This window comes from Musa acuminata, chromosome BXJ1-4, assembly GCF_036884655.1.
Source record: "Musa acuminata AAA Group cultivar baxijiao chromosome BXJ1-4, Cavendish_Baxijiao_AAA, whole genome shotgun sequence".
Classification (NCBI taxonomy): Eukaryota; Viridiplantae; Streptophyta; class Magnoliopsida; order Zingiberales; family Musaceae; genus Musa; species Musa acuminata.
In genome coordinates this window covers 26,768,016-26,828,081 of record NC_088330.1, presented here as the reverse complement: position 1 = coordinate 26,828,081, position 60,066 = coordinate 26,768,016, and the positions used below count along the sequence as shown (strand labels likewise).

The 60,066-nt window shown below is 35.8% G+C and overlaps 4 protein-coding genes across 6 annotated transcripts in view; 2 read left to right on the top strand and 2 right to left on the bottom strand.

The window, feature by feature from the left end:
• Positions 1-9,375: 9,375 nt before the first annotated feature.
• On the bottom strand, positions 9,376-10,230 carry LOC135672483 (germin-like protein 3-8). Its single transcript, XM_065180960.1, has one exon. It carries the CDS (start codon positions 10,180-10,182, stop codon positions 9,523-9,525), a length of 660 nt encoding a protein of 219 aa, XP_065037032.1. The 5' UTR covers positions 10,183-10,230; the 3' UTR covers positions 9,376-9,522.
• Positions 10,231-29,310: 19,080 nt separating this feature from the next.
• LOC103981885 (uncharacterized) lies at positions 29,311-31,337 on the top strand. Of its 2 annotated transcripts, XR_671445.3 has the most exons (3): positions 29,311-29,872; positions 30,932-31,011; positions 31,105-31,337. XR_671445.3 is itself a non-coding variant. In XM_009398639.3 (2 exons), exons 1-2 carry the CDS (start codon positions 29,318-29,320, stop codon positions 30,953-30,955), a joined length of 579 nt encoding a protein of 192 aa, XP_009396914.2. In that variant the 5' UTR covers positions 29,311-29,317; the 3' UTR covers positions 30,956-31,337. The 2 variants fall into 2 exon arrangements, 1 of the variants encoding a protein (XP_009396914.2); XM_009398639.3 differs by having other exon boundaries at positions 30,932-31,337.
• A 6,669-nt stretch (positions 31,338-38,006) lies between these two features.
• On the bottom strand, positions 38,007-39,508 carry LOC135651309 (ubiquitin-related modifier 1 homolog). Its single transcript, XM_065171313.1, has 5 exons — positions 39,363-39,508; positions 38,712-38,860; positions 38,551-38,626; positions 38,392-38,474; positions 38,007-38,273 (listed from the first exon to the last, which is right to left on the bottom strand). The coding sequence occupies exons 2-5, from the start codon at positions 38,732-38,734 to the stop codon at positions 38,156-38,158; spliced, it is 300 nt and encodes a 99-aa protein (XP_065027385.1). The 5' UTR covers positions 38,735-38,860; positions 39,363-39,508; the 3' UTR covers positions 38,007-38,155.
• A 9,659-nt stretch (positions 39,509-49,167) lies between these two features.
• LOC135651301 (squalene synthase 1-like) overlaps positions 49,168-60,066 on the top strand; it is a 24,852-nt gene continuing 13,953 nt past the window's right edge. For both annotated transcript variants that reach the window (XM_065171305.1, XM_065171299.1), the window contains exons 1-3: positions 49,168-49,441; positions 53,331-53,373; positions 55,535-55,624. In XM_065171305.1, coding sequence (XP_065027377.1) covers positions 49,247-49,441; positions 53,331-53,373; positions 55,535-55,624 — 328 coding nt within the window. In that variant the 5' untranslated portion in view covers positions 49,168-49,246. The remainder of the gene's footprint in view (positions 49,442-53,330; positions 53,374-55,534; positions 55,625-60,066) is intronic.

The following is a 60,066-nucleotide window of genomic DNA, read 5'->3' as shown; positions in this document are numbered from 1 at the left end:
AAACTAGGCTTGATGAGTAGACAATATATCAAAAGAGTAGATAATGTGCCAAAAGCTTCAAAAATATGCTAGATGAGTGGTTGATAAGTCAAAATCTTGATTGAGGGCATTTTGGATCGATATTTAGCTAAAATAAAATCTAGAAAAGTCATTATGCTTGAAGTATGACTAAATTGGGCCTATTAGAAAGCTAACGCAATGACCTAAACTAGGCTTGAACATGGTACCACCTAAGTTAGCTAACAAGCACAAACAGTGCTTTGTCAACCTTTTCAATTGTAGTATTGCCTAAGGTGATGGTAGTACCATTTAAAATATAAATTTTATAGTAGTAAGATCGTTAAAGTCTAGATTTATGGCTTGTCAAAAATTATAATAGGAGTACCACCTAGTGTTAGCGATAGCACCACCCATACCCTAAAATTTTAAGGATTTAATTTTTTAACTTTAATTTTAAAGACTTTTTAGGGCTTATAAATATCCCTCTTGGGCTTAATTGAAGAAGCATCCATTCTTCAGTTTGTAAAATGTTGTAGCTCTCTCTTTAAATATTATTTGAGTTTCTTCCTCCTAAAATTTAATTATGATACTAAATAGTAGAAGGTGAAAGGTCTCTTGTAAAAGAGTGAGTATGAAGATTCTTTCATAAGCCCAGAAAAAGAAAGGTTATAAGGGATTGTTGATCTTCACTCATTGGAAGTAAAATCGATAGTGAAAGTCGACGGTCTTAAGGGAAAAGGAATCAGGAGTCGACGTATTGTCATGGCCTTAACTGGAATTGCCTAAGGCGTGAGGCACTCTTGCGGCCAAAGACGCAAACTTAGCTTGCGTTGCCTAAGTCGCGAGTCACCATTGCGGCAAAGACGCGAACTTAACTTGTGTTGCCTAAGTCGTGCTTCGCCCTTGCGATAATGCTCCGCAAGGATCAGCCCACTTATAACCTCTCGCAGGTCCCGAAGGACCTGTAAAAAGAGAAAGTTGATTAGTTCGAAAGAACGAGCGACGGACAAGTCCCGACGTCTCACGAAAAGGGGAAGCTTTACAAGCAATTCAGCGAGCACCTTGCGTGCACAAGAGAAAAGAGGGAGAGGGGGAAAACAAGGGCTTTAGAAGGTTGAAAAAATAGCTGCAAGCCCACAAATAGCTTCTCACCTAGTCTCGGGCGCGACAACAAGTTCCCGTCAAGGCAACGTGCGAACTTACGAAAGAGTGTTCAACGCCCGGTATATATCCGAAGTCCCATCCAGCCCTGTGCCACCCGGGGGGTTCAAAGGGGCTAAGATGGCTGACGTTTTGGTGAGCGGAGGCAGATTCCAGAAATCAGCCCGTGGCACGCGAAAACGGAGCTATTTTGAGCTGTTTTGGGGCTATTTTGCTTGGTTCAGTGAGCGGTCGCTTTGTAACGCTGCAGCTTGTATGAACTTATATTTTTACAAGCAAAATGACCCAAAACCAAGAGAAAACATGCTGTCAAGCAACTGTACATATAGGTGTGAGCGACGAACGGTTCGTTGAGCGCAGTTGTTGCGGGTGCGCGACGACCATTCGTGATATTCTCCCCCACTTAAACTGTCGACGCCCTCGTCGACGCTTGTTGGTAGTTGTTGATGATTTCTTCTTCATGTCACAGGGCGTCTTCAGGCTCCCAATTGGCTTCAGTTCGGGAAAGCTTTCGCCACTTCACCAAGTACTTTGTCTGCTCAGCTCCGTTGGGTAGCTTTATCTTGCGGTCCGCCAGAATGGTTTCAACTTGCTTCTCGTAGGAGGCTATGATGGAAGGTAGCCGAGTTGGAACACTTCGGGAAGCATCTTGCGGATCCGAGTGGTAGGCTTTTAGGTTGCTGGCGTGAAGAACGTTGTGAATTTTGAACCACGCCGGCAGCTGCAACTTGTAAGAGACGTTGCCTACCCTGCTGATAATTGGGAAGGGCCCTTCATACTTGTGCACCAATCCTTTGTTGACTTTGTTCTTAAAGAATTGGAGTGATGCCGGTTGGAGCTTTACCAACACCAAATCACCAACTTTGAACTCTTGCGATCGCCTTCCCAAGTCTTCCCACTTCTTCATCCTTTTTGCTGCCTTCTCCAAGTAAGCCCGTGCAATATCTGCATTTCGATGCCACTCCTTTGCGAAATGATAGGCTGATGGACTACTCCCAGTATACCCAATTGCCATGGTGTGCGGAGTCGATGGTTGTTGTCCTGTGATGATCTCGAATGGGCTCTTGTTGGATGCAGAGCTCCGCTGCAAGTTGTAGGAGAATTGGGCAATGTCCAACAGCTTCACCCAATCTCGTTGGTTGGCACTCACGTAGTGCCGGAGATATTGCTCCAGGAGCGAGTTTATCCTTTCAGTTTGGCCATCCATCTGGGGGTGGAGGCTTGTAGAGAAATCATGATTTAGAAATTGACATAAAGGGTCTTCCCTTCTTTTTGACAATGACAAAGGAGGAGATAGCTAGCTTGCATAATTCAAGAAAAAAGCAAAAATTACATGTCACAAAAGAGAAGAAATTGCTATCTTGAATATCACCAAGAATTGCTAGCTTGAAATCTCAAGAAAATGCAAAAATGTGCTATCTTGCCTATCTCAAGATGCAAAACATGCTAACTTGTACTTTGCAACGGAAGCAAAATTGCTAGCTCAAACTTTGCAAAGGAAGCAAGAAATTGTTCATCTCAAAAGAGAAGCAAAGATTGCTAACTTCATATTTCTAGAAGCAAAAGTGCTATCTTACCTATCGCAAAGAAAAGCAAATATGCCAACTTGCATATCTTTGAATTTGCTATCTTGTATGTTGTACAACTTGCATATCTAAACTTGATAGCTTGAATGTTCATGATGTAATACTTGCTAAATTTTCTAGCTTCAAAACTACATGATGATAAAACTTGATATTATGTTTTTTTCATGTAATGAGTTGAACTTATATTACAAACACAAAGAATAGTTGTACTTCTCCTTTTTGTTGATGACAAAGGGGAAGAAGTATGTTGATAACATGACATGTTAATGCATAAGTTTATGATGACGTGTTGCAAGTATTCATGATGAATATTGCAATGACTTGAATTCAGTTTGAATTTAAGGTTCTATCAATATGGCATATTGATAGGGGGAGTTTGTTTAAACTCCGGGAGTTAAGTTTAACTCCGTCATCAATTGGTTGTCATCATCAAAAAGGGGGAGATTGTTGAATCTCGTATTTTGATGATGAAACCAATTGATAATTGTGTTTATAATTTAATATGTGTTTTGAGTGACGTAGGATGCTTCGATCAGGATAAGACAATTAAAGCAAGAAAAATCATGTTGTACCGGAGGAACATGTCAGAAGATTGGACGTCGGGCCGGTGGATCGGTCGACGTATCGATAGAAGGCTTCGGGTCATGGACTCGGGCATCGGGCCAAGAAAAGCGGATATTGCGCCAAGGATATCGGAGTTGTAGAGTCAACTGGCCGATTGGGCAATAGGCCGCAAGAGAGGATGATGCGCCGAAGAATCGGACGAAGCGTCGAGGGACCAATGACATGCCAAACAACTTGGTTAATTGCTTAGGAATAATTGTCTCGATTGAAGTTTTGTTTTACATGTGCAGGATTAACTACGATGAAAGTAAGACATGCAGTAGGAGTTGCGCCGGAGTCAAGACTATGATCACGTTGGGAGTTCGAGAGTTCGATAGAAGTCCGGACGGTCGTCGGAGGTTCTACGGGAACAAATCCGAGAAGTCCAGGAGCTTGCCAAAGAAGCTCATCAAAACTCGCCAAGTGGATCATCGCAAGTCCAAGAGTTTGCCGGAAGTCCGCCGGAGCATCGCCGAAGGTTCATCGGATGTTCGCCGGAAGTTCGCCAGAAGCTCGTCGGAAGAAGCGATTGACGCACCGAAGCAAGTTGCAGTAAATGTCTTAAGAAATTCATAGTTAGCACGATGATTAAGTTAGAAGCGAGGTGATCCCATTAACTTAATCTTGGGACAATTGGGCCCTTGACAGACCCAAATTGGGTCGAATGGATTAGCCCATTCGGACCTAGATTACTTGGCCAGAGGTGGCACCGCCCAGGGCTAAGTCTCCGAGCTCTGGCTGGGTGGTGCAACCGCCTCTGACAAAGGTACAACTGCCTAAGCTCGGTCTCCGAGCTCTGGTTGGGCGGTGCAACCGCCCCAGTCAAGCGGTGGCACCGCCTGAGCTTAGTCTCCAAGCTCTGGCAGGAGGTGCAACCGCCCCTGACAGGAGGTGGCACCGCCTAGAGGCTCAGTCTTCGAGCTCTGCCAGGCGGTGCAACCGTCCCAGTCAGGCGGTACAATTTCCAGACCTCGGAAATTCGAGAGATGACAGCTTTGAGCTCGAAATTCAAATTAGGTTGGGGCCTATAAATACCCCACCCTTTCAGCAATGAAAGGGTAACCTAAAGGCACCGAAAGCTTGATCTTTCTCTGTGATTTTAGAGCACAAAAGTGTTGTAAAGTCTAGAAGTTCTTCTCCCTCTTTTCTTCCAAGTTCTGATCTTTCAAGAGAGGAGAGAAAATTCTGTAAGGGTTGTCTCCTAAGCCCGTCAAAAGGAGTGAAACTGTAAAAGGGTGGTTGGCCTTCGCCTATTGAAGGAAGGCCTCTAGTGGACGTCGGTGACCTCGTCGGAGGAGGAAGCCAGAAGTGGATGTAGGTCAAGATTGACCGAACCACTCTAAAATTACGGTGCTCTCTGGTTTGCATTTACTTTGAGCATATTATCCTTACTGCAAACCTCCTCAATAGCTTACTGCCTTCTGCGCTTTTACAATCATGTTTCAAAGTTCAGTATTTTCCGAATCGGTGTTTAGACGTAAATCAGTTTTACCGTACGAACATCATATTTCAGTTTGCGCTTACATTCTGATTTCCATCATAACTGCAAACTGCCTTTATAGATTCGCTTTAACTGCATCTTGCTTCATCACAAGTTAAAGTGATTTACGAATCGGGTTTTCTACCAAAATCGCTCTTATCGAACGAACGTAATTTTAATCGTTGAAAGTTTTCCGCTGCACTAATTCACCACCCCCACCCCCACCCCCCCTCTTAGTGCTCTTGATCCTAACAATTCATTGGGCCCAACATAATCCTTAAATGGGCCCAACTGGCCCCTAATTAGGTTGGCCCAAATCCAATCTCAATTACGTGCTAACTATGAATTCTAAGACATTTCTAAGCTAAACAAGTCCGTAAGTCTAGTTTCTTCCGACGAGCTTCTGACGATCTTCCGGCAAACTTCCGATGATCTCTCGGCAATATTCCAATGGACTCCTAGCAAGCTCTTGGACTTCATACGATCTTCTTAGTGAGTTCCAACGAGCTTCTCTAGCAAGCTCCTAGACTTCTCGACTGGTTCCTGCAAAACTTCCGACGAATGTCCGGACTTCTGACGAACTCTCGAACTCCCAATGAAATCGTGTTCTTGACTTCGGGACTTTATTTTGCTTTATGCCTTACTATCATAGTTAATCCTGCACATGTGAAAACACACTTCAATCTAGACAATTATTACTAAGCTTGAATCATATTGTCCAGCATGTCATTGGTCCATCGACGCTTTGTCCGATTCTTCGACGCATCGTTCTCTCTTATGACCTATTGCATAATCGGTTAGTTGACTCCACAACTCTGATATTCTTGGTGCAATATCTGCTCTTCTTGGCCCGATGCCCGAATCCATGGCCCGAAGCATTCTGTCGATACGTCATATGATCCTCCGACTAGACGTCCAATCTTCTAACATATTCCACCAGCCCAACATGATTCTTCCTGCTTTAATTGTCTCATCCTGATTGAAGCATCCTGTGTCACTCAAAACGTAGATCAAATCATAAATACTATCAATTGGTTTCATCATCAAAATACGAGATTCAACGCTAGACAATTATTATAAAGCATTAACCACATATTGTCCGGCATGTCATTGGTTCATCTGCACTTAGTCTAATCCTTCAGCGTATCGTCCTCTTTTTATGGTTATTTGCCCAATCGACATGTTGACCTCTGTAACTCTGATCTTCTTGGCACAATGTCTACTCTTCTAAGCCCAATGCTTGAACTCATAGCACGAAGCCTTATGCCAACATGTCGACTGATCCTTCGACTCGACATCCAATCTTCTAACATATTCCACTCCAGCCCAATATTGATTCTTCCTGCTTTAATTGTCTCTTCATGATTGAGGTCAATCTTGTGTCACTTAAATGCACATTAGATCATTAACTTTATCAATTGATTTCATCGTATATAGATGAGGGAAGTCTTATTAAGACCCATCATAATACCATAATATTATAGTTGCAATCCTTTATGTTATCATTATTCTTGTTAAGTTATGTTTTTTTAATCATTTCTTCAACTTGATGCATTTTGATATTCATGATGTAATATAATATATATGACATATAAATAAAGGGAGTCTTGTTAAGATCTTGTCATCAATTGATTATCATTATAAAAAAAATATTATTAAATCTTAAATTTTGATTATGAAATCAATAGATAAATTTGATAAAATAATATACTTTTGAGATAAATGATACGTGAAATACTTCGATTATAGAATCGGACCATCGAATGGCCAAATGCCAAGCTATAGAGTTTGATATTATGTTAGAAGATTGTCATGTCAATATTGGATACTAAGCCAATGGATTGATTGACATGTCATAGATCGAACTTTGTACTATAAGTTCAAGCATCATATTGAAAGAATCAAATATTATGTCAAAAAATTAGATATCATGAGAAAGTCGATATGTTAGTGGAATATGTAATATTCCGAAAGATAAGGCGATGTATTGAAGGTTTAGACAAAGTGTCAAATGATCGCATAACATGTCCAAAGAGTGGACAATGTGCCAAAAGTTTTAAAGATATGCTAGATAAGTGGTTGATGAGTCAATTTGGATCGGTCTTAGATTGAAATATAACTCACTTATCATAAAAACTATTAAGCTTAAAATCGAATTGAATTGGGCCAGTTAGAAAGTCAAACCAATGGTCTAAATTAGGTTTGAGTGGTGGTACCATCAAGCGCAAGTAATGTTATTGCCTAAGTCAATTGACAAACGCAAATAGTGTTTTATCAACCTTTCCAATGATAGTACTCGCCTATGATGATGGTTGTACCAACTAGGGCAATGGTAGTACCATCCAAAATTCAAAATTTATGGTGGTAGGACCACTGAAGCCTAGATTTGTGCCTCATCAAAAGTTATGATGGTAGTACCACCTAGTATTAGCAATAGTGTCGTTCGAATCCTAAATTTTAAAGATTTAAATTTTTGACTCTATTTTTTATATCTTTTGGGGCTTATAAATACTCTACTTAGGCTTGGTTGATATAGCATCAATTCTTGAGTTTGTAAAGTATTGTGGTTCTTTATTTGAGCATTGTTTGAGTATCCTCCTTCTCTTAGAGTTTAGTTACGATACTAGTGATAGAAGTTGAGAAGTCTCTTGTAAAAAAGTAAATGTGAAGATTCTCTCTTAAACATAGAAAAGGAAAAATGTCTTCACTCATTAGAAATAAGATCGATAGTGAAAATTAATTATCTCGAGAGAAGAAGAATCAAAAGTAAACATATATAAGAAAGATCGAACCATTATATAAATCACTTTATATTTGTTCTCTTGCTTGTGATTTTTTATGTTGCTTACTTATTTTTTTTCACCTTAATTCAAACTATAACTCACATTTAAATAATCATATTTTCAAAACATGTTATTTATTATTAAATTTTTTAATTAATTAAAATTATTATAGTATTAATTCATTCCCTCTCTTTTTTTTCTCTTAGTGCCATAAAGATAATAACAATAAAAAATTAAGCTCATTAGTTGAGGCAACATCACTACCCTAAGTCTAAGTCTAGAGGAAGATTGAGAATTAGAGATTTAGACACAATCAAGAACATTAATGAGGCTAGAAAAATCCTTCTTTCCTCGATAAGGAAGACAAGCTTTGGGTTTGTATTTTATTAACAAATAGGCTACCCCCACTCTTGGAATCTTCCTACAAATCGGGTTATAGAACTTGGAAAAGACTTTGTCAAATGATCTATAATTCAAAAACTGAATTTAGGAAAATTTTGAATTCTAGCACTAGCATTAAAATATGGGAGGATGTTTGGATTGATAACATACCACTAAGCAAATGACCTTTTTTTTTTAATATCAACGAGGCTCTTAACTATAAGACTCTCAGACCTTATCATGGTTAACTAGTGGGATTCTCATAAACTTAATAGGTTATTTCACCCATATCTTATTGAAAGAATTACTAGCATACATATTCACATTAGACCCATGAAGGATGTTTGAATTTGGACTAGAGACCCTGAAGGTGAGGCCAGCTCCAAAAGCTTTACCAATCACCACGGGATGGGCACTCTGACCAAGATGAAGTTTGGAGGGGTTGGAAGACTTTGTGAACTCTTAAGGTAAGATCTAGTGTTAAACATTTTCTTTGGAAACTATTGTCGCAAAGGCTTCCAACTACTAAGTGGTTATCTAAAATTATGCATTGTTATCCTAGTGCTTGTCCAGTTTTTCAGGTTGGAAAGGATGATTATGAGCATGTTTTCTTTGAGTATCGATTTTCCTTGGAACTTTAGTCTATCATCCAAGAAAAACTTAATGTACAGTTTGAGTTTTCCAAGGATTGGGCCATAGGTTCTGGTTTGATGAGGGTGAGAACCTTAGAAACTAATTCTAAACGGTGTTTAAGATCCTTAATTGCTAATGCTTTATGAAATAAAATCATGCATAACAACCACCATGCAACACCTAACATTATTAAAGCTAAGGCTCTCTCTTGTGAGCAAGAGTGTGGAACCACCAACAACCCTAAGGGGCATGAGGAGATGAAATTAGAGGGAGTTGAAAAAATTCGACCTGTAATAATTATCATCATTAATTGTGATATCTCTTTTTCATTTAATTTTTTTTTTTTTACTGGTGTAGGTTATTGCATTTGAAATGGACATGGCAGCTTGATTACTACTGGTGTTAATACACACAAAGTCAATGGTCCGGAACAAATAGAAGTATGGGTTAAGGGAAGAGTTTGTGAGGGCCAAAATAGGACTTTAAAATATTTGGTTATATGTTCAGATGTAAAAAATATAATTAACAAGAGAGATCTCCTTGACAATTACGTAATTTGTATGGTGATATTTTCGTTTTAGGTTCAGAGGCTTGGGTTTTGAAATGGTCTCACATACCTTAAGAGCAAGTTGTAGTGGGCTTTCTTACTCGTGGGATGGTTCCACCAAATTGTACTGTGAACCTTAATGTCTGATGATTGGTTTCTTCCCAATAGAACAACCTATGGAAAATGGATTATTGTATAGTCTAAAAGCGGAATTATATCAATTCCTCGTTATTCTCCATAATAAACAAACCATACAGTAGTATATTCTTGCATGGAAGGAATTATAGGAACCACACGTTTGAGTCATTTCAATCACCACAGTTTAATCCATTAAAACCACCGGTGCCTTTATCTCTCAAACTTGGACTTGATGAGAGCGACGACCTTCGCGTCCACCTGAAAAGCTTTGGCCAGCACATCGTCGGGAATCGCCGGATTCGATGCGAACAGGGTGGTGGAGGCGATCACTACTCCGGGGAGCTGGCTGTCGAAGGTGGTGATGGCGAGCGCCTTCTCCTTGCCGACGTTGTACTGGAAGTGGATGAGCCCCTTGGGCACCACGAACATCTCGCCGGGGTTCAGGACCTTGGAGAAGAACTGGTTACTGGTGCTGATGAACCCCACCAGCAGCCGGCCCTTGAGGAGGATGATGAGCTCGGTGGCCCTCGGGTGGCTGTGGGGCGGGTTGGTGCCGCCGGGGGCGACGTCGACGCGGTTCATGGAGACGCCGAGGGTGTTGAGCCCCGGGAAGCTGAGCACGTTGGCGTTGGTCACGTTGGACCCGAAGATATTGCTGGTGTTGCCCTCCCTGGACAGTCCGGCGAAGAAGAAGTCGTCGGACGTGACTCCGGACGCGGGCTTGCACGGGAACCCATTGACGACCACAGTAGCTCCGAGGTCGGCGACGCAGAAGTCCTGGAGAGGATCAGGGTCAGCGCGGATCAACACGAGGAGGACGGTGAAGGAGAGGAAGAGGAGGAATGGTCTCTTCGTGTAGTGCGACTCCATGGCTGCTTGTGATATCAATGGTGGTGTGAGAGAGGGTGAAGTCTGTATCGTTTATATATTTCTTCGTGTTCTGAATCATTCAACACCTTCTCCCTTTGACGCAAGCAATAGCGAGAATATGTTGGATATAGGAATTGATCTTCGAAGAAAGCATTGAATTGTTGAATAGAATATATATATATATATATATATATATATATATTGCCGCAAGCAAAGCACGAAAAGTATTGTGTGTCGCTCTCTTCATATTGGAGACCAAATAAATCACTGGGAACGCAGGAAAAGTATGCTGTGTCTATTTCCTGGTAACTCGAAGGTTTACTAATATTTATACAAGTCAAGCTAGCAGACTCGGGCAACCCTCTTGGCTTCCACCAAGAGTGTGGGGACTTATTCCAGGTCGACCCATTCATTTACTCCATCCTAACTTTGCAATTAAGTAATATAATTAAATGTTAATTATTTTGATTAGGTAGGCCCATGATATCTTGATAGGAAAGGTATGAATTATCCACCTGACTTGGTCAGATCCATTTTATATGCATATGTTTTTATTCAGTCAAAAATGCTTTGTAACTTTTACTATATTAATATTGCATTAATTATTTGAGTCACGTTCTTATATATGTAGTACAAATAAGTTGGATGTAACTTTCGTACAACAGACTTTTGATTAAGTAAGAACAAGTCAAAAGGTCAAACGATCAACATGCAAATAAATGCAGTGTTTTGTGGGCAACACAAGTCAAACAAGAGCTACGATCAACGTGGCAATAAGACTAGCATCCACCGCGACATTCGATCATCGAGCACGTTACCAAACTCCTAATAACTTGAGTTCCCGATTATCCAAAATGGATTCAATTCATGTATTGCTTTTCGGACGGTATGGGGTTAGGGTTCCCTCCATAGTACTTCTTCAAATGCATACTCTATTTTCTGATTTTGGATAGTCGACCTATTTAGAATCTTGTCCAAATCATTCTCGAATAAAACAAGTTAAGAACCAGTCTTACGACAGAAACATAAAACAGGTAACCATATTTGACATTATATGTCGCATCCTGAATTTATAAAACAGATAATAAATTAATATTTTATTATTCATAATTTATATAATAAACTTTCTCCTTTTCTTTGAATTCAAATCTTTATCTTTATAAATATTCTATTAACCAGAAAAAAAAAGACAATATCTTTTTTATAGGGTCACAAGTCTCTTCCACCCAAGCTTCAAATCTATTACACAGTAATAAATTACTTTAAAAATAAATATAAAATAAAAATATATCAGCGACCACACATGCGGGTAGGAACCTCAGAAAAATCATAAAGTTAATTTTTAATATTCATGAAATATAAATAAGTATCAATAATTCAATAAGAAAATATATCTATTCATCATAAAACTTATGCATAAGAAAAATGATGATAATTTTTTACATAATAAATAAAATCATGTATCAGCCACATGCAACACATACATAATAACAAAGGTGTACATCACCTGATGGTGCACTCTCCCAACAACGGATGGAGAGCCCTATTTCATGGGATGGATTCCTCCCAACAACGGATGAAGATAATCCATATCGCACTCTCAACAGCGGATAGAGTGGTATCCCTCACCCACCCAAGTGGAGACACGTTCCTCCCAACAACAGATGGAGGAATCGTCTAACCATCATGTCTAACGGCCCGCTAATCCCCGAAGGGAATCGCCATGCCTACCCTCGGCAAGGATACATAAACATCCATAATCATTCATTTACACTCATCCAATCACTCATGCATACATCAAAAAATCAATATGATTAAATATTATGAGAGACCATACTTGATGTAAATCTGCTAGACTATGTTCATTAGTGGCTCCGTACTGTGATGGGCCCGTAGCTCCTTTCACATATTGCACTACCAATGTGAACTACTAGTCTAGTCATATCTACTACATGATACTCATCATATTAATATCATAAATATAAGAAAATAGAAAATCAATAATTATTTTCAAATGGCATCTTTAGATAAAACCTTTAAATTCATCAAATCATCAAAGCATGAAATATCAATATCTCAATAGTCCTCAATCAACCAAAACTTTAATTAAAATAGCTCAATTGACTTAAACCAAACTCAATTCAATTATGATCTAACAAAACCAGTATCAAATCCTTATAGAACCAGTCTAGAATCACCCTAGACTATTCTAATTTAGATTTGATTGATCTCGATTAGGTCAAATAGGTTTGAACTAGTCAAGTTAATGTGGAATCACCCTAAACCAACTTTAACTGATCAAACCTGTTTGATTTAGTCAATTAACGAGCTCAAACTAATAGAGAGGGAGGAAATTGGACTATGTCATATAGTGCTAACCCAAACCGAACCAACCCACCTGAGTCTTGGACAGGTCACATACACTGCATATACATATTCTACATACACTACATATACATGTTCCAAGTACTAAGTTGAGTTGAAGTACGACAGATTGTATAAAAGGAGCGACTATATATCTAATGCCAATCGTGTAGCTGGGCAGGGTTAACTTCATGAACTAGCCTAAGCCTCACTTATAAGTTGGGCTAAGCCTTGCCATTAAACTAGGCCTTGCTTGGCTCACGAGTTGGTCCTAGACACATGAGTTTAGGTCATATCTAATCACATGAATTGGGTTGTACCTACCGCATGAGTTGGCCGATGCCTAGCCACATGGTTGGGTCGTACCTTACCATATGAGTTGGGTCATACATGGCCACATGGACTGGATCGTATCTAGCCACATGAGCTGGCTCATGCCTAACCATATAGTTAGGTCATACCTTACCACATGGGTTGAGTCATACATGGCCATATAGACTATATCGTACTTAGCTACATGGGTTGGGTCATGCCTAGCCATATGGGTTGAGTCGTACCTTACTATATGGGCTGGCTTCTACCCGGCCACATAGGTTGGGTCATGCTAACTCACATGGGCTAGGTTGTACTTGGTCACATGAGTTAGGTCGTACATGACCACTTGAGTTGAGTCGATTCAATCTGATCGATCAACTTGACTTAAGCCATACCCCAATTAGACTCCTCTTATCAAATTATATTTCAATATTTAAAATTATTAAAGAATGATTCAAATTCATTAATTAAAACTTTAAATTCATTATCTTAAATTTAAAACTAATTATATTATAAAAATTCATACATAATTCTTGAAACATAGATATATCTAATTAAATAAATTAGAACTACTATGTTAATCCAAAAATAAGAATTTTAATAATTAAATCAATATTAAAATTTACTTAAGCTTAAGAGATCGAGAGAAATCAAATAATCATTGTAACATCTCAAATCAATTATCATTATTTACTACTCATGAAATTTCGAAAGTAAAACATCATTATGCATCATAAAATAATAATAATCTCAATATCAAGATTTTAAAATATAAATCAAAGCTAATTGAAAATGAAAGGATCCTATCTTTTTTCGATTATCCTTTGCTTTCATAAAAATAATATAATATTCATCTCTTATTGTTCACACACAAAAATGGAATGTAAACTATTTACTCCCTGAATATCAAATCACTCATTAGGAAATAAATTAATTAATAATTTAATTAATTAATAGAATTCCTAACTTATCCATGTGATTAAGGAAACTAAATTTAATTATTTCCTTAACTATAGTACATAGATATAGAAATTAGTAATAAATAAATACATCATTTGTAGTAATTAATTTATGTTAAGAGAGAAATTATCGGTGATTACATTTCTCCCCCACTTAATAGGAATTTGGTCCCCAAATTTGATTAAACATAACATTAATCAATATAGTTAGCTTTTGAAATACTAAGTTAAAGGACAAAACTAAATTAGCTTGAAAAATATTTTGAGTAAAGGTACCACTCGAAAACTTTTTAAGTAAAAAATATATGACATATTAATAAAACTTATTGAATAAATTTGGTTTTAGATTACCCAAGTATATCAAATTCTATATCTAATAAATCAATAAAATTTTTAAGTTTTAAAATTAATTAATTGTTGACATAAAATATAAGTTGAGATATAACTGAACTAATAAAAGCAATTGAAATGATGAAAATTTATCCAACTATTCAACATATATTCTTTTATAATTTCAAATGATTTATATATTTCATATGTCAAAGAAATAATATTATATTTAATTCTCATTAGACTCGTCATTGCATTAAACAAATAATATCTGATAATTAATTTGATATTAAATCAAAACTATATTTAAATTAATTACTCATACAATTAAGTTTAAATATCAATGCACGATCAAATTTATTCAACTTTAAAGGCACATATTTTATTAATGCCAATAATAACTTCTATAAACCATCATAGCATATATCAAATCTAATATCAATTTTAAGAATAATATATGGTAACAAAAATTAAAAAGGCAAATACTTTATATTTATAAAAGATCCTTTAAAATTTTTACACTTAAAATTATCAAATCTTTTATATTCGGAAAGAATAACTAACTGAAACTTACTATAATCTTCATGAATAACGAAGTCAATTGATATTATTTATTTATCATATATATCTCAAAAATAAAATAAACTTTATATAATTAAATTAGCAACCCTAATCTACTTTTTAAAAAGGGGACAAGAGGATCGTAAAAAAAAAAATCATATTCAAAATGTAAAATCTCATGGAAGTTTATAAGATAAACTAATATGACACTTATTTTAATTTAAAGAAAAATTAAAATTTTAATCTTTTACTCAACAATCTCATTTCACGTCATTCAACGAGATTCTCTTTGACCAACATCTTTAATTAATTTTTTTTATATATAAAAAATCATATTTGATCCAAAAATAATCATAATATCTTAATTTCATATTTTAGTAACATTATAACCTAATTCTCAAAATCTAAATCTTAAAAACTAATTAGGTCATCTAATATTCTAACCCTAGGATCCCATATTCTAATATGTTCTCAAAATCATTGCTTTGATACCATTAAATTTATCATATCCTTAATTTATAAAACAAATAATGAATCAGTATTTTATTATCCATAATTTATATAATAAACTCCCTCCTTTTTTTTTCATTTATCTTTGAATTCAAATCCTTATCTTTACAGTAGTAAATATTTTATTAACTAGATAAAAAGATAACATCTTCTTTATAGGGTCACAAGTCTCTTCCACCCAAGCTTCAGATCTATTACATAGTAGTAAATTACTCTAAAAATAAATATAAAATAAAAATATATCAGCAACCACACATGCTGGTAAGAACCTCAGAAAAATTATAAAGTTAATCTTCAATATTCATGAAATATAAACAAGTATCAATAATTCAATAAGAAAATCTATCTATTCATCATAAAACTTATGCATCAGAAAAATGATGATAATTTTTTACATAATAAATAAAATCATGCATCAGCCACAAGCAATACATACATAATAACAAAGGTGTACATCACCTGATGATGCACTCTCCCAACAGCGGATAGAGAGGCATATTCCATGAGATAGATTCCTCCCAACAGCGGATAAAGATAATCCATGTCGCACTCCCAACAGCGAATGGAGTGGTATTCCATTGTTAGGATCGGAGCGGCACTAAGAGAGGGGGTGAATTAGTGCAGCGGATTAAAACTTGTAAGTTCGAAAATGATTCCGTAAAACGTAAGGAGATTTCGCTTTGATTGTAACTTGAGTAAAGTAAAAAACCGGAAATGATTGCAGAAAGGTAAGTACTCACAGATTAAATGAACACGCCAAATTAAACTGGTTCGGTCAAATGACCTACATCCACTTGCAAAGCCTTCTTCAATGAGGCTCCCAACTTCCACTAGCAAATCATTTTGAAGGGGAAGGATTAATACCCCTCTTACAACCTTTACAAGTGGTTCACACTCTTACAATTTTTTCAACAAGAAGGAAGGAGGTGAACACTCAACCAATTTGAAAACAAGACTTGGTAAGACTTTGCTAAGGCTCTTATCTCAAATTATTGCTTTGCAAAAGTTGTATTCGCTACTAAGAATTGAGGGGTATTTATAGGCCCCAAGAGGATTCAAATTTGGGCTCCAAATTTTGAATTCTCTTGGGTTTCCAAGACTAGCGGTGCCACCGCTTGTCGGTGGCGGTGCCACCGCCTGTCAATGTATGTCAGACGGTGTACTGGCGGTGCCACCGCTTGATCTCGGGTGCTGGGCGGTGCCACCACCTAGTCTGGCGGTGCCATCGCTTGACACTTCGGGCTCTGGGCAGTGCCACCGCCCAATCCGACGGTTCCACCGCCCAATCCGGCGGTTCCACCGCCCATCCTTACTGATCTCTGGTTGGGCTTCAAGTCCGTCCCGAACCAGGTCATTTTTGGGCCCAGTTGGCCCTTAACAAGGATATAGGATTATCCTTTTATCCTAACCTAAATTACATGTGAACTATGTACCTAAAAATATAATCCTAAGCAAGTTTTTAACCGGCAAACATCGAGTCTTGTTCCAGCGAGCTTTCCGGCGATCTTCCGGCGGACTTCCGATACGCCATCAGGTTTCTTCCGGTGGACTCCCAGCATGCTCCCGATCTTGTAACGAATTTAACGAGTAGCCGAGCCTTCTCGGTGATCTCTGCGAACCTCTGACAATCTCTTCGGCAAACTTCCGAAAGTTCCGACAAGTCTCCGATCTTTCTTGGTTGGTTCCGATAGTATCTCCGACGAATCTTTGGACTCTCAAACATCCATCGAACTTGACTCTGGCATCCTTGCTTTATGTTTTTAGGCTATCGTAGTTAATCCTGCACACTTAACTTCAATAATATGGATTAGATCAATTAACTCATCAATTGATTTCATCATCAAAATCTGAGATTCTACAATCTCCCCCTTTTTGATGATGACAATCAATTGATGACGGAGTTAAACATAACTCCCCCTACCTATATGTCATATTATGAGAAGATAAAAACACTTGAATTCTATCCCTTTGAATTTAAGCATAAATCGATAAGTTCTAACCGTTGAACTTATCGTTATCTTATTAAGCATGAGCAAATACGAAATTTCATATTTCTCATAATTTTCAGCTATTGAAAATCATTTTCAAGTCAAATGATAAAAGATATTTTTCACTATGACGAGAGATAAAAATTTTCAACATGAATTTCATGATATAAATGTGAGGCATGATTTCATATGATCAACTTGCGAGGCATATAAGACAAGCTTTTGTAATTCACATAAGTCATGCTATCGATGCGCATAAGTCATTTTTATTAAGTCATGATACGTACAAGTCATGATACATACAAGTCATCACTTCTCCCCCTTTGTCATCAACGAAAAAGGAGATGAGACTTGAAGCACACAGTTTGTGATCATAAAATCATTAGAAAAAGAATTCAGCATTAAGATTAATCATACAAAATTCATCATTCAAAATTAATCTCACAAGAAATATTTATCCAGATTCCAAAACAAATCAGCAATTATCCAGAATTTAACAATACATCTCAAACAAAGGTTCAGTTTTTGTTCAAAAGAAGATGACAAACTTCTAACTTGACATTAAAAGTAATCAGAACAGAATAAGAAACTACATCGATTAATCCTTAGGAGGTAAGCCACAGTGCTGATATATGACATCTATTTTTTGATTCATTTGTCGTAGTTCCTTCAAATTTTCAATTTGCTGGATTTGAATTTGTTCTTGCTGCGATTTGATTTGATACAATTCTGTCATAATGAGTTCTTCGGAGGATGAAACAGGAGCCGAAGGTGCTACGCCAAAAGGACTAGGAGGAGATTCATTTCCCCTAAGAATTGGTGTTTCGGGGAGTTCTACTGGTGGGGAAATTGGATCAGTCCTTCTAGGTTGCCTAACCCATATACCGTTGCTAAATGTGCACCCAAGTCTTTTCAGCAGATTTCTATTGATGATGTTATACCGATCACTTTGAATTGTTTCTTCATCGGGTGGGATACAAATGTCATGGGCAAGTAGGAATCGAGTGATAAACCCTCCATATGACAACATAGTGTCTTTAGCTATAATATCCTGCATGTGTTGCCGGATTGAGTATCTAAAACAGTTATGTTGACCGGTCATAATCCAATACATGGTGCTTATTTTTATTTGACTCATTTCATCAAGATGAAATTGTTTAGGAAATAATATGCTTGTTATGATATGATGAAAGATTTTAGAGTTAAAGGGCAGTAAGTGCTCGCAACTCTTGGGTATTATGCCGAGGTCCAGATTTGTAAAAATAGTTTTGACGGCTTCGGAGTAAGTTGCTCCGATTATATTGACATCCCATTTACCTCTAAAATAATAGCCCCTATCTTTTTCAGTGATTCCAATTAGTTCACAAATAGTACTATCAAAAATTCTAATTTGTGTTCATAGTAGGTAAGTACTTAGGCTATCATTATCCACATATAAGTTTGCATAAAATAGCCTAACTAACCTAGGATAAATTGGTTCATTTATTTGTAGCAGAGGTAGGGCATCTAGATGTGCAAACCACCTAATGGGTTCTAGGTTTCCTAGTTCATTGAGATCAACGTATTTACCCTTATAGATACATCTTGTTTCGAAGTTTGAAAACCTAAGAGCTACTTCTTTGGATCTAAAAAGTTCTTGGTCATATGAATCTCCTTCAACCCTTTTCCCTTTAGATCTTTTAGGAGCTATTATCTAGACAAGATGATAGATGAAACTGTAAAGAGTAGGTAAAATAATGAGAAGAGAGGAAAGATTTCAGATTTTACCTTATTGAGAATCTCTTGGAAGATGGAGAGCTTGGACCAACAAGAATCCCTCTCCAAGGCTTCTAAATGCTAGAATGAAGGTTTAGAGAGGTTGGAATGAAGGTTTAGAGAGGTTGTGGGAGAGCTTGAGGTAGTTTCTCACGGGTTGGGGGCTTTGGTAAAATTATTTAAAATAAGAAAGGAACTAAGCCTTTCATACCAAGCTCTAGAAGCTTGTTTCAAGCCATAGAGAGCCTTAGTCAATTTGAATACATGATTAGGAAGAAGAAAGTTTTCAAATCTGGGAGGTTGTTCGACATATACTTCTTCAGAAATAAAACCATTCAAGAAGGCACTTTTGACATCCATTTGAAATAGTTTAAAGTTATTACTACTAGCATAGGCAAGGAGCATCCTAATGGCTTCTAATCTTGCCACAGGAGAAGGTTTCTTCGTAGTCGATACCTTCTTCTTGGTTGAAACCTTTGGCCACTAATCTAGCCTTGTTTTTAACCACGATACCGCATTCATCTTGCTTATTTCTAAAGACCCATTTAGTACCAATGACTAAATGGTCACTAGGTCTAGGAACAAGGTTCCATACCTCATTCCTCTCAAATTGGTTCAATTCCTCTTGCATTGCAATGACCCAAAAATCATCTTTTAAGGCCTCGTCAATGTATTTTGGTTCGATTTGAGAAAGGAAGGTGGCGTTAGCACAAAAATTCTTGAAAGAAGAACGAGTTTAAACCTCTTTTGATGTATCTCCTATAATTAGCTCCTTTGGATAAGCATCCATATACTTCCATTCCTTGGGTAAGGAAATTTCGGAAGAAGATGCATCCAAGTTGCTATTTTGAGGAGGGGGTTCATTTAAATTCAAATTATCAAAACCAAGATCATCATCAAAATCATTTTTCTTTAAATCAAAAATTTCATTAAAAACTACATGAATAGACTCTTCTATAACTAAGGTTCTCTTGTTAAAAACACGAAAAGCCTTAGAAACGGAAAAGTAACCAAGAAAGATGCCTTCATCGGATTTAGTATCAAATTTTCCTAAGGCATCCTTTTCATTCAAAATAAAGCATTTGCAACCGAAAACTTTAAAATAAGAAACATTTGGTTTTTTGTTATTCTATAATTCATAGGGAGTTTTTGATGAAGACGGTCTTATTAGAACCTTATTCATGATGTAGCAAGCCGTATTCACGGCTTCGGCCCAAAAATACTTGGGTAGACTATGTTCATTTAATATAGTTCTTGCCATTTCTTGTAGGTTTCTATTTTTTTTTTCAACTACTTCATTTTGTTGAGGATTTCTTGGAGTGGAGAAGTTGTGATTGTTTCCATTAACTTCACGAAGATTTTGGAAATCACGGTTTTGAAATTCACCACCGTGATCACTCCAAATTGATGAAATCATAAAGCCTTTTTCGTTTTGAGTGAGTTTACAAAATTTTGAGAAATACTTGAAACAATCACTTTTGTGAACTAAGAAATAGGTCCAAGTGTACCTAGTATAGTCATCCACAATTACAAAAGCATATTTGCTTCTTCATAGACTTGTTGTGTCAATTGGTCCAAATAAGTCCAAATGGATCAATTGTAATAGTCTAGTGGTGCTAATTTGATTTTTTTGGTTTGAAACTAGTTTTTATTTGTTTATCTAGTTGACATACATCGCATACTTTGTCCTTAATAAACTTCATATTTTGAATCCCTCGTACTAATTCTCTAGATGAGATTTTAGATATTAGTTTCATGCTTGCATAGCCTAATCTTCTATACCAAAGCCAAGCATCATCATTCAGAGCAGAGAAGCACATTTCATTACTTAGTTCATCAAGGTTGATGGTGTAGACATTATTTTGTTTTAATGCAATCATAGTCATGTTATTGTTTGGTTTTTCAATAATACACATATTTGATTCAAATCTAACGATATAACCTTTATCGCATAATTGACTAATACTCAAGAGATTATATTTCAATCCATTAACTAGTAATACATCATCAATAGAAAAACTTAATTTGTTACATATGGTTCCCTTGCCAATGATTTTGCCTTTGTTGTTGTCTCCGAAGGTGACGTACCCTTCTTCTTTGCTAGTGAGCATAGAGAAATGAGATGGATCTCCAGTCATATGTCTTGAGCATCCACTATCGAGATACCATCTCTTGCTCCTAGCTTGTGAGTTTGTCTACAAAAGAGGATGATTTTTAGGTACCCATTTGATTTTGAGTGCCTCAAAAATTGATCCACTAATTTTGTTATTCATTATTGAATTTTTTATAGTTCCTTTAGGAACTCATATTAATTTATGTGGACTAATTTTTCTAAATGGACATTTGTAGGCAATATGTCCATATTTACAACAAAAGTTACATTTCATATAAGATGAAACATGCAATGTAGGTCCTTTTATGAAAGTGGTAGGATTTTGATGTGATCCTTTTACAAATCCAATTCCACTTCTATTTGTGACGTGACCCTTGTTTGCAAGAATCATGTCTAATCCTTTGCTACCGACCTTAAACTTGTTTAAGGTTTCTTTAAGTAGTAAATTTTTATTTTTTATTGCTTCTAAATGCTCACACTTAGAGCATAGAGGAGTTTGAAGACTATCAAACTTATTTTGTAGTAAGACATACTCTTTCTTTAAGATATTTAACTTCTTACTAATAATTCTACATTCATCAAATAATTCATAAAAAGCGATAGAGAGTTCTTCAAAAGATAAATCTTCATTAATTAAATCACATACCTCTTCTCCTAAAGCCATTAGCGCGAAGTTTGCCTCCTCTTTGTTGCTAGCTTCTTCACTTTCGAAATCACTTGAATCGTCCCAAGTTGCTTTTAGAGCTTTCTTCTTCTTCGATTGCTTCTTCTTGGCTTGGGGGCATTCATTTTTTAAATGCCCCGGCTTCTTGCATTCATAGCATATCACTTGGTCCTTTTTATATTCAAATCTGTTTTTGGTGTTATTTTTAAATTTGTTCTTTCTTAAATTTTTTTTAAATTTTTGAGTCAAAAGTGCAATCTCATTTTCACTGTCCTCATCACTTGATGTTCCTTTCAAGTGATCTTCTTATGATGTGAGTATCATATCCTTCCTGTTCTTTGGAAGGGGGTTCTCGAGTTTGTCATGATCTTGACACGTCATTTCGTAGGTCATTAGAGACCCAATAAATTCTTCAAGAGGGAATGTTTTAAGATCCTTGGCCTCTTGAATGGCCGTAACTTTTGGATCCCAACTTTTAGGAAGAGATCTTAAGATTTTATTTACTAGTTCAAAGTTAGAAAAATCTTTACCAAGAGCTTTGAGTCCATTGATGACATCCGTGAAACGGGTGTACATGTCTCCGATGGACTCACTTGGTTTCATTCGGAAAAGTTCATAAGAGTGCACAAAAATGTTGATTTAGACTCTTTCACTCGGCTAGTGCCTTCATGAGTGACCTCAAGAGTTCTCCAAATATCAAAAGCCGAATCACAAATTGAAACACAATTAAACTCATTTTTGTCTAGTGCACAAAACAAGGCATTCATAGCCTTTGCGTTTAAAGCAAAAACCTTCTTCTCCGATTCATTCCATTCGCTCATCGGAAGAGAAGATTTTTGAAATCCGTTTTCGACAATAGTCCAAAGCTCGAAATCCATGGAAATGAGGAAGATCCTCATACGAGTCTTCCAATACGTGTAATCCGACCCATTAAACATAGGTGGACGTGTGATAGAATGACCCTCATGCATGCCGAAGTAAGCCATCTCTCTTGGGTATTAAACCAAATATGAGAGTGAGCCTCGCTCTGATAACAATTGTTAGGATCGGAGTGGCACTAAGAGGGGGGGTGAATTAGTGCAGCGGATTAAAACTTGTAAGTTCAAAAATGATTCCGTAAAATGCAAGGAGATTTCGCTTTGATTGTAACTTGAGTAAAGTAAAAAAACCGGAAACGATTGCAGAAAGGTAAGTACTCACAGATTAAATGAGCACGCCAATTTAAAGTGGTTCGATCAAATGACCTACATTCACTTGCAAAGCCTTCTTCAATGAGACTCTCAGCTTCCACTAACAAATCACTTTGAAGGGGAAGGACTAATACCCCTCTTACAACCTTTACAAGTGGTTCACACTCTTACAATTTTTTCAATAAGAAGGAAGGAGGTGAACACTCAAGCAATTTGAAAACAAGACTTGCTAAGACTTTGCTAAGGTTCTTATCTCAAACTATTGCTTTGCAAAAGTTATATTCTCTGTTGAGAATTGAGGGGTATTTATAGGCCCCAAGAGGATTCAAATTTGGGCTCCAAATTTTGAATTCTCTTGGGTTTCCGAGACTGGCGGTGCCACCGCTTGTCAATGTTTGTCAAACGGTGTACTAGCGGTGCCACCGCCTATCGGTGGCTGTGCCACCGCCTGATCTCGGGTGTTGGGCGGTGCCACTGCCTAACACTTCGGGCTCTGGGCGGTGCCACTGCCCAATCCGACGGTTCCACCGCCCATCCTTACTGATCTCTGGTTAGGCTTCAAGTCCGTCCCGAACCAAGTCACTTTTGGGCCCAGTTGGCCCTTAACAAGGTTATAGGATTATCCTTTAATCCTAACCCTAATTACATGTGAACTATGTACCTAAAAATATAATCCTAAGCAAGTTTTTAACCGGCAAACGTCGAGTCTTGTTCCGGCGAGCTTTCCGGCGATCTTCTAGCGGACTTCTGATACGCCCTCGGGTTTCTTCCAGCGGACTCCCAGTAGGCTCCCGATCTTATGACGAATTCAACGAGTAGTCGAGCCTTCTCGGTGATCTCTGCGAACCTCTGACGATCTCTTCGGCAGACTTCCGAAAGTTCCAACAAGTCTCCGATCTTTCTTGGTTGGTTCCGACAGCATCTCCGACAAATCTTCGGACTCTCAAACATCCATCGAACTTAACTCCGGTATCCTTGCTTTATGTTTTTAGGCTATCGTAGTTAATCCTGCACACTTAACTTCAATAATATGGATTAGATCAATTAACCCATCAATTGATTTCGTCATCAAAATATGAGATTCTACAGTATTTCTCACCCGCCCAAGTGGGGACATGTTCCTCCCAACAATAGATGGAGGAACCGTCTAACCATCACATCTGACAGCCCGCTAATCCTTGAAGGGAATCGCCATACCTACCCTCGATAGGGATACATAAACATCCATAATCATTCATTTACACTCATCCAATCACTTATGCATACATAAAAAAATTAATATGATTAAATATTATGAGAGACCATACTTGATGTAAATCTGCTAGACTATGTTCATTGGTAGCTCCGCAATGTGATGGGCCCATAGCTTCTTTCACAAGTTGAACTCCCAATATGAACTACTAGTTTAGTCACATCTACTACATGATACTCATCATATCAATATCATAAATATAAGAAAATAGAAAACCAACAATTATTTTCAAATGATATCTTCAGATAAAACCTTTAAATTCATCAAATCATCAAAGTATGAAATATCAATATCTCAATAGTCCTCAATCAACCAAAACTCTAATTGAAATAGCTCAATTGACTTAAATCAAACTCAATTCGATTATGATCTAACTGATCCAACATTAAATCCTTATAGAACCAGTGTGGAATCACCCTAGACTGGTCTAATTTAGATTTTATTGATCTCGCTTAGGTCAAATAGGTTTGAACTAGTGAAGTTAGTGTGGAATCACCCTAAACCGACTTTAACTGATCAAACCTATTTGATTTAGTCAATTAATGAGCTCGAACTAATAGAGATGGAGGAAATTGGAATGTCATATAGTGCTAACCCAAACCGAATCAACCCACCTGAGTCTTGGACGGGTTACATACACTGCATATACATATTCCACATACACTGCATATACTTGTTCCAAGTACTAAGTTGAGTTAAAGTACGACGGGTTATATAAAAGGAGCGACTATATGTCTAATGCCAATCGTGTAGCTGGGCAGGCTTAACTTCATGAACTAGGCTAAGCCTCACTTATAAGTTGGGCCGAGCCTTGCCATTAAACTAGGCCTTGTTTGGCTCGTGAGTTGGTCCTAGACACATGAGTTGGGGTCGTATCTAACCACATGGATTAGGTCGTACCTACCACATGAGTTGGCCGATGCCTAAGCACATGGTTGGGTCATACCTTACCATATGAGTTGGGTCATACATGACCACATGGACTAGATCAAGCCTAGCCACATGAGTTGGCCCATTCCTAGCCACATGGTTGGGTCGTACCTTACCACATGGGCTGAGTCATACATGACCATATGGACTATATCGTACTTAGCCACATGGGTTGGGTCATGTCTAGCCACATGGGTTAAGTCGTATCTTACTATATGGGCTGGCTTCTACCCGACCACATAGGTTGGGTCATGCCAAGTCATATGGGCTTTGTTGTACTTGATCACATGAGCTAGGTCGTACATGACCACTTGGATTGAGTCGATTCGATCTGATCCATCAACTTGACTCAAGCCAAACCCCAATTAGACTCCTCTTATCAAATTAGATTTCAACATTTAAAATTATTAAATAATAACTCAAATTCATTAATTAAAACTTTAAATTCATGATCTTAAATTTAAATCTAATTACATTATAGAAATTCATACATAATTCTTGAAACATAGATATATCTAATTAAATAAATTAGAACTACTATGTTAATCCAAAAATAAGAATTTTAATAATTAAATCAATATTAAAATTCACTTAAGCACAAGAGATCAAGATAAATCAAATAATTATTATAACATCTCAAATCAATTATCATTATTTACTACTCATGAAATTTCAAAAGTAAAACATCATTATGCATCATAAAATAGTAATAATCTCAATATCAAGATTTTAAAACATAAATCAAAGCTAATTGAAAAAGAAAGGATCCTATCTCTCTTCGATTATCCTTCTTAAATATCATTTTCCTGGGAAATCATCTTCTCAATCCTCCCATTGTTAGGCTTAGTCGAGAATGAGGGAGAAGTAGTCTGAACCAAGTTTCAACAGAATAGAATAGGTATTAATAGTTAACTTAGGAGAGTAGTTTAGCCTCCAAATGATTTTATTTTAAGTTCAAAATTAGTGTGTATTTAGTACTATATGTCTCCTAGTTTTCTACAAAATTTTATGATAATGTAAGATCTTTTTTGTCAGCTTAAATAGTGAAGCAAAATTTCTTCTTAGAATTGTAAGATGGGTTGAATGATGCTAACTAGTTCATTTGATTATAGAATAAATTATTAAAAAATAGTAATAAAATTTAGATGAATTTTTAGGTTAAGTATAGTCTATTTTATTAAGGATTTTATCAAATTTTTTCTAGAAATTTTTTTATGAATTATTATAAATCAATAATTCAAGAAATAAGGTTCTTAAGTAAGGCATTTTATGACGCTATACTGCCAATTTGATAGGTGTACCACTCCCTTATACACTCGATCATTAAATAATATGATTTTTCACTGTAAAATAGTAATCATATAAATTATTATATTCATAATGTATTTTGGAAAGCATGTTTCAAAGATACAATTGTCATGAGTTAGGCACGAGCTAAATATGAATGTATATATTTTACAAGCATAAAATATACAAATTATGATAAAAATATCTTGTATATATGCATACATGATGATATGCAGTGTAGGAGTACATGTTTTCTACGATGTACAGTATAAGAGTGCACAGATATATAATGATGTACAATGCATATATGCTACGACATGTAGTGTGAAAATACATATATTACGATGATGTATTGTATGGGAGTACACGTATATGTTATGATATGAGTATAGAAGTTTATGAAGTTACTATATTTTCTACATGTCCATACAAATTTTTTTAATTATTTCGATATAAAATTTTAATTTTTTTAATTTTACATATACTATGTTGTAGAATTATGCTTGCTAAAGAAGTTATAGGATAAGGTGCTTACCATTAATTATCTTATGTTGATGATTTTAAAATACGGTATATATTATATGATATATGATCACCTAAATAAAACTATAAGATTACTAAGTTATTACTCACTTTAGACGTAATGATAATAGTACTCTACCCAAATGATTAAGTAAAAAAAGTAAGCATATGCAAATCTATGCCATATTGACGAATCCTTATGGTTATATTTTTTAATAAATTGTAGACATATTATGTTTGTGTTTTTCTTTGGTTATATATTATAATTATATACAAGTATTAAAAATATTATGTTTTATTATTTTATTTAGTAAGTTAGTAACTTTTAATTTTAAAATTATCTATTTTTTGTTATACTATTATTGATAATAATAATAATAATAATAATAATAATAATAATAATAATAATAATATGATATCCTAATTTAACCGCACCGTATAGGTGAAACTAGTAATATAATGTTACGGTTCTTATCCTATTGTCCTCTAAAATATTAATTCCTTGCTATTAGGTATCACTACCGATCCATCAATCACATGGAAATGTGGGCAGAAGAGATAGCAACCACATTTGGACATTGCATATCCCCCCAACCACACCACTGAAGAGAAAAGAAATAAAGGGCACTCTCTCCATCAACACAGTCTACTTTTGGAGGTTTTTTTTTTTCTTTTCTTCTCAACATTAAAATATAATAAGAAGAAAAAAAAATTTATGTAGATCTTCTTCTTATAAAGGGGAGTAAAAAAGATGATCTTCCAAATCAATAATCAAGATCTTTATAATTTATCAAATGAAGTTTCATTTAGGTTGTCTTTCCAAGACCACAACATATATCTATCGATTTCATTTAAACCTAACATGAACAATTACGCAGGTGTTTGACCTGACGAATCAAACTAAAAGGTTATTCAAATTTAAAAAAAATTAAATTGATCTGAAAGTGAAAATTCTGAGAATTGATGAAGTACCCATGTTTTCAATCTAAACGACTAATTGTGTAGGGACCAAAACTCTAATCTATCGATAAGTATTTTTGGAGTTCTAAGATGATTTAAATATTTTGAAGGAATCCTAATTAGATTCTAACTTTGTGTAAGATTAGGACTTAGGATTATGAATTCAAATAGAAGATCAGTTCTTAGTGAATTAGGAACAAGATCTAATAAAATACTTTAAATATTTATGAGTTTTCTTCCACGAGGTCTAAAAAGATGAGAGAAAAGTGAATAAATGATATGTTATTATTATTAATTTTGAAACTCTTTTCTCCCTCAATATTATTTATAATTCATTCAAAATTAAAATGAAAGGTACTTGAATTCTCAATAGCTGCCCTCCCGTGATCATGGTAAATAAACACAAAAAACCAAGCAGGAATTTATGTCAGCTTGTAAGCTTTTACCATTTGATGTGAAGTATATGAAAACGCTGGCGATCGTACTCGACTTTGTCCATTAGCAGCTCTCGCACTGCTGCTTCTCCGTACCCCCAATTATTTCTCATCTTTTATGTCCTTGCCAGCTGCTCCCACCGAGCAAGTCTGAACACCATCTCTCTCTCTCTCTCTCTCTCTCTCTCTCTCTCTCTCGTGGAAACGGGGCGGATGCTTCCCATCAATTTCCTATTGCTCTCTCTCTCTCCGCAGTGGGAATGGGGCGGACGCTTGCCATCGATTTCCAGTCTCTGTCACAGGTCGAAGGGACGATGAAATTTCCATGTTACAATAAGAACAGTAAAAGAACAACTCTGGTTAGCTTCTCAAGTTAAGGACATGTTTATGGTGGTGTCTAAACCGAACGATACTATTGAGTCCATTACATTTCAACGAGATTGATTGATTTCATACGATTCAAACGAATAAGACAACATATTTTGAGTTCGCAGTTCTAATTTATATTCCTTTTCCAATGGACTTGCTTCCAGTTTACCATGAACTTTCAGCTATATATATATACTTTAAGGACAATGATTTAAGCTTTGTTTCAAATCTATTCGAAACATGATATCTAATATCTACATTAATCCGTTGGAAATTTTATTTGATTCGATAAATATCTATTTGATTCTATTGAATATACTATCAAACTTTTTTTACGAGAAAAAATAATTTCATGGACAGCCCTCAATCCATCTATAATTTCGATCATATAAATTTCATGACACCGCATATACTTCTTTAAGAAAATTATGATATTTTTATTTATAGAAGGGTTTATCTAAAATATGCATATTTTGAAGATTTACATACAAGAAGGAAACTACCATGTTGTCTTTTCCCTCCTATTCCCTTCTCCTATATCGGTTTGGGATCAATAACGGGTCGGATCGAATACCCGACCCGTTTCCCTCTTCTTTTGGCTTATATTACAGTCTCCTTCCCTTCCCCACGCAATGATTCCTCGTCCTGTCATTCCCACACAGTCCGCCATGTCCTCCTCCTCCTCCCTTCTTCTTCTCCTATCCTTCTTCCTCCACGTCGTCCTCCTCTTCCTTCCCTCCATCGTCGTCGCGGAGGTCGAGTCCCCGGCGTCGCCGTCGAACGGCACCACCATTTACGATCTCCTTCCGCAGTACGGCCTGCCGCCGGGCATCCTCCCGGACACCGTCAAGTCCTTTTCCGTCGCCAGCAACGGCCGCTTCGTCGTGGACCTCTACGGCCCATGCTACGTCGACTTCGAGTACCTGGTCTACTACGCTCCCCGGGTGTCCGGCGTCCTCAGGTACGGCGCCATCGGCAACCTCGAGGGCGTCCAGGTCCGCCGCTTCCTCGTCTGGTTCGACGTCGGCGGCATCATGGCCGACCTCCCCTCCTCCGACTTCCTCTACTTCCAGGTCGGCTGGATCACCCGCAAGCTTCGCATCGACCAGTTCCAGACCGTCCACTCCTGCAGGGGGAGCCTCTCGCCGCTCGGCCGCGTCAAGGAGGTCGCCCGTTACGTGCTCGAGGTAATGTCTCTTTGTGTCCGATTATAAACTGCTGTTTGACTACTAATTATGATTGATTCGTGCATTGTTGGTTGTTTTCTGAAGAAATAATGAAATTATTTATCCTCAATAGGGAATAATAGAATAAAAGATGTAACAAACCATTTTTTATTTTTTATTTAAATAAAATGCATAAGAATTAATTAAGGTTCACTTAATTCACGAATAAGAAAGGGAATTAGAGATCCCAAGTTCTCGATATCCATTAGAACATGTAAGCCTCACAAAATTTGCCAAGTTGTGAGCCGCAGAGTTCAATCTTCAAGGAATGTAAAACAAGCTTCTCCTATCACAGTGACTCCTGCCAGGGTTAACATGGTATGGGAAGCTTTTGCTTGATAAAGTATGGTGTATGGTTCAATACGGTGGACTTTGACGAGGAAAAATATGCTCCACTTGGATTTTAAGCAAAGTAAAAGCAGACTGATAAAAACCTGCTTGCAATTTTCAAGTTCAGCCGATCCTTCTTGCTGCATATTGGAACAAGGAGATTTCTTTCTAAGTGATAATTAGTGATATAATAACTTTATAAATTGTCCAACTCGGTTCTGATCACTGATACATCATTTGTTGTTAAGAAAAACATTTATCCCTATATGAAATGTGAGGATATTGGTAATTTTCTTGGTACTGGAACTATTATGGAATTTGTTACATTTTAAGGTCTAATAACAGGATAATTAATTACAGGGTTCATCTAGTTATCTCCCTGAAGACTTGTAAAATATTGGATTTATCCTTTTAAAATGTCAAAATTTATTCTATGTCCCTCTAAACCTCAAATTTTATTATAAACATCCTTCTGAATATTGCTTATGAAAGGATATCAATGGTATATATTTTTTGAGCTTGGGAAGAATATACAATATACCTATCATGGCAACGGGTAAAGCCAGAGTTACCCATTTTTTAGGGTTATGGTTGGAATATATGAAAACTTAACTTTTTGGTTCCTTTCTTTCCTTCAAATTATATCTGAGCATATACCAAACACTATTATTTGTTTATTGTCCATTTCAGAGCATTTTCGCACCTCAACTATGATGATGAAGTAATGTGAGAATGAAAAACCAGCATGCAGACACATACAAGTTGTACGGGTATTTTCTTAGAAACCGTCGAATCGATAAATACTGCCCTTATCAACTTACAGGGTCGATTTTCTGTTTCATGGCATGATACTATGATTGTAGGTTTTCACCGACAAGATGGTGGAGTTGTAAGCAGTAACGTTGATCGAACTGTTTTTTCTTTTAGAACTGTATGTTTGTATTTTTCAACATATTGTCCGGACCACTCCCTATAAGATGACATAAACCACAATTTTGTGAAGCTTTTATCAGGCTGAAAATTGAATCACATGCATTTTACATGCTGCTTATAATGGAACACTTGGTCAAGGCAATCTCATGGGTGGGTACCTTTCAACTCTTTCTTATCTCAAGTATGGGTTCCAACCAAGGAACAGTCATTCCACTCTTCTGGATTGAGCTTCTTTTCAAGTGAACAAGCTCTAGTCTTTCTTCTCCAGAACTATAGGGTTAATTGTTACCGGATCGCCTCAGTCCACCTCAGAATTATGCTCTGTGCTTTAATCTTTCTCCTCTTCTTATGTAAATCCTGAATCATATGCGTACCAATAGAGGAATGCATGAAACACAAGATTCACAGATGATCCTGTGGCTTATTGTTTTCAGGAGCATTTGGTGTGTGAAAGAATTTGTCTATATCCTGTTTTATAGTGTTTGGGATTTCTTCTGCCACCTCAAATATCAACCTCATTTGTTTGTTGTTCTTGTACTCGAGGATGTTCTCATATCTTGCATTATTATGCTTCGTTTGGCCTTATGCAGTTTTGGTCTTAAAACTTAAATTGGAAATAAAATTTTAAAATCATGTTTAAAACATGATATAATTAAATTGTTCTTCAAAAATGTATTCGTATACTAAGCATTTGAAAATTAAGGGTATGAGTTTACCACATCCCAATAAACGACAAGACTTGTATATTAGTAAAACTTAGTAGAAAATAAATATTTGACTAAAACATTACAAATCACAAACTTATTTTCATAAATCTCGCAAAGTCGTAAACTAAAGGTTAATGCGCTTGTGCGATGCATACAAATACTAAGAGACAGTAGCTTAATTATTCACATAATCTATCCAACTATTTGAATCGGAGCATCATACCTTTCTTCGCCCCCTTGCCATCCTTCCTCCACCTTCACCCGTTGCAAAGCAGTCAGAATGGCCATTTCCCTCCACCTGAATAGCACAACCTCCGGCACAAGCAGCACATCCTACAGCAACAAATCCTTCCTCCCAATAACTTAATCACATATCCAATACCTGCATTAGAAGAACATTCTTCATTAAAAAAAAAATTCATCACGCTCGATATTGAAGCCATCATCATCTAGATTATGAAGGATTAGATCTAGGCTTGATCGGGCAATCCTCTAAGTTAGATAGAGACCCCTTAAGCTGTCATTAGTGGTAGGTAGCTACCTACCACCCTCCTGAATAGGGTTTCTATCCACCACTCACTGCAAGAAAGACTACCTCATCTTCTTCTAGCAACCATCTATCATCACACTAATTATCCAGGTCACTGAAATCAATCTAGAAGCTTCCAGCAAATCTCCCCCACACCAACCTAGCAAACCTGCACTGGAACAAGACAGTGTTGTGCAGATTCACTACAGATTTAGCAGACAGGACACATAAGAACCTGCGAATGCATGAAGCTAGCAAAATACTCCGATGTAGGCAATCTATTTCGACATAGCTTCCACAAGAATATCTTGATCTTTGGGTAAAACATTGATTTTTCATATCACCCCCCAGCCAAATCAATTATCCTATCTATCTAGGTTGAACACTCCCATCTCAACAGGTGATAAGCACTACTTGTTCTAACACAACCATTGAGAGTCGAAGCCCAAACCCATGTGTCATCATCGGGATTCCTAGCCAAGTAGACTCCTATAATTATCTTCACTAACTAACTTGGGATGAAAACCACCATTCGATATCTCATGACACTATTTATTTCCCACTACCAAATTAGTAACAAATGAAAAAGAGTAGACCAACTCCAAATTTACAAAAGCGGGCTAGTGGTTCAAAGGAATAATATCAATCCAAGGTTCATACCATACATCAGTTTGTAAGCGAGATGCAAGACACCTCTTAAAACCCAACTGGACCTCACCCACTAGCTTCCACAAGTTACTCCAAGTCCATGAGCACCCCTAGATTCTGAAGAAGACCCAAGGGGACAAAGCCCCATATTTAGATATGAGCACATTAACCTAAAGCAACTCCTCATTATTGAAGAGGGGGAATAAGCCGCTTGACACACCGGCTGCTTCTAGTCATCCTCGAGTCTCTAATCTTCAGTCCCTCCTCTTTAGGCGAGGTGACAGTATTGCCAACCAATAAGGATATGTCTAGTTTAAGCAAAGTCAAGGCCATCTATCTTACTGTGAGATTTAGACATAGTATAGGCTAACTCATGAAATATAATAATATTATCATGAATATTTCTACCAGCCACAAAAGGTGATTGAGACTGGTTTATCAACTCATTTAAAAGAGGTTTATTCCTATTAGCTAGTATTTTAGAAAGGATTTTGTAGATAACATTGTATAGGGCAATATGTATAAATTTATCCACCTTAGTGCTTTGGGGCTTCTTAGGGATAGTTTTATCCTAGGATATTGGTATAGTACTCTTCTCTTAGAAAAAAAGAAATGTCTTAAATAAGAACCGGTACACGAATCTCTTCATAAGTGAAGGGTTTCATCAAGTTTTCAACCATAGCAGAATATTGCGCATGGGGTATTGATTCCAGTCAACATCCATTCTAGTTGCAAAAGTTGTCATACCACCTAACAAAATACAACAATATTCTTTTGATCAGAAACCTAGTGATCCAATTCTTACATTTCCTACTCCTAATAAGAAAGTGAAAATACTTTGTGTTCGTATCCTCACCCTTAAGCTAATTGGTCTTGGCTTTGTTCCACCAGAAGAGGTGTTGTTGATGGTTTAAAGCTTCCATTTTATTATAAAAATATGAAGAGTGATGATCGCCTCCTCGTAGATGATCCCACACTTTCTTTACACTCAAGCTCATTGATTTCTTTCTAAGTCTCGTGAGAGGCATGATTAGGGTTGTCTCCTCCCTTCCTATTCCACCTACCTAGAGTTAACCTCATTTTATTCAGTTTCTCACTCATGGTACTTCTAAGATCAAAAAACTCAATATCGTCCTGTTAAATTTGTTTCACCAACTCCTTAACCACATTGTACTTAAGCCAGTGGAATTTAAATGTGAAACGTCTTCTCCCATAGGTTTGTTGGCCATTATTGATACAAATCAATAAAAGAGTATGATCAGAAGCAATCCTACACAAGTGATGGATAATAGAATTAGAGAAACACTTAATCAAGACATGGTTAGTATACACTCTATCTAGGCGAGTAAGGATCTAAGTAGCAAGGATCCAAGTAGCTCCCCTCCTGTTAGTACTCTAGATAAATCTATCTGATACCTAAATATATTACTTCCTAATAAACAACTACTTATGCTAAATATTTTTAACTAATATACAATTACCATCATTTAATATTTTCCTAATTTTATTCTATTTTGTTATCATAAATTATTATCTAGAGAGAAAAAAATTTCTAGTTAACGTTCCTTCAATGAGTATGTTTTGAAAAGTCAGTTTGAGATAAATATATATATCCTGAGAGTATATGTGGATGTCATGAGCTCATATAAATCAATATTATTACCTCAACTTATACTCTAGAAATATAAAAAGAAAAGCCATATTTGGGACTCAAACTCCAGACATCCAAGTTGTTAAGACAAAATTTTATGATTTTAAGATTCATTGAGATTTATTATAAGCCATCTTTAGCTTAGAGATAATTTATCATTAATTCTTTTGTTTCATTCTTTTGTGGAAAGTCCATAGAGCCGAATGAATGCTTGAAGAAGAAAATATTGAGGATGTGAAGTGTTTAACATTATTTGACTTTATAGTGACTTAACTAACTTATAATGATACATAGCAAGTTGAACATGGTTAAAACTCATGGTTATTGCAGGCTATCATGGCCTAAGAGATCGCAAAGATCACTTTGGAATATTCCTAGATTGATGCCACGATATCAAAGGGCTTTAAGGCACCAGCTATAATAATGTCAAAAGCCACTAATGCATATTCTTGTTATAAGTAAAATAATCTATGTGACACAATGGATATTAACACATCATCAAGTTTAATTATCTCTTGGATATATAATTGAGCATAGATCCATAGAATAACTAGTACGAATAGATAAAGTAAAATTTCATTATGTCCCTTGGTTGTTTTAGGTAAACCCATAACAAAATTTATGCTAACCTCTTCTCATTTATATTAAGGTCTTTGTAATGGTTTCAATGTTTCTATTGGTCTCTTGATGTTCGATTTTGATTTATTAACATGTGAAAAACTTTTCAACAAATTGAATCATATTCTTTTTCATTGTTGGCCTTCCTTGTATATTTTGGTTGTTCCAGTTGTTTCAAAATGTATTGAGTCTAGAAATGAATATTCATATAATATTCATTAGACTTGTTGGATTGATGTATTGGTGAACTATTTTATTGTATGTCAAACTTCAATAATATTTATGCTTTGATGAAAAATCATATTAAAAAAAATATCTATGCCTAAAAAAATCACATGTTTATATATAAGTAAGAGATCTCAATCTTCTGGTTTTATGTAATATAGCATAATGCTTTTCTCCAATCTAGAAAGGGCTTAGCCCACAATCAACATATCACAATTTTTCCAAATTAAATTCAGGTTGTCTTGTTTATGTCCACACACAAATCAAATAGATTCACCAAGTGAACAATAATTACCAATCACCAAGTGAACAATAATTGCCAATGCGGCCCACATGAAACCATTGTTCATTCGACAACATGTTTGTGATGATGCAAAGTGGTATTTGAGGTTGGATAGTGACTCATACACATTACAGAGCTTAGACCACAGCTAATGCGAGGATCATTTGTATATATACATCGAAATATAAGGATCAAACAATTTTTATAGACTTTTTTTCAAATATAATAAATATTAATTGATCATATATTTCATTATAATTATATGCTTCCAAGTATTATTTACTATTTGATCCCTTTAAATTTCATATTCAAAATTACAATCGGATCTATTACATGGCGATTATACTAAAAAGCATATTTACTAGCACCAAGGGATACGTGAAAACATGACAATTCTCTAACATGCGAAATTGATCATCTACTCTTTCTTCCTGTGCTAACATGCGAAACTGGCCATCTACTCTCTCTTGTGGAAATTGATCATCTACTCTCTCCTCTTGTGCCATTTATCTTCGTTATCAGGGGAGCGACTTCTAACAACAACAAAGGTACCAAAAGCTGCACCCAGCATGTTCAATTAATTAGAAAAAAGAAGGTTGAGATGTTCTGATATAGAACTTGACATAGAACATAATTCTATGTAGATTTTGCAGAGAAAAAAAACCTCCCATCCCAAGCATTGTAACCCAAAGTTACGTTCTTGGAAGTGTCTGAGATACTAATTACATGCAAAATAAGGAAAAGGGAGAAACTATATCGAAAGGGGAGATGAGGTGTACATGACCCTCCATTAGAAATTTTAAGTGAGAAAGAATTCCCTTCATTAGAAATTTTAAGTGACAAAAGAATTATTTTATGACTACAATGCTCCTACTTTAAATTTTCAAAAAGAAAGAAATCCTCTCTAAATTATTTATTGAAATATGGACTATTCTAATTTTTCTAAAGAGCACAAAGAGAAATGCGCACAAAGTGGTTCTTGTGATCAGCAGTCAGCAAACTTAAAGAAAAGAGCAATTCAAAAGGGTAACCCGGAAGCATTTTACCATATTCCACTAGAAACAGATTTAGATTATTCATTCTGAATTGGCATGATAAGATGATAACCACAGAAGCAATAGTTATACATTTAACTAACTGCAAATTACTTAAAACTACAAGAAAATACCAAGAATTTAGTCCACAGACAATAAAAACCAAGAAATCACCAAGAATTTAACCTTGTAAGATTTATTATCAAGATCAATAAAAAGAGATCTGTTGCCATTTTTTCATATAGGAGCCCAATGAGTTACTACATTAAAAGTTTTAAGTAAACTAAGCACTGGCATAAGGTCTAAACAATTCTTGGAGACAAGTGAGCAATGAGATGCAAAAAATAAATTTTGTTTGGTGGTCCCCAAGTAAAACATATATTGGATGGATACTTGTTCTATTATCTATCTATCTATCACAACTTTGCATCTTTAGGAGTCGCAATTGCCTCAGGTAGTCCAACAAAGGAAAAGCAATTACCAAATTATTCCGACTGAGCATTTAGAGCTACAAATACATTATATATAATCAATGTTTCTTCCCCTGACATAAGTACTAGCGAATAGCTTTCTAAAAAAAGAATTCATTACTTGATCAAAACAGGAATTACAAGTAACTACTATATCATGAGAAACCAAAACATACTACAGATCAGCAGAATAAAAGTATCCAAAAAAGATCTGAAGATTGTCTAGCATGTACTGCCAACCAGTTGGCTATATATGTCTTCCTTATAGATGTGTTTTGACTTTGTAAAGTCGAAGGGAGGGAGCTCAATATGTGAAAGATAGTTCCAAAAGTGTTGCTCGGTCTCCGCAGCACTTTGTGATTGTCTTTACTAGTGTTAAAACGACTAGAAAAGATAATTTGAACAATTATAGTCATATTTCGTCAGTTGCCTACACCTTTTTTCGTAGTTTGCTAAAGATCCAATAGGCATATCTAAAAACCATTTTTAGTAAGCAACCCTAAATGCTGTGGCCCTATACAGAACTTCCAAAATAATTATCCTATATCACTCATCAACATTGTCAAGGACAAAACCTTCCAAGTACAAAGAGCTCTTCTATAACAAAAAACATTCACTCAATCACAAATATCATCGACATGGCTCAGAATAATGGGAGAACAGTTGATAACATGTAAAGACTGATAAATTCATTTCAGATTTTTAACTGTTCAGAAATATGTTCAGTACCAAGACCGATCTGTGAATTTAGGAAGTGCATCATATTATGGATTAACTCTTTCCAATCAACAGATGTTGTCACCCTGCAAACTGATGCTAACCACCATGCAAGGTAGAAATAAAGACCACATTATCCTTTTCCTCCAGCTCGGCGTCGAGGCTGCCGCATAGTTCCCAGTCACAATCGTTTATGAGTACCAGCACACCCGGTCTCCTACACACCCAACAACCAAACACCACTCACTAACTCAAGAAACGAAGACAACGAAACCCTAACTTAACACAATCACATCATCAAGATTAGATTTTTCTCATCTAACAGAAAAACTTACACCGAGTCTCCTTTCATAAACATCTCTGGCCGTTCCTTGATCAAATTCGACTCGACCCAAACCAATAGGTCACGCATCGTTAGCTGCGAGTTACGCCACCCACAAGATCACGAGCTATAATGATCTTAAAATGACGGCAGCGAAATGATAGATTCGTACCTTGTCCTCTCCGGGCTTTGGTTTCACATCTACGCTGTGGATCTTAGTGGATTGGCAAAGGAGCTCCAGGCCGCCGCTAAAAGCGAAGCAAATTGGGAAAAGGATGAGATGAGACCAAGTAATAGAAACCAAAACAAGAAGCAGAGGTGAAAGAAAGTTACCCAAACTCCAGAGTGAGATGCATTGAAGCTAATTGGACGAATCGATTGGAGGAGAGAAGACGAGCGGAGAACACGAAAGGCGAGAGGCGATTGAGATAGAATTGGGTTTAGGGTTACCGATCCCTGTGATAGAGGCCCACCGAAGTAGCCTGCGTAGAACGGAAATAGTCTTATATACTCAAGAATATTAGCAATAACAAATTCGGTCAATAAAACAATTCATAAGTCATTATCAACAAAGATTAACTATTATTAATAATTATTATTATTACGAGGAGGCCAAATGGAGCTGTCGGGAGAGAAAGAAGCTGAGGAGGGAAGAAGCAGACAGAGACAGTGAGGACGGTTCGGGTGGTTGAGGGAGGGAAGCTGTCGGGCAGGCTCCGTCTAAAAGGTGCGGAGAAGCAGAGAGAGGGGGTGAGGAATTCAGCAACGGACTGATCGCAGCAGAGGGCTGTCGGGGGAGCACGGAGGCGGAGGACGACGATGACGAGGCAGGAGAGCGACAGCGGGAGGGAAGGAGAGGGGGTAAGAAGCACGGAGGAGGAGGAGGAGGAGGAGGGAGGCGGGCTATCGGATGGCGGCAGCGGAGGAAGAGGAGACAGGAGAGGCGGGAGGCACATTTCCGGAGAGAGAAGAAAGAGGAGGTACGTTCGTGAGGCGGTAGGAATCGCCGGAGGGCTGCCTTGCGCACGGATGCCGATCGCTGGCCACCGTTCGCCTTAGCAGGAGGAGGATTGCCGATTGGACGGATTAGGTTTTGCAGCGGTCGCGCCGGTCTCGCGGAGGAGTGATGGGGGCTCAACAGGGTCCGACCGAACCGACATCAACAAAAGCCCAAATCGATCAGGTTTAGGCGCGCCTGGGCCTCACCCAAATAAAGAGGCCCGACCGAACCCAATATAGCATAAAGGAGCTGATTGATGCCCTGTTAGGCTTTCATCTTCCTCAGGTAGCCCAAGTTTCTCAGTTGCGTTAATTGTGGTCTGGTATTAACAATCCCGCAAAAGGAGAGTTAATTGTGGGTTAAAATAGTCACAATATTCGTGCTAATTCAGGTAATACACCATTTACGTCACCAAACCAAAAAGAGGATTAATGTTAGAAAACTGGGATAGAATAATAATATTCGTATCATACTTGTTTATTGTTCACAATATCAACAAGACTCTCATCATATCAAATGGAATTAAAGATATATGTTTGTAGTATATGTTCTAAGAACCTACCCTGTTGTTTGACTTATTCTGATTTATGTATTAATTTGCAACCTTTTTGTTTTTTTTTTTTTTTTTGTGTCTTTTAAATGCTAGTTGAACCATCTCTTGTATGTATCAAGAAGACTTTTTGCTCGTAGGGATGTTATGCTAGTAAGTCTAAATCTATTATTTCTTTTATTTATGTTGACTTAACTGCTACTAACTCTGTCACTGCTGGCTTGCTGCGAAACTCGCCTCAAGTGGGTGTTATTGATGGACAGATGATATGATAGATTCATTTTTCTTTCCTTTTATTAGTGAATGCATGTTTTGTACATGCAATCATTTCTAAAAATTTGATCAGATATTACTGTCATGATTAAGCTCTGTGAGATGGAGTTATTACTGTCTTCTTGAAGGTAACAGTTGCTATCAAGCATCTTGAATTTAGATTTTTTTTTCTTTTTCATAGGATAAATGATAAAAACAGGTTTTACTTTCATGGTTAATAATTAAGGGCTACGAGATGAGATGGTGGTGTTACTGTCTTCTTTAGCTTATAGTTGTTATCAATCATTTAAATTTAGGTGATGATTTGCTTAAGTCGTTCCACATAGGAACAACTTAAGTGCAACCTGCATATATCGAAAAGAACCTATAATATAAAAAATTGATTAGTTCGAAACACGAGTGACCGAAAGTCCTAATGCCTCATAAAGAACACTCCAGTAAACAACAAATACTTTGAAGATAACAAAAATAAAAGGACTTTAAATAGTAAAAAAAAAAAAAGATAGTTACAAATCTAGCAATGATAGATTAACGGGGCCATTTGGCAAGCTTAGGCACGATCCATGCACACACTCAAGTTTTCTAAATTGATCATCGACATCCAAATTTTATCTACTCTGCTTGCCTTCAAAATGTTTATTGGTCCGGACTTATCCATCAATCGCTTTTAAAATTAATTAATTTGTTATTTTTATAGATCCTTTCGACTTGCCTGAAGTTGTCCTCTGAGCTGATTCTTTATGGACTATGGTCAGAATGCCTCATGACTTAGCTAATATAACAAAGATAAATTTAGCTAAGATAAACCTAGTTTTATACGATAAATTCAACACATTTATGTGTTAAGTAACTTGATATTTGATTATGACAATTGGTACTGATGGATTTGCTATTGTATTTGAAGCAGTAAAAATTTAGGAAAGAGACTCACGAGTACAATATGTTAGATTATATAATCTAATTAAATTAGGATAAAATATATTAAAAACCTAATTAGATTATTATTTTTTCTAGACCCTTTACTCTTATATATATAATGATAGGACCTCATAGAGATCTAATCATCTTTTTTGATAGAATTATAATGCTACTTCCTATAGATCGATCGGTAGATTGACGATATGTTACTTCACATTCAAGGTATTTTATTCTATCTCGAGAGGTACACATAATTTATTTTTAATCTATGATATTTGATGATTTATTCTGATATTAATTTAGGTACACATAATTTATTTTTAATCTATGATATTTGATGATTTATTCTGATATTAATTTTTTTTCATTATTTTAGTTTATGCTTACACAAAAATATATAATTTCTTAATTTATTGTCAATCTTTATGTATTGTTAGTATCTATAAAATGTATTCATGGTAAATTATAAAATTGTTGGTGGTATTAAACCTCTTGCTTATGTGAAACCTAAAATAAAAAATGAAAGGAAAAGGAAGGTTATTCCAAAGGTTTGATCTTTTTTAATTGTACAGCCGGATGCTATTGGGTCGTCCTGAAGACGACCATGCTTCAAATTTATCAGTTTTTTCGCTTTTGGCCAAACTTACTCATTCAGCAATTATGAAGATGAACTAAATTGTTTTTGTATACTTGAACATTTAACCATTCAGATGGTATGCGTTTTTGTTTTTTTTCCACGCTCTATATGTATTAGGAAGTATAGACAATGCCAAATGGCCGTCCTTTGCATTGTTTTTATACATGCTAAGGCGCGTAACTCAACCCCATGTTATGGACCGTTCTTCACCTTGTTCATTTATAGATAACTCAGCCTCTCCCACATGTTAGTCAAATATCATGGCACGTCGGTACCAACTTGATGTCACATTCGACATCTAGTGATTCTGACGCATCAACCAAAGGTCTCTCGTTTCATTAACATAAGTCTACATGTGATGACTATAATACTCAATAGTTTGACGAGTGTGTTTATAATGAAATAAAAATCGATGCTTTTACACAATTATCCTATGGCTTACCTTCTCACTTAGCTTTTGATTATTTGAGATTCTTATAAAAAGTCCTTAGGTGCTCTCCTTAGATTATATCTAATAATTTAAATATCTTAATTGCTAACTCATCGAATAAGTCTATATTAGGCATACTATCAACATAGTTTTTGTTTTTATTTGTTCCTTGAGCCCTCTCACCTCCTAACATCGACTTTATGACAAGATTAGATGTTGGACTCTGGTTAACTTCGAACCTATGATATGTCAGAGAACTAAAATATGTAACGAGAATTAAGGCTTTGTTAGAGAAAATAAACTTTATAAGAACTAAAGTTATATTTACTCTCGTATGGATGACAACATACGATATGTCAGAGAACTAAAATAAAATTATGTCAGAGAACTAAAATATGTAATGAGAATTAAGGCTTTGTTAGAGAATATAAGCTTTATAAGAACTAAAGTTATATCTAAGTATGGATCGACCCCAAAAAAATAAAATTATGTAAAATCAACCCAAAATAGATAATTCTTTATGGGCTCTATAACTTATCCAAAAGGTTTTGAGGGATAAGATAAAATCATGTGAGATCTATCAAAGCGGGCAACTCTGCATGAGCCTTGTACGTTTGTTGATGAAGATCAATAATAACTTATCAATATACTTATACAAATATATAATTAATATATTTATGTCCAATAATTTACTGGTAAACTGTAGTTTTTATTATACAATTATTTGCTTATAAGATTGAAAGTTATTAATTATTATTATTTATTATTTATGATTATACAGATGAAAGAGCATGTATATCTAAGAGACAGTTGAAATAAATTGAATAATTAGATATGATCCTGACTCATTTTATATTGGATGCTAAGTATCATGTTTTAGCTTTGTGTATATTATGAACAAATAGGGAACTAATTCTTATATGATGCTAATTATTATCTTAGAATATGAATTATCCATGTTTTAAGTGATGCTAATTGTCATCTTAGAACATCAGCTATAATTTTTTTCAAAACAAATAAAAATTTTATTAAGTAGTTAAGTGGATATCTCTAAAATCGAGAACTCCGAAACCAATATCTCACGAGAGAAAAAATAATGATGTCATGTAACTTGTATTTAATGAGATATAAAGAGAAATAAATTTTATATAGCAACAAATACTAGTATGCTATAATACGCAGCGGAATTAAATGAAAATCACAATCAAATAGAACACTAAGATTTACGTGGAAAACTCCTCCAACGTGAAGGGTAAAAACCATAGGGCAAACTAGAGATAATTCACTATAAGAATAATGAATATACAAATCTTAATCTTTTGCCCAAAACCTAGGTAACAATCTCAAGAGAATAATTGGGATATAAGGATTATATTACTATGCACAATATCTAAATTCTCCCCAAGTAATCACAGCAAGAATCTACTGTATATCTGATCTAACCTGAGATTAGAATACTGCCTGGATGATTGTGAACAGTCTTTCTACATTGTCCTTGTCTTCTTCCCTTTCCTTTTCTTATTTTTCCGTCCTTTTCTCATCTTTTTGAATCATGTTGCTACTGTATTTTTTGCTCCTACTGTTGTAGTTTTCTTCTCTATTTTCCCAGCCACCACACCCCCTTTATTAAATCTAGGGTTAGATAAAAATGGGATGAGCTATGTGCTATTAAAGCCTACTATGGGCTGAACTTGTGGGTTGTCAGCCCAACAATCTCCCCCTTCAGCCCATAAGGGAGGCTGTCTTATAACTCCTCAATGTGAAGTCATGTCGATCAGCTATTAGCATATCTCCTGTCTTTCTTTTGGTAAGGTCTTTGTCAACATATCTGCTCTATTGTCATATGTGTGAATTTTCTAAAGCTGCAACTACTTCTCTTCAAGTACATTTTGAATCCAGTGATATATGACATTAATATGTTTTGACTTGGAATGAAAAGTTAGGTTTTTACACAAATAGATGGTACTTTGACTATCACAATTCACCATATAGTTTTCCTATTTCAGTCTCAATTCTTATAAGAATTCTTTCATCCGTAACATTTCTTTACAAACTTCTGTAGCACCAATATATTCTGCCTTTGTAGTGAAGATAGCAATATACCTTTGCAATCTGGATTGCCATGACACAGCTCCCTCTGCAAAAATAAGTATAAAACATAATATAGACTTCCTCGTATCAATATCTCTTGACATATTTGCATCTATGTAACCTATTAACACAGGTGGTCTATCTCCAAAGCTTAAACAAACCTTAGAGCTCCCTCTAAGATATCTAAAGATCCACTTCACTACTACCTAATGCTATTTGCTTGGATTTGCAAGAAATCTGTTAGTAACACCCACTGCATATGCGAAGTCCGGCCTCGTACATACTATTGCATACATTAAACTTCTAACTACTAAAGCATGAGGAACCTTTTACATTTTCTCCTTCTCCTCATCACTTGACAGACTTTGCTCTGGGCATAACTTGAAGTGACCTACAAGAGGAGCACCAATTGGCTTTGCATTGCTCATACTGAATCTTTCCAATACCTTTTCGATGTATTTCTTCCGTGACAACCAAATATTCTTATTTTTTCTGTCATGAGAAATCTACATGCTCAATATTTGTTTTGCTGGCCTCATGTTCTTTATTGTAAAAGACTCACTCAGTTCCTTCTTTAACTTATCAATTGTAGCTATATCTTTTCTAAGAATAAACATGTCATTAACATAAAGTGTGAGAATAATAAAATCCTCACCAAATCATTATTTGATGTACACACAATGATCTAAAGTTATTCTTTTGTATTTATTTTCAATCATAAATGAATCAAACTTTTTATACTATTGTCTTGAAGCTTTCTTCAGCCCATATAAGCTATTCCTCAACTTGTAGATAAAATTTTCTTTACCTTTGACTTTGAAGTCTTCTAGTTGCTTCATATAAATTTCCTCCTCCAAATCACCATAAATAAAAGGTGTCTTTACTTCTAACTGCTCAACCTCCAAGTCCTGGCTAGCAGTAATACCAATAGCAACACGAATAGAAGATATTTTAACAACATGAGAAAAAATCTCTTCAAACTCAATACCTTTCTTTTGATCAAAGTCTTTTATAACCAATCTAGCTTTGTACTTTGATTGAGAATAATATTCTTAAATATTCAACCTAAAAACCCACTTGTTCTTCAAGGCATTCATTCCCTTTGGTAGTTGCACAAAATCATATGTATGGTTCTTTTGCAGAGCATCCATTTCTTCATACATAGCAACTAACTATTTTTTTTTCTACTTACTTTTAACTGCTTCCTAGTAACTCTTTGGTTTACTTACATCGATAAGCATCACATATTCATTTGTAGAGTATCTTTTGGAAGGTTGATGTTATCTATAAGATCTTCTCAACTGAGGTTCTACGAGAAGTTACTCTCCAACTTCTTCTTACTGAACATGTCCCGTAGGTAGATCAATATCGGGCTCTACACCATCTTCCTGCACATCTCCCCTATCACCCCGATATATTGGAGGAGTAACTGGGTCATAATTTACTAATCATTCTGTAGAAGCCTTGGTTGGTGCGTTATTCTTCAAATCCTCAAAGATTTGATCCTAAAAAAAGATCACATCTTTGCTTCTGAACACCTTCTGCTTTTTTGGATCTCAAAACTTATAACCAAATTGATCATGTGAATAGCCAAGAAAAATATATTCTTTTGTCTTACCATCCAGCTTGGACCTCTCATTGTTTGGAACATGTGTAAATGCACGACAGCCAAACACTTTCAAATACTTGTAAGAAAATCTTTTCCTGACCATACATGCTCTACAACATCACTATATAGGGCTGTATATGGTGATAAGTTGATCACATCAACTGCAGTCCTCAAAGTCTCATCCTAAAACTTTTTATGTAGTTTGGCCTATGAAAGCAAACATCTGATCTTTTCCATGATGGTATAGTTCATCCTCTCTGCAATTGCATTATGCTAAAGTGTACTAGGAACTATCATTTTATCTTAGATGTCATGTGACCTACAATAATCATTAAATAATCCAGTATTTCATCTTATGTATTTCAATTACCTTTTTGTCTCCCTTTCAACCCTGACATGAAACTCTTTGAAGACGTTAATAACCTGATCTTTTACCTTCATAGCATAGGCCAAAACTTTTATGGAAAAATTATATATAAAAGTGACAAAATAAAAGTGCACCACTAATACTAGAAACATTAATAGATCTACTAGGAGTTTTTGTCCTCAAAGGACTACATACATCTGTATAAACATAGTGTAAGGTATGTATTTTTCTAGATAAAATAGGACTAGCAAATAAAATTTTGTGTTGTTTATTAGTCAAACAATCAATATAAGGGTTTGTACCTTTGAGGTCTGGCAATATCTCTCTCCTGGAAAGAGCTTGCAGCCCTTTCTCGCTCTTGTATCCCATTCACCTATGCCACAACTCTATGCTAAAGTCTTTCTCTGTAGTATTTAATTGCTCACCATAAGTTTTGGCTTGCAACCTATATAAGGTGTGATATTTCTTTCCACTAGCTATAATAAGAGAATTCTTACTGAGCTTTCATTGCCCTCTGTGAAATATGCTATCATAGTCTTCATCATCTAGCCTTCCAATTGAAATTAAATTCAACCTTAAGTCAACCACACGCCTCACATCCTTAAGTACCAACTTGCAGCCAAGGTTAGTCTTTATGTGGATATCACCCATACCAATAATGTATGCCGTGTCATAGTTGCCCATTTTGACAACACCAAAATTTCAGACTTGTAGGTAGAAAAAACTCCCTCCGTGGTGTAGCATGATAAGAAGCACCTGTGTCAATCACTCACTCAAGATCCTGACACACACAAGAAAAAATATCATCAGAAGGAGATAAAATCAAATAATCACCACCCTACATAGTACTCTCTTTTGACTTTGTAGACTCCACTTCTTTTTCCTTTTTCTTACTCTTCTTAGGTTGCTTGCATTGGTTCTTATAATGTCCTTTCTCACCAGTAAACAATAGCTTTTCTTGATTTTAACTTAGTTCTATCCATGTGTGAACTACTTCTATCCTTGAACTTTGACCTTCCTCTGTTCTCTAAGATAAGTGCTTGTGAATCAATCTGAGATGTTACTGAGTTCTTTCTTCTCAACTCCTCATTCAATAAATTGCTTGTTACTTGACTCATAATAATAACACCATTTGACACAGAATTACTGAGGGAAACCACAATTGTCTCCCAACTTTCTGTTAATGAACTGAGAAGTAACAATGCCTATAACTCATTATCAAAAGACATTTTTATAGAGGATAACTGGTTAGTGATATTCTGCATTTCATTCGAATGCTTAGCAATAGAAGCACCTTCTTTATATTTCATGTTCACAAGTTTTCTGAGTAAGAAAGCTTTGTTGCTAGTTATTTTTCTTTCATAGAGACCTTTTAACTTTTTCCAAAGAGAATATATAGAACTTTAAATAGAAACATGGTGAAAGACACTATCATCGAGTCACTATCGAATAAACTCGACTATTTTTCCGTCTAATCTCTTCCACTCATCATCTGTCATAGTTACGGGCTTTGTATTATCCCCCTGCAAAGGTCTATACAAATCTTTGCAATACAAGAGATCTTCTATTCTTAGTTTCCATATCATGTGAGAAATACTATCCACCTCAATGTTCAAACACAAAAAATTAATTCACCAAAACCTTGCTCTAATACTAGTTGATGGATATAAAGAGAAATAAATTTTGTATATGAACAAATACTAGTAGGTCATAACACGCAGTGGAATTAAATGAAAATCACAATCAAATATAACACCAAGATTTATGTGGAAAATCCCTCCAACATGAAGGATAAAAACTATGGGTCAAACTAACGATCACTATAAGAAAAATGAATATACAAATCTCAATATTTTGCTCAAAACCTAAGCAATAATTTTAAGAGAATAACTGGGATACAAGGATTACATCACTATGTACTATCCAAATTCTTTCCAAGTAATCACAACAAGAATCTATTATAGATTTGATCTAATCTGAGATGAGAATACTACATAGATGATTGAGAATAGTCTCTCTACGTTGTCCTTGTCTTCTTCTCCTTCCTTCTCTTATTTTTCTATCATTTTCTTCTTTTTTTGAATCACATTGTTGCTATAGTTTTCTGCCTCTACTACTATAGTTTTCTCTCTATTTTCACAATCACCACACCTCCTTTATTAGATTTAGGATTAGGTGAAAAAAAGACGGCTATGGGCTGTTAAGGCCCATGGACTGAACTTGTGAGCTGTCTGCCCAACAGTATTTTGGTTCTCTAGTATAAGGTGCTAATTGTTTTGCTGCTCAATTAACTTCTAAAAACATACAATAAGTAGAGAAAATTTAAAAAATACTTATATAATACCAAATATTTCTAATAATATTTAAGATACTCAAAATAATTCTTTGTTTAATGTCTGACCCCACTTGCTTTCGTGTCAGTCTCATCATCTTTCCTCTGAGCAACACCTATCTACTTCATATAACAAAAATGGTAAGATGCTATAATTAGATAGGACAAATGAACTATCTGACGCTAATTCTACTAAGTATCTTATCATCTTAGAACTATGCAACAGATGCACAATAATCCAAAGTTGGGACAATTTCGAATTTGAATAAAAATATGTATTGCTCCATTCATACTTGTGGCAAAACTAGTACTCGACTCCGAAACTGACAATACACCCAAAAAAACTCAATTAGAAATTCTAATGTCCCAATGGATCACCTTAATCAAGCTTAATTCCTTATGTAAGCATCTTTATTAATGCTTCCAAATGCTTTTGTCATGGAAATACACATTCTCATCGTACTTTCGATTCCATGATCGAATCTTTGATGGTTTGTAAACTGATCAACTTAGTGGCCGTGTGGAACATGTCATTGGTTACGTTTGCGTTGTTGACCCGTCCATCCCTTAAGAGGCGGTAGCCGCGTTGCGCCCGCAATACATTCCCCTCAAACCCCCGACGATACGCACGAGAGAGAGAGAGAGAGAGAGAGAGAGAGAGATGGGGATGTTGGGGACGGTGGTGGCATATCCGGAGGAGGTGTACCCGCTGGTGAAGCTGAAGCTGGCGGCGGATCGGATACGGCGCCAGATCCCGGCGGAGCCACACTGGGCCTTCTCCTACTCCATGCTCCAGAAGGTCTCCCGCAGTTTCGCCCTCGTCATCCAGCAGCTCGGCCCGCAGCTCCGCAATGCTGTACGCCCCTTTCTTTCCCTACCCACCCCCTCCATTCCCCTCATTCCTCCCTTCTTTGGATGTGAATCCTCCGTTTCTTGCCGTCGTATGATCGTGTATCCCATCTCTTGATATGCGGAGGCTTCTGCCTCTGAAGATCAATTTGTTATGGATTTGTTTTCTGCCTCACGAGATCTGAATCCGGTCTTCTCATTTCCTATCCTTTTCAGATTTGATGTTGATCTATAAACGTCGTACGGTTTTATGGATGTATGTCGGATGTCAATGTGCCATCACGCTGGATCTCCTTTTTTGGTTTTGATGTTAATTTATGGATATGTTCTGATGTCGAACTGCTACAACATCGAACCCTTTTCAGGTTTCTCGTGAGGTTGTCCTGTCGGTGATATATAAGCCTGCTTGTGATGTTGGTCCGATAACAGTTAGTCAAGGATGTTAGAATGATACATATAGGATCGACCAATCAAGAATCTAAAAGATCACATTGGGCATTCTCTTGTAGCAGTTACTCAAGGATGTTAGAATGAGAAATAGATAGGATCGTTTAAGCATTGAAGTAATAACATGGGATATTCTCTGGTAGTAGTAAAGGATTTTAGAATGAGAAATAGATTTTTGGGTACTGGACCTGTTTCGGCAATCAGTCAGACCAGTATGTACCAATTTGTTCTGGCATACAGACACATGGTATATCGGTATGGGCCGGTGTTTTGTCTAGGAAGAAAAAGAGGGACAATAGGAGGGGATGGTGGAGGAACAAAGGAGGAAGAAAGAGGAAGGAATAACGAATAAGAGGAAGCAGCGGAGGAGAAAGAAGAAGAAGGAAGAAGAAGAAGAAAGAAGAGGAGGACAAGAAGCAGCAGCAGCAGCAGCAGCATACCTGGGAAGCAGTGGCTCCAGTGGCATCGTACGCTAGAAGAGGGAATGATCATTCAATTAGTTTCCTGGAAATCAACTAGAATGAACTTATCACACCTTCTGTTTTCTCTGTGATATGCTCTTACAAGTAACCTCTAGTCATAGCTAGGGGTTGTCACTTGCAGGCTAGTACTGAAATTTAGTACTTTATGTGTTTGGTTACTTTTGAGACAGAATTATCATTAATCACTGTAGTATCAACACAGCACAAACAAAGCTTAGCCAACTTCACTAAGATCACAAAGACTAACTTGATACTTCATCTCTTTTTTGCTAAATGGAAAACATATCATCACAAATTTTAGGTGCTAAACTGCTTACTAACAAAGCAATGCAAAGTTTGACTATGTGGTTCTTCTGTATGGAACATGTCTATGAAAACAAAAGTTCCAGTAACTATGCCAGCAATCCTCAGGGATCCCTTCTTTTAATTCTCTCCGAGCAAATGTTCCAAAATGTGGTTGCGGTTATGCAACCTCCAAGCACAAGGTCTATGCAGCCTAAAATAAAGGAATATTTCTAAAATGCAGCTGCATGCAAGGTGGCATAATACTAGGTTCATGTATGCAATTCATGAAGCCAAGTACAATTCTATGGTTCCTTTTTCTCATTTATGCCACTATAATTTACTAGTATTGTTGTTATTAGTATGCAAAAATAAATGGGCCATCATTCTATCATATTAATCTCTAGTCTTATTTCAAAGTTTTTTTTCTTTACAGATAAACATTACTAATTAATAAATTATAGTTGAGGCAGTTGCCCCTGTAAAGTTGATAATAGCACATATCATATGCAATGCTATATCTTCTCTGAAAACCGGGTGATTGTTAGATATAGATATCAAGATGTGAGGACTTGGTTCCCATTATCTTTGGTTCTCTACATATTTTTCCATAAGCATGATATTTTTGCCCTTTTTCTGTTTAATGAAGTACATATGGTTTAAATTTGTGAGATAATTTGATCCATTTCATAATCTAGCTAATTACTTTTTCCAGTGTCTTAGAGATTGTTTTGAGTTGTTACATATAGATTTTCCTACCTCTTGTCTTGTATGTTTGGAGTATATTGCTGTTCACCCTTTATAATTATGTGCAATATACTATATATCCGGTAATGTATATACATGCTTATTTTTGTAGCTAAAACCTCTCACCTTTATGTTTGTTGAAATACATATGGTTCAAATTTGTGGGAGAATATGATCCATATCATAATCTAGCTTATAACCTTTATTGATGGCTTAGAGATTTTCTTTGAGTTGATGCATATGGATATTCCTACCTCTTGGCTTGTATGTTTGGATTATATTGTTGTTCACCCTATATAATTATGTGCATTATACTATTCTTTGTGAATGCATCATATGTCCAGTCATGTATGTACATGCTTATGTTTGTAGCTAAAACATCTCACCCTTATGCTCACTACTACAGGAATTCTAAATGCACCATGAAAAATGCTCTTGCTCATAAATCAACTTGAATGACTTTCTATGAAATGCAAACACAATTGTAGAAGAGAATGCATTATTTTAGTTAAACATTAGAAACAAAACCATCTTATAATGATAATCCTTGAGAAAATTCAGGCATTTAATATGTTTCTTCAGCTTGGTTCAATTCATGTTTATACAGAGGTGTCTGAAATTCCTATAATTGCATTATATGGATTTTGCCTAAAGTCTTTAGCATCTAATTTCTTTATCTGCCTGGTAAGTTAATGCATTTTTTCATGAAAGGCACTTGTTCCTCATGATGTGTACTTTTATATATAGGTTGGTTAATTGGCTTCTGTTGTATATGAAATTTGTTTGAGTTTGAAAATTAATGGAGATTAACTTACACTATTTGATTGTTGAAATGTTTTATGATATTCTGAAGGGTACTAGATCTGGATTTTGAATATATTGTGTGAACATCGCAAACAATTTCCCTAAATATGAAGGTTATCTAGGCCAAACTTGTGTAGATAGTACAAATTTCTATTGCCTTAAATGGAAATGCAAAAAAATTTACCTTAACACGACCAAGAGACAAATCCTAGAGATAGAAGGTTCTATACTTCTATGTATAGCCTATTTATTTTAATTGGATAGAGTTGTCCCATAAATGGCATGATTTGTTCTTGCTTAAGCTTAGATATTTACCTCGGCTTTGTATAAGGAAACAGTGTGACATTTGTGATAACTATATGCAGTATTTAGTTACCTTCTTTTTCTTCTTCTTAATTGTAGAGGAATACTTGAGCATTTGCAATTATAGTTGGGGGGCCTCAACCAAATTATTTATTTTTTATTACTAAACTTTTTCGCTTGTTATATTAGTCAATTTTTTGTTGCTTTATATAATTGGCATTTTTTTGGTCTTTATTCCTCTAAAGGCCTGATCTTAACACAAAGGATTCAAAACAACTTCTTACTCTCTTAGTCTTTTAGTTTCAATCTGAAAATTATGGTGTTAAATTCTTTTGCATGAATCAATTGCATCTTTCATATGACTTGCAGCCTCCATTTCATCTTCCCAAATTTTATAGCATAAACATGGTAAGCTCAGTGAATCATGTCCTTGTGAATCTACTGATAATTTCCTTGTGGTAATTGTACTTTAATTTTACTTGAGTGCATTTATGATTCTTGATAAAATAAATATAACAAAGCTTATTTATAGCTCAAGAAATTATGAAACATCACAATGAAATTCTTTCATGCTCTTATGATGCTTTTGCTCGGGACTTATCTTGTGAATGTTGACCTATAAATGATCGAGAAGATAAATGCCAGCTCTAGACCTATCTGTTTATATATCAATATTGAGTACTAGATTATGGTTAACTATCTTAATTTTCCTATGGTCTTATTTCTTTTATTTTAATTTGTGACTCTTTTTTATTTTTAAATTGTTTTCTTTTTTTGAAAAATAGTTTGTCATGGTTGATATATTTAATAACTTACGTTCGTCTTTTGTAGGTTTGTGTTTTCTATCTAGTTCTCAGAGCTCTGGATACTGTTGGTTCGTTCAGGCCCCTTTTATTTTACAACATATTTGTCCTTGCTGAAGTGTGTATCTATCTTTCATATCTGGAGGAGGTTCAGTGACTTAAGATTTTTTATCCTTGTATCTACTTTTTACCACTATCTGGTCAGATGTGCCAATGTTGCTGACTAGAAAATAATTTGCTCTTGTAGAAGAAGCATATTATTATGCTGCAGAGAGAACATGAATCTAGGAATCATTTTCAAGTCGCCAAACACTACAGTTTGCTAAAAGAAGTTTACTTTATTAAATAAGTCAAATTCATGGTTGACCTAGTGAAGGTAATTAGCAAAATTGGCCAAATGTCTTTAGAGTATTGATTTTCATAACTAATGGCAGTAAAATATTTCTATGAGTTTATGAACATGAAAAAAGCAATGGTTCTTCTAACTTTATTAACTTCCCTGTACTAATACCCATAAATTAAAGTCCAAACAATTTGGGATTAGCTAACAGACTAAGAAAAGACTGAAGGTTTTCCCAGGAATGGTTCTGAGTATGCAGTTCTTTGGTGTCTTTTCTCTTCAGATAAGACAATGATAGAACGTGAAAAAAATTGCAATGGATCAGAAAAAGGGTTCTTTGCTAACTTTATCCTTTTTCTTAAACTAACATTCTTAACTTAAAACACAAACAAATTGGTTTTAGCTAACAGACAAAGAAAATAATTGTCCAGACTTTTTTAGGAGTGGTCGTGTATGTAGCAGTGATTTCAATAGGCGCTCGGGCGAGGCGAGGCCTGAGCGCCTTGCTTCATGTCTAGGCACCTCGCTTCAAAGAGGCGCCGCTTGGGTGCTCGCCCGAGCCCAGGCGCCGGGCGCTTCGAGCGAGCGCCTGGGTTAAACCAGGCGATCGAACCATATTTTTAGGTCTGGTTGGTCTTCGGTGCTTTAGTTGGTTCATTCGAACCAACTAAATCACCGATATCAGGCTCCCTCTCGCGATTTTCCTGACTTCCCCAACCCTAACACTCGCAATTTTGCCGTCGAGATTTCTTCTCCACTGTCGCTGCTCTCTGCTACCGCTGCTACTATCGCTGCTTGGCGCTACTGTCGCTGCTCGCCGCTGCCACAATCGCTGCTCGCCGACTGCTCGCCGCTGCCACAATCGCTGCTCGCCGCTGCTGTCGTCGCTCTTGTGGTCGCTCGCTCCAGCTACGACTGTCGCTTGCTACCGCTGTCGTTGCCTCAGTAGCCTCGGTCTTCTTACACTCTTCTTACTATATTGTTAACAGTATACTGCTAACTGTATACTAATAATAGTATTTTTATTTATTAGATTAATACTATATTATTTTGATTTTAATACTATTAATTTTTATTTATTTAATAGTATATTTTTTTATTTAAAAATAAAAATATACTATTATGATTTATTTATTTATTGTGATTTTGTACCCAATTTTCTTAATTTAATAGTATATTTTTTATTTAAATAATTATATTTATTAATTATATTATATATTTTTATATTTTAGCGCTTCGCTTCGCTCGGGCGAGTGCCTGACACCTCGGGCGTTTTTGGACCTTGGCGCCTTTTAGCGCCTAGCGCTTTTTAAATCACTGGTATGTAGTTCTTTGGTGTCTTTTACTCAAAAAATGAGGATGCTGAAATCTAATAAACCACCTACATATTGATTTATTTATATAAGCTTATAAAACATAAATGAGTTCTCAACAGACTTTCAACTTAATTGGATATCATTACTGCATTATTTGTCATTTTCTTTCAAGTTTCTGTTTGTGGATCTTGTGTCCTTTTTTTTTCCATCGAAAAGGAAAAACAACATTGTGGGAATACATTGGAAACAGGGACAACTGAATACAAGAAATATAACATGCTAACAGATTAAAGCTTCTGCATAAAGTACATAATAGGCTTCCAAATTAATTTGGCTAATCTTACTATTAGTTACAGTCTGCCAATAAACTACAATATTCTGTGGTTGCTAATCTGCACCTATGCATGGAAGGCATGTTCGCTTTCTTTAAATTCTTGTCATTTTCAATTAGCCTAAAATCATGTGACCATCTCTTAGCTTTTATGGGTATTGCAGAGGGTTTTACATTTGTCAGCTTGGTATATTCCTGAGAGATATCGTAGGTTTACATGTAACCTATATTTTAACAAATTGCAGAGGATGATACTAGCATAACTTCTGACATCAAAGTGCCGATTCTACAGAATTTCTATCGCCACATATATGATCGTGAATGGCATTTTTCATGTAAGTACTTCTAATATAATGTTTTTAACCTTTGAGCATTGCTTGAGCTAAGATGCCAAAGTTTCCATATATCATTAACTTTTGCATTACATTCCATATCTTGTTTTGAGGAATGTGTTTGGAGTTGCAGAATCTGTCAAGTGATTTTTTTTTTTTTCACTACATTGATGAATCCTATTAGTCCACTTGGCTCCTAAGATCTTTTTTTCTATGTGCATCTTATTGCTAAATGTCATTTACAGTCTTACATAATGCTATGAAGTATGGACATGCACTACAAATAGACAGATACGGATATCTGGAGGCCATGAATCTTGCAGAAGGAAACAACTTGACAATTAATATACATAGTCATATAGTTTGTAAGCCATGGTTTTAAATCTCGATACTGGCATACCGGCGACACATGGTACGCTGGCATACCAGTCGGCGCCAAGAAGGGGGAGGAGGAGGTGAAGAAGAATAAGAGGAGAAAAAGAAGAGGAGGAGAAGTACTAGAGGCAATGAGCTTTGAGACATTAGGTGGCAGCGGTGAGCAGCAGGTGGTGCGTGACACAAACAGCATGAGCATCGGGTAGCCACGGATGATGTGAGCAGTAGACGACACAACAAGAATAGGGATTAGGAGAAAGGGAGAGAGAGGAGGGAGGTTTAAAGATTGTTGCCACTGTCAAAATCTAAAGAAATTGAAATGGACTGTGCAAAATTGAAAGGGGCTATTGGCTTAAATTAACCCGTACGAGCTCATTGTGAAGCATCTCTTGCCTATGGCAGTCATAATGCACCTTTAATGCAATAGCTTTTGCAATACTTATAACATGCCCTTGACCCTTTCTGTAGCCATAATGGCTGCTACTGCAGAGTTTGTCACGACCACTTTATAAAACCATCGTGTACTCTTAAAAGGGCATTTATGATAGTTTCTGAGTTTAAAAAATTATATATGCCTTTTCCTTTTCAATGTTTAAACTTGAAAATATTGTTCAATTATATACGCTTTTTACTTTTTACTAATATATGGAATTTTGATTGTTATATATGAAAATATATGTTTTTTTTAAAATTTAGATAACTTATGATAATCATATATGTAACTTATAATAAGAACTAAAACCGTTCACATAGAATAAAATTTCACAAAATTACTTTGCATATGTACATAGAGGGTGAGCCTTGGTGCCACCATAAGGTTGCTCTATTGTGGCCTGAGCGATCAGGAGCTGACTCATCGAAACAACCTCATTAGTTACAAGGGTAGTATTGTGCATGGATCTAAATCTCGTGTGTACCAATAGATACTATACATGTACTTAAACCTTCGTCCATATCAATAGTATGGACTAGTATGCAGATCAAGTGATTTCGCTCAATCCAATCTTAAACTAGGCTACCATCTGATGAGCTCACCATACTGTGCATATGATATAGTAAGCAGACTGGTGTGTATTTGTATCAATCAGTAATCTATTACCTGGTATTGGTACTATTTTTTTTAATTTTGGAAGTCATGAATGTCTTTCCTTTTTTTTTTTCCTTTTTCTTCTCTCTTTTTCTTTTTTTTTGTTAGGCACTCTCTGTTCGTCCACCACATTGCCGTTGCCACGTCTTCTTCCATGACCACCATCACCACCTTGTCTGCTTCTGTGCATACCTCCTCGTCTTCCATGGCATGCTGCCACCATCACCACCTTGTCTGCTTCTGTGCATCTTTGTTGTCACTGCCTCCTCCTCTCTCTCTCCCTCTCTCTCTCTCTCTCACACACACATACACACATTTGGGTAATACCAATTATACCGGTCCATATCAAGTGTTAGGTTGTCGTCCTATACTAATCGTGTTCCGATCCATGGGCAGAGATTTTAATCCATGGTAAGTGCATACTTATTCACTCTCCTGACCCTGCATTGGATGGTGTCTTATTCACTAGGTCCCTCCATTTTCAAACATGTATATAATTTTTTGAAATTATTCATATTTATTGCAAGTTAAAATTTTAAACTATATAAAAAAACAGTGTATCAAAACATAAATAATTATAAATGATTCACATTTCATAATATATATGTTGAGGTGTCTAATAACTAGTTATGAAGTATACAACAAGTATCAGTGTCCTAGATGGAGACAACACAGACACAGATTGTATTTTAAATTATTCATGCTTCGTTGACTTAGATGCACCATGGTACAATGGATTGGCTGATCTAGGTTTACATTGGTTTATTCAAATCAAGGTATGCAATATCGTATCGTACCGGAGTTTCGACGTTCGCTCGGTATGGTACGATATTGTATATTGAGCGGTAAATCGCTCGGTATACCGCTTGGTGTATATATATATATAATTCGGCGACGTCGTCGAAGCGACGTTGCCTCTCTCTTCTCCCACGCAGGGCGACGTCGCCTCGTATATATATATATATATATATATATATATATATATATATATATATATATATATATATATATAATATTTTTATAAAAGGCGACATTGCATTGCCTCGGCGACGTCACCTTTTCCTTCTCCCATGCGGGGCGACGCGACGTAGCCTCGTATATATATATATATATATCGTTCCGTCCGGTAATGGGCGGTCTGTGTACTGGTCAACTAATGGACCGGTACGTACTGCTCGTACCAGACGGTATTATTCGAAATTGCATACCTTGATTCAAATTTATTATAATATATCTTGATGAATATGTACTGGTTCGAGATTTTAATGCATGGTAGTGTGTACTTTTTGACTCTCCTGACTCCACATTTGATGGAGTTTTATTCACTAGGTCCCTCCTTTATTTTCATGCATGTACATAATTTTATGAGATTATTCATATTTATTGCAAGTTAAATGTTTAAACTATATAAAGAAAATAGTGTATTCAAGCATAAATAATTATAGATGATTCACATTTCATAATATATATTTTAAGATGTCTAATAACTAGTTAGGAAGTATACAACAATTATCAGTGTCCAAGATGGAGACAACAAAAACATGGATGGTATTTTAAATTATTCATGCTTCATAGACTCAAATGCACAATGGATTGGCTGATCTAGGTTTGCATTGATTTATTCAAATTTATTATAATATATTTCTTGACAGTTATGCTGGGTTGCCACTCGCCATTGCAGTAATCAGGAAGTCCCTAGTCCCAATCAACTCAACTAATTCCAACCACGGAAAATGGATATGAAAAAAGTAGATACAAAAATAAGATGTAAAACAGCACTGATCCAAGAAGATCCAACGAAATTTAGCAAAGTAGAGGAGAGTAGAGTAACAAAAATTGCCAGATGCCACCATTTTGATGGAGGCTACTCTTGTCATTGTTGTGGAATTGTTGGTATCGTCACTGGATTCACGATCACCATAAGATGTGTAAGGATGGGGGCAGGAATATACATCTTAACAGTCGACTTGTACTTGCATTGCCTATGACCATCAATATATAATATTATGTTATTATCATCCATTTAAAATTAGATCCATTGAACAGGATCCTCACCTGTTTAATTTAAAGGTAACTCTAAATCTAAAGTAACTTGAGCAGATATCCTATTTTGTTCAAGCAAGACTGATATTCCATTTTCAAAATTGAATAAAAGTTGAGTACTAAGAGAAAATCTCTCATTTTAAAGTTCATTTTTTCTACATGCTATAACATACATACAAACATATATACATACATATACATATATATATATATATATATATATATATATATATATATATATGTATATATATATATGTATATATATATATGTATATATATATATGTATATATATATATGTATACATATATATATATATATATATGTATATATATATATATATATGTATACATATATATATATATGTATACATATATATATATATGTATATATATATCAAAATAGAGCCAAAATTTAATATATATGATTTTTTATTTGATTTTTTTGTTGCCTATTTCAATGCCATCAATCTACTTTGGGTAATCTCGATTTTTGATCCTACCTCAGTCTTGATAAACTTCAGATACATTGGTAAGTTGTCTCCTTAGGTTTCTACCTTTTTTTTTGGAAATTGTCAATCAATTAAACTTCATGAAATTTGACTTTAAAAGTTGATTAATTTCTGGAAACTAGAATAATTAATATGTAAACTGAATTTACTAAAAAGAAATTAAAATTCTTATTCCAGCAAATCCTCTTTTTTCTTTGTCCATTGTAAATTTGTTGGAACTTGTAATATTGTAGCTAGATTAACGAATGAGATCAGCCAAGGTTTTGATAAGGTTCAAGCAAGTGGAAGTTTGCTGAATCGGCTATCCTCAAGATTCCAATTCTTTTTCCTGGCTTTTCCTCATATGTTTATTAATAGTGAATTCCATTCTTTATCTTTTTGGACATATATAATAAGTGTCAGATAACTTGGATGTGATATATACTAGGTCC

Excerpts from the sequence above, each read along its gene's own strand:
- LOC135672483 (XM_065180960.1), bottom strand. The coding sequence starts at position 10,182 with ATGGAGTCGCACTACACGAAGAGACCATTCCTCCTCTTCCTCTCCTTC.
- LOC135651309 (XM_065171313.1), bottom strand. The coding sequence starts at position 38,734 with ATGCATCTCACTCTGGAGTTTGG. Across the intron at positions 38,475-38,550 it reads CAAAGCCCGGAGAGGACAAG|CTAACGATGCGTGACCTATT; the intron begins GTACGAATCTAT and ends CGTAACTCGCAG. Across the intron at positions 38,274-38,391 it reads TTTATGAAAGGAGACTCGGT|GAGACCGGGTGTGCTGGTAC; the intron begins GTAAGTTTTTCT and ends TTGGGTGTGTAG.
- LOC103981885 (XM_009398639.3), top strand. The coding sequence starts at position 29,318 with ATGATTCCTCGTCCTGTCATTCCCACACAGTCCGCCATGTCCTCCTCC. Across the intron at positions 29,873-30,931 it reads TCGCCCGTTACGTGCTCGAG|AGCATTTTCGCACCTCAACT; the intron begins GTAATGTCTCTT and ends TGTCCATTTCAG.